The following is a 72,089-nucleotide window of genomic DNA, read 5'->3' on the forward strand; positions in this document are numbered from 1 at the left end:
TGCAATAATTGAATCAACACAAGGGAGGTCATGAGTTATATATCTATCATCAACAAACTTCACAATCATGCCAATCTTGGCAAGTATAGAAAACTAACAGTAAATTCTCATTGATCTGTAGTACATATGAAGCATTAGTAAATATGAAAATACTGCCATTAATAGCAATCCACACAATTTTCCCAACTCCTCTAACAAGATAAGAGGAGTTATTGGCACATGTTACAATACTACCCTTAGGGGTAGGTTCAAGAGAAGTGAATAGACTACATAGAGAATTAGTATGCTTCGCGGCACCGTTGTCAAAGTATTATATATCTAAATCCACAACAAACATCCAAGAATCATGTAAAGAAGGGTCATAACTACATTGTGTACTAAATGTCCACTATATATCATGCACAACATTTGCAAATTCTAACTTGGAAGGAGAGCCATTTGTAGTAGCCATATTAGCCTATTTCTTCTTGGTCTCTTTTGCATCCAATTTAGGACAATCCTTAATGACATGACCTTTTGCATTGCAAGACCTACAAAATATGTGACTCTCTTTTTACTTCTCATTCTTATCAACATTCGTCGTCTAACATTAGGAAAAAAATGAACTCACAAATGGTCCCTTAAAAATAATATAGTTTAAGATGTGGGCCTTTTGGATTGTCCAATAGGAAGGCTAGATGTTGACATCCATGAAGAGTAAATCTTCTCTCTCCAAATCTTGGGTTTTTTATTTAAAAAAGGGATAGTGGGGGATTTAAAAAAGGGAGAATGAATAGTACACAAATTTTGAGTTTCTCTCACCTCGTATTTCTCCCCCTCCCCCCCTTTTTTGGAGAATTTTCAATTTTGGTTTTTTTCCCTGTCATGAAATCAATTTGACCCAAAAGTTGAGCAGCATATCAATTTCCCTATCTTCTCTATACTTGTGAATTTTCATCTCCATTGAAGCTCCCTGGTGAGAGTAATTAGGGTTTTGAGCATTCTACTTACCTCTACACTTTCTTCTTTGTAAAGCTCCAGATTTTGGGCAAAACACAGGTACCCATCTCTCTTTGTATTTTCTCTTGTTTGCTATTTTTTCAATAGGGTTTGATGTCATTTCTTACTATTACTATTGTTTTATTGTAGAGGTTGTTTTGGGCAGGAGGCACAAGTGCTCATCTCTATGTGTGTGTGTGTGTGTGTGTGTGTGTGTGTTTTCAATAAAATTTGATGTTGATTCTAATTGTTGTATTCTTGTAGAGTTTGTTTGGAGCAAGAGGCAAAGGTATTAATCTCTCTCTCTCTGTTTGGTTTTTTTTTTTTTTTGCTACTATCTTTTCAATACAGCATGATGTTAGTTCTAGCCCTTGTTGTTGTTTTATTGCAATTATCATTTTGGGTGACATTGCATAAGTGCTCATCTCTCTCTCCCTCTCTCTTTCTCTCTCTATGTCTCCTCTTTTCTACTGTTTTTTCAGTATAACTTCATGTAAATACTAACTCTTGCTATTGTCTTTTGCGGAGATCAATTTGGGCAAGATTAGATAGATGCTCATTCATTTCTCTCTCGTGCATACTCACACACTCTCTCTTTCTTCCTCTCTGTGTTTTCCCTTTTCTACTATCTTTAATATAGTGTTTGCTGCTAGTTCTAACTTAAGGATCAATTATTGTTGTAGCACTTAACACAAGTTAGAGCAGAGATTTTGTAGCTCGATTTATGGATAAATGTGCCATATTTTGTGGTGCCAAAATGTTAGAATATCAAGCTCGTACATGTGTGTTTGACCGACATGAGCTGGACACAGCTAGTCTGGCTAGATCAGTTAGGTATATTAAATAAGTCGGTTATTACTTCTAGTGTGAATGGTCTTTATGACCTTAGGTTGTATATGCACTATGGGTGTGCAAAATGAAGAAGAAGAAGAAGAATAGAGAGAGGAAGCATGTTGCTTCACTCCGTGTTGCTCTCCTTCCTGCTTCCATGAAATCGAACATGGTATCAGAGCCATGAATGGGCTCACTGGTGGAATGCACTCAAGAAGAAGACTTGAAGAGTGACCTGAAGAGCTAGAAAAGGAAGAGGACTGGCTGTCATTTCCATCAATGGTCACACAGAGGTATGTACTGTGAAGCATTGGATTCCTATTGCTTGAAGGAGGAGTTGTAGCTTGCTGAGGAGTCTTCAAAGGTTTGATTGAGTATTAGTGTGGGCCCTATCATGATTATTATCATAAAATGGTGCTGTTGTACACTCCTGGCAGACCTGCGTGTTTGCGTCTGATGAAGGCATGGCTTCTGCTGAAGCAAAATTGACATGAGCACTGTACAAGAAGTCATCAAATGCTAGTGAGCATATATTGGAAGGTAGTTCAGGGTTACAAGAAGCCATTGCTTGTGTTGGAGCTCTGTTATGAGCTAAAATCAAAGTACACAGACCTGGGACAGAAGGCTGAACTGCTGTATACAGTGTATATACAACATATGCAATACTTTGGAAGAGCCTTGAAGCTCTCTGACATGCTTTATGGACCTCATTGGAGCCTAGGAGCACTCTGGAAGACATATGTATCAGTTCTCATGCCTTTGAGCTGAAGTTCCTTGAAGAAAATACTCAGATCTGGAAGTGTAAATAGGCTAGAAACTTGTCTCAAAACAGTAGGCAGCAAGCATTAGCTTTCATTGAAGCATTACTTGACACTTGGTTGGGATCTATCATATGTATGACATGGGATATGTATGCTGGAGGTTTATGGATTGGGTTGAGCATCAAGGGATCATGGAAGTTGAAGTCTAAGGTGGTGATTACTGCAGTGACATTGTCTCAGTGGTTGCAAGCAGTAAATGCAATATATGAATTGGATTCATGAAGACAGGATGCCTATAGTTACCCGAATGCTCATGTATTGAACCTAACACTTCAAAGTGAATGTCTGACATGATTTAAGAATGTTTTGGAGCTGGACTGACTATGGTTTACTGAGAAGTTGCTAATTGCAATTTGTAAGCAGAAGGCTTGATACTTATACATGCTATCTATGCACTGATTTGTGCCTCATTGGTTATGCTCAGATTGCTACATGTACTAGCAGATGTCTATGAAGGTTTGGGACATGTATGCCATGTATACTACTCAGTTTTGGGCTTGAAATCATTGTTGGCCACTCACAGAATTACAGTTTTCAGACTGCATATATGTATCCTGGCAGTGAGGTTGCAGGAGTTCAAACCGAAGTGAATACATAGTATTTGCATTGACTGCTTTACTCACAGGTTAAGCCACTTGGTGTGAGCTGTTTTGGACTGTCAGTGGGCTGAAATACCCTGGTTTTTTACTGCAATTAATTGCAGAAAACTGTCATAAACAGTTCCGGGCTGAAGTTGAACTGTTAAGAAGATCTTGGTTTGCAGGTAGTCAGGCAAGGTCTGCAACATGGCAAATGCTGATAGAACTGATAATGTAACCAAGATTGTGGGAGAAAAGCTTGATAGCAACAATTATGCAATATGGAAGTTCCGCATGGAGAACTTTCTGATAGGCAAAGGATATTGGGACTTAGTGACAGGTGTTGAGGCTGAACCTGAAGTTCCAGATAGGAATCCTACAGTTGATCAAAGACGAGCGCATCGAGCTTGGACGGAAAGAGCTCGCAGAGTTTTACATTAGTTGTCATTATGTATCTCGGATGCTATGGTGATGCAGATCATGAACTGTAAATCCCCAGCAGATGCATGGAATATATTGGTCAAATACTATGGCACATACAAGTGCAAGGAAGATACAACTGAAGCAGAAATTCAATAACATGGAGAGGAAGAACATATCCATACAAGATTATGTCACAGAGGTTAAGACCATAGCAGATCAGCTGGCATCTGTTGGCTCACAGGTAGAAGATGAGGATATGGTTGCAGTGACCTTAAATGGCTTGGGTCCGGAGTACAAGTCTTTTGACACTTCAGTATCTGTGCGGGCTGAGATGCCTGACTTTAATGAGCTGGTTGCATTATTGATTCATGAAGAGGTGAAGCTTGGCTTACCTACAGGGTCAAGCAGCTCAAAGAATAAGGATGCAGTTTTTTACTCGAATCAGCGTGGTCGTGGTAGCCGTGGTAGAGGCTATGGATCTGGTAGAGGAGGCCAGTAGAATGCATCCTTTAGTAATAGCAATCAGCAGTCATCAAATGCAAGAGGTGGTGGAAACTTTCGAGGCAGGGGGAGATCTAACTCCCATGGCAGAGGCTTATGGCAGCAGCAGCGTCAGTCAGACAATCCAAATAAAGATAAGGATTGTCACTACTGCGGAAAGTATGGGCATATTGCAAAGGACTGTTGGAAGAAGCAGGGAAACCAAAAGGGCAAGCAGCATGGACATTATGCTACGTCCAGTCAGGCAGATGACTCTGGTAATAGACTGTTTGCCATGCAGTATGTCAAAGATAAGGCTGCTGAAAAATCATCTGATGATGCAGTGTGGTACATTGATTCAGGGGCGTTGAATCACATGACCCCTCACGGTGATTGGTTCATGGATATGGTGGCTGAAAAGCATGGCTATGTATGCACAGGTGATGGCACGCAGCATTGCATTGAGCATAAAGGCGAAGTGCCTCTTGTGGTCCATAATGACAGAAAGAAAAATTTGCATGATGTATTGCATGTCCCTTCAATTACGAAGAACTTGTTATCTGTTGGTCAGATGACGGAGCAGAACTTGCAATTTAGATTCAATAAGCATGGCTGCTTTATTGAAGAATTTGGAAATGGCTGCAAGTTGATAGCTCGTGGTCACATGAATGGCAAAATGTTTACTCTTGATGCTTCTTTGCCAGAGCTGAATTCAGCTATGTTTGCCCATGGTTCTGGCACTATTAGGGATTTGGAAATATGGCACAAGAGAGTGGGGCATGTCAATTTGCAAAGGCTGTAAATTATGCAAAAGAAACAGCTGGTTACAGGGTTACTGAAGTTCCAATATTCAGATATTGGTCATGTATGCGAGGCTTGCCAGTTCGATAAGCAGTCACGATTGCCATTTGTCAGGCATGTACGACAGAGTACACGTCCATTGCAGTTAGTGCACTCCGATGTTTAGGGGCCAGCTCATAATGTATCTATGGGAGGTTCCAGATATTATGTATCCTTCATTGATGACTACAGTCAATATACCTGGTTTTACATATTGAAAACAAAAGATGAGGTCTTTGCTGTTTTTCAGCAATTTAAAGCACAGGTTGAGAAGGAGTTTGAATGCTACATCTCTTGCTTGAGATCTGATAGTGGTGGGGAGTATGTATCAAATGAATTTGATGATTTCTTGGCTGAAAATGGCATTCATAGGCAGCTCACCTACAGCTACACTCCGCAGCAAAACGGAGTAGCTGAAAGGAAGAATAGAATTCTGATGGAAGCTGCTAGGGCTATGATGAATGAAAAGCATATGCCACTTTACTATTGGGCAGAGGCTGTTATGACACCCGTATACATTTTGAACAGGACTCCCATTTGAGAAGTTGTATGGCTATAAGCCGGATGTAAGTCACATGAAAGTCTTTGCCTGTCTTGCTTATGTGCATATTCTAGATGAGAAAAGGAAGAAGTTGGATCCCAAAGCACATAAGTGTTTTTTCATTAGATATTCACAGGAGAAGAAGGCATACAAATGTTATGATCCCTCTACCAGGGAGACTTTGGTAAGCAGGGATGTTATCTTTGATGAGATAAGTTCTTGGTATGTATCACGAGTTGTAGTGCCAGCGGATACTCCTTCCACTCATGCCTCTACAATTGATTTACAGCAGAGCACTGTTATGACAGGACCTCGTAGTCAGACAGTATCCCCATGGACAAGGAGATTGAGGAGCTCGCTGTCCACTGACACCAGTATGTCAGTGAGGGGGAGACATGATGTCTTGGACAGCAAAGGAAAAGAGAAAGTTATTGAGGATGCATCTGGTATGATGACACCTAGCAGAATGACTTCTGGCTATGAGTCTGGTGATACTTTAGACAGCGAACTTGGTATTCGGACTGTCTATACGCTTGGCACAAGGCAGAGCATGTATATTCCGCCTCATGAGAGAGGGGAATCGAGTAGTGCACCACAGCTTAGATGCTCGTCGCAGAGGGTCAGATACCCTGTTGACATACAGTGGCTACTCTGCAAAGCATTATGCGTACATGACAAAAGTGATGGAGGTCAAAGAACCAAGTACATATGCTGAAGCAGTGAAAGATGAGAATTGGTGTGTAGCCATGGATGAAGAAATGAATGCCTTGGCTGAAAATAAAACATGGGATTTAGTACCACTGCCTGAAGGGAAAAAGACCATTGGCTGCAAATCGGTCTACAAAATCAAATGCAAGTCAGATGGCAGTGTGGAGAGATACAAAGCCAGGCTGGTTGCAAAGGGGTATGCCCAACAGTATGGACTTGATTATGAGGAAACATTCAATCATGTTGCCAAGATGGCAACCATACGCACTGTGATTGCCTTGGCTGCTGCTAAAGGCTGGAAATTGCAGCAGATGGATGTTAAGAATGCATTTCTTAACGGTAACCTAGCAGAGGATGTCTATATGGTTCAGCTGGAAGGGTATGTTCACCCTGATTTTTAGCATTATGTATGCAGGCTGAAAAAGGCATTGTACGGGCTAAAACAAGCTTTGAGAGCTTGGCATGCTAGGATCAGTAACTACTTGCAGAGATTGGGTTTTGCTGTTGGCAGGGCTAATCATAGCCTATTTACAAAGAAGACTGACATTGGTTTAGTAATGCTGGTCATATACGTTGATGATTTGATAATCACTGGTGATGATGACTTGGGCATACAGCATATAATGAAGATGCTGAAATCTGAATTTGACATGAAAGACCTGGGAGAACTAAAATATTTCTTAGGCATTGAGGTAATTCCAGCTGACAATGGGTTATGGCTGATGCAGAAGCACTATGCCATAGAGATACTGAAGAACTATGGCATGGCTGAATGCAAACCGCTGGATACACCTCTTGATCAGAATGTCAAGCTAGACATGAACACTAGGGCTGAAGTAGAGGATGTGACTATGTACAGGCAGATGGTTGGCAGTTTGATTTACTTGACCATAACTAGGCTTGACTTGAGCTATGCTGTAGAGCTCATAAGCGAGTTTATGCAGAAGCCTAGAAAGCCGCACTTGGATGCAGTTAGATGCTTTATGAGATACGTTAAGTCCACTATAGAGTATGGGCTGTTCTATGTCAGAGATAAGCCCTTGATATTGACTGGATACACGGATGCAGATTGGGTAGGTTGCTCATATGATCGTAGATCTACGAGTGGATATGCATTTGGATTTGATAGCGGCATGATTAGCTGGAGCAGTAAGAAGCAGCCTATGGTTGCTTTGTCGAGTACTGAGGCAGAGTACAGGGGTGCTGCATTGGCAACATGCGAGATTTCATGGCTGCTCAAGCTTATGGCTGATTTGGACATACAGGTAGATGCTCCAGTGAAGTTATTATGTGACAATCTGAGTAGTGTACTCCTGGCTATGAATCCAGTCTATCATGCCAGGACGAAACACATAGAGGTACACTACCATTTCATCAGAGAGATGGTTCTTGCAGGTCGACTTGATCTTATGCATGTGAAGACTGATGAACAGGTAGCGGATATCTTTACCAAGTCCTTGGGTAAAGATAAGTTTTGTGGTTTTAAACAGCTACTTGGAGTACGTATGATGTCTTGAGCTTGAGGGGGAGTGTTAGAATATCAAGCTCGTACATGTGTGTTTGACCGACATGAGCTGGACACAGCTAGTCTAGCTAGATCAGTTAGGTATATTAAATAAGTCGGTGTTACTTCTAGTGTGAATGGTCTTTATGACCTTAGGTTGTATATGCACTATGGGTGTGCAAAATGAAGAAGAAGAAGAATAGAGAGAGGAAGCATGTTGCTTCACTCAGTGTTGCTCTCCTTCCTGCTTCCATGAAATCTAACACAAAATTTATTCCTTTGATTAGTAACTTTTATTTTGATGGGGTTGATGTTTTCTTTCGTCCATCATTTGCAATGGGTTTTGATCAGCAATGATTCAATCTTATCTTCAGCAGATCAGCTTATAGGTAAATTGGCCCTATTTTGTGTTGCTTCTATTCATGCAATTATCTAGATATTTTTTGTTAAAAAGGATTTGTGCATGTATTTTTTTGTACATGCAAGTATTGTACAAGGTTTAGATGAAGCACATAATTCTCGATTGACTATTTTGTTGTGGTGAGTGATTCCTTTGTGCTAGATTATATGGATCTGCTGGAAGTCGATAGTTCAAAAATCCTCTGCTTTATTGGTCATGTGTGTCCATTCGGATCTCCATGGCAATTGGCTATGATCCATGAAACTCTTGTATCATATCATCCATATAATGCACAATGTATTGAGTCGTAGAATATCTCAGGTGTCAACCCAATGTGCCTATTAAGATTTGCATGCCATGTGGCTACTATCCTTGTAACAACTACTCTGTAATGCCCATGTTTTATACAATGTATTGAGTCAAATTAAACTCCTATTCATTATAATGAAATTTATTTTGGGAAATTTCTCTGAGCATCCTTGTGCTATTTTTTCATTATATTTCATGTAAATTGTATGATTAAAGTGATGCCTTGAAATTGAATCTATATTTTGTGTTAATATACATATCCATATGTGTTTCAATTTTGATGTTTGTGTATGTTTACAAAAGTGTAAACATCTCTTAATGCCATGTTGATTTGTATGGCAAATTGGTGATTGCTAGACATACTTAAAATGCTTATTGTTTAAGGGTTAATACATACTTCTTTACATCTAATGCCTAGGTTATAATGCCTGAGAGAAGAACAAGCATTCTCTTGATAGAAGTACATAACAAAAAGAATAAAGAAGAGAATTGAATCATTGATACATATCATTGCTCGTCTTAGGTACATGCATCCAAGTACGAAGGGATCTTTCAGGGTAAAAGCATCTGCAATTGCAGATGTATCAAAGCATTGGAAGGATAAAATTTTAGCTCTCAGACAAAGGAATATTGATTCTCACCTTGTAACAAAGGTGTTTTTACAACATGTATTCATGCAAAAACACATACATATTGCGCCCACTATGCCCTTTCAACGAAACATTGCAAACAATAAGTATTTGCAACTCATTGAAAATGTGAAATTTTATAATATCTATGTAACTACTTGTCTCGTATTTACAGAAGTACACCTTTTGGATTGCTGTGAGTGGCAAAATGTCGAGAGTTTCACAGGTTCTTTTAAGTGTTACCACCTCAAAATTGGTAGATTGCTCTTTGAGGGGCATACAGCTAAGCAGCTCGCAGAGTACATATTGCCCAAGGGGGATCAAGAATATGGAACCCTTGATTCTATGCACATACTAAATCTCAATAACATAGAATGGCCATTATGTAGTAGCGACATTTACACATGTGTAGCACAAAAATTTTAGCATACATATTGAACTCTATGAAGCCAAGCACCGGCTCAAAGAATATACATCTAAGCTGGTTCATACCAATTGCAATTTTTGCACATATGTTCAAGGAATGTAAGGTTTTAAGACGTACCAAAAGTACATACATTTTAAAAAGTGCAACGGTGAATTATGTAACAAGGATTCTATGCAAAACTTGGACATTAAAAATGACTCACAATCTTGACACAATGGAGTGTCAAGTCACACAAGGGACATGGCTTTTAGGTAAAAAAATTCTCTCTTAGTTGACTATTATCTTACTTTGTGATGAATCAACTAACTTTCCTTTCCAATTACAAGTACTTTGTCACACAACAATACTTTATGCCTAGTGTTCAAGTATCGTAGATGGAGGATTCTCAAGGGTAAATGGTTATGCTTTGATCAAGACAGCGTGAAAGTGCAGTTGTGGATGTTACTGTCATTTGTGAGGGCCGCGAGTCCCAAGTGTTGCAAATGGAGGATGATTGGCCCTTGAGTATAATGTGCTCGAAAATTACAATGTTAATGTAGAATCCACCTGTTAGCTTCGATTTTAAACTAGATGGTAGGAAAATTCGAAGTCGAGCTGAGAATACTGTTACCGGTGGAAAGTGTGTGGCTCCACATATTTTAGAAATTGTAGAGTCTTCCTAAAAATCCCAACACCACAAATTATAATATCCAACACTTGTAAATTTTCAAATTTTTTTGGCCAATAGAATATTGTCGCTTAGAAACTTGTAATATTTAAAAATTATGGTATTTATGCAAAATCATACACTTGCTATACACTTTCCACATCAACACATTTACATATGCATGTGAACTTTACAAAGACGTAAGTAAAGCCATAGCTAAATATCTTCTGCGAACAGCCCTTAATGGTTTAAAACTTAAGGTTTTTAAGGTAGAACTAGTTTAGTTCTTGTTTCATTGTTTCATTTCACACTTTCTCTCTTCATCTCTTTATATCCACCACATCACTCCTCCCTGGTGCGATGGATGGTCACGCACATTTTGACAAGTGGATCCACGAGACTATCTTTGCCAGTCAAGGTGACGAGATATTTCAGGTTTTCTCTAAGAATTGCAACCTTAAAAGCGTGCTCTCATCACTGGATCCCCCCCTTTAGGTTTTGGAAGACTTTGTGAGCACCATTACTTCCTGTATATACTCCATCAAGGGATCCAACTTGGCCTTTGGAGCAGCTCATGGTATTTTAGGCAAGGAAGAATTACTAAAAAGTGATGAATAGGTGTCTGGCCCACGTGGATCCTTCACACAGAGTATGCATTGTTCCCAGTGGTAGTGCACCAAGTAGAGCACCTTTGGATCTCATGGAGTGTGATTGCGCATTGGCAATTTACCTCCTTGTATTGGATACACCCCTAGAGGAGGAGAGCAATGAAGATACAACTCCACAGGTTGTTGCTATCACATACACGGGAGAAGAGCCGATTGAAAAGCACATAAATGTTGAAGAGGAACATCATGTGGTGGCAGAGCAAGGGTTGGCTCTCGTGGTGCCATCTTCTTCAAAACAGCCACAAGTCGACAAACCCAACCTTGCCTCCTTGACGCCCATTGAAATAGATGGTGTACAATACTTGCCTCTATCAAATGTGTTATAATACTTGGAATTGAAGAAAGAAGATTTGTTTTCCATCCTAGTCATGGATTCAATGGAAGACCTGATCAATTATGATTACATGAATGTCCATCCGACAATGGCAGAGATTGGAAGATATGATGGCACAAGCTTAGATACAGTGAGTGTCATCATAGCAGCACAAGAGCATATTACCTCGATTGAAGAAGATTACCTTGTGCCAAATGTTGAATTTGAAGCACTACAGCATTATCTATTCGGACCAAGGCCCCAACTTCCTACCAAGGAGTTTGTAGATCCCTCTGCCCAAAGAGGTGTCTCGCTAATACACGAGGAAATGAAGATACAAGATGATTTTAAGAATGTGAGATTTCTAACCACCATATGTTTTTATGCAACAAAACTTGACAGTAGGGTGCATCGGGTCCCCTGGAGTCCACCGATGAAATCTTGGCCAAAAATGATGCCTGCAGCTACCCTATCCAAATTCTGGTGTCTCGGGCTAGAAATCGTTCAATGGTGAAATATTAGCAAAAAATGATGCATGCATCTGCCCTGGCATCTTTTGCCAAGCTTTCATCGGTGGACTCCAAGGGACCCGATGCACCCTACCGTCAAGTTTCGTCACTTTCTAATAACTCTAGGTTAGTTGTTAAATATATTGTTTAATTTGACTTTGTCATTCAGGACATATTGTATATAGATGAGTTTGCATCAAGGCAAGGAGGAGCTCGGCATGCGGATCGACGGAAGGATTTAGCTCTGAAGGAGTACATTGGCAATCTTGTTATAGACTTGGTGGTCTTCCATAAGAAGTGCTCACTACGAGGGCAAGAGACAATCATAAAAATGCGAGCTTTGATCAAGTTTGGACCTTTTTAAGTGATACATGTGACATCTAGCTTGGAGAAGATTGTGTTAGTCAAGCAGTCAAAGCTTCTTTACTTGTTTGACCAAACACATGGTGGAGCAATGTGTGTGCTACATTAGGTGACCTTGCTAAAGTGTCAGATCCACTTCTCCTTCCTAGAGAAAGAGCTAAAGGGGGAGCATGTCATTTTTGAAGCAAAGAAGGACTTTCTATTTTCATCAAAAGCTGGCCCCTACTCTCCACCGATGAAAAAGCCAAGGAACGAATGAGAGTTCTTGTTGGCTATCGGCTTTCTGTATATGCCATCACTATCAACCATCGCATGTATTTTTCTTGATGAATATAAGATATTTTACTTTGTCCTTATAAATAAATATTTATTGAATAAATGCACATGTAGTTCATGTAAGTGCGACGATAATGTGTTGTACGTGAATGTCGCAGTCGTAACATAATCCAATTTAATTATGTCAATGTGTAGTACTACACTTGCAATTGTGCATAGACAATAACGTAACTCATATCCGTATGTATTACTGCTTTCGATGCATGTATATTTTAAACAAAATTTAAGAATCGTGCGTTTCAAGAAAAAAAACAAAAAACCTTTACTCAATTATTTGAATTCAATATACATTGCATAAGATATTATATATAAATATTCCAATGTGGCAAAGTATACAAAATGTCTTGGCCTTCCAAGATGCTATGGTGCTATAACACTCATTACAAAACCTCGCATCATTAATCTCATAACCTATGGAGGAGTCACCTTGCCGTGTCGAAGCCGAACGATACACTTCATGTCTTTATCTATGATTGTGATACACTTTGGATGGATGGTCACTAGTTGTGTATCATCAAACAAGTCGATGAGAAACCCCTTTGCAACCGTTTGCAGGGCCTCCAGAGCTGTAGTAGCAGTCCATCTTCATACTGGTGGATCATCCTGCACTCGCATCCAAAATCTTCCCATCCCTTTCAGGTCCAAGTCTTGCATAAGTTCCTGAACAACCTTATGAAAAAATCTTTTCGGGATGAGAAGCTCGTATCCGCACTAGAGTCTTCTTATCTCCCGAAGGGCGACATTACGCGATTTCCATCTCCTCTTCTTTTGTGGTGGTCGTTGTGCTATGGGAAGCACCTGTTGCTGTACTAGAGGAGGCTCCACCTTGTGCTCTAGGTAGCGGGCCTTGGCGTGAGGCCTTCTCGTATGACTGAGAAACGATGACATGCTTGCTTGTTGGTGCGTGCCATGCAAGCTCGAGGAGGGCAAGATGGAGAAGAGACAGAGGTTGGGGGTGTGAGAATGGAGGAAGCAAAGAAAGCAAGAAGTGAAAATGAAAAGAAAAATGAACTTTTAATCCATTTAAACCCCAAAATGAAAGTAATGCAACTTCATATGCATTGTCCATCCTGTGATCATAAATCCATAACCTTTTATTAAAATGCGATGAAACTTCACATGCACGCTCAATAGGTGGCCAAGAGCCCAAATTATTTCTTTTGAAAAAAAGATGCATGTAAAACCCTAGTCCAAAGTCTAGTGTCTGGAGCCACTTTCCTGCTAGGAATTTGAAATCTAGCGTCTGGAGCCACTTTCATGGCAGGAAAGTGGCTCGAGACGCCAGACTTCGAACCAGGGGTCTGCATGCATTTTTTTTCCAAAAAAAATAATTTGGGCTCTTGGCCACCTAACGAGTGCACGTGTGAAGTTTCATCGCATTCTGATACAATTTAGTATTTTAAAAATTATCCCACACCAAAATTATGAATGGATTGATAATCAAAAAATCAACATCGCAACTACTGGCCCTTAGAAACTCCGTACCACATAGACTATACATAGGCATCAGGAGTAAAGTCAACAAAAAATGGCAAATTTTTGCATGTTTTTCCTATTGAAATTGACAGTGCTATCAAAAACTATAAGTAAGAGTTGAAAATACAGCGAAGATACACAGTCAAAGTTGAGAGCGAAGGACAATAGTAAAAATTTAATTCATACTTTAAGGGCGCGTACAACGGTTTTGCACTCGGACATAGTCATATGTCCAATGCACAAGGAGAGCACTATGGCAAAAAAGATAACATTACAAACTATGTTCATTCAATTGGAACGAATGCATCCTTCACTACTTGAAGATTTCTTATAAGTTGAAAGTCCTTGGGAGTTACCGTGATGCGCTTCACATGTATTACACAACAATGACCATTAGTCATCAAGCCAACTAAAAAGGCCTCTGCAACACATTGTAGAGCATGAATTCATTCTTTTGTGAAGCAATCACGTCTATCCTGACCTTGTGCCAAAAACCACCTCCTACTTTCTGTGCAGTAGAGGTCTTGCACAATCTCATGAACAAGTCTCGAGAAGCTCACCTTCAGAATGATGAGATCAAAAGAGCATTGATACCTCCTGATTTCTCTCAAGGCCACTGTACCAGGCTTCCACTTGCGTTTCTTGTGGGGATGCTAAGGAGGACCCTTGTGAGGGCGGCTTGAGGAAGATGGGTTAGATTGAGAAGAGGGTGCATCTAAGCTAGTAGATGCTCCAAGGGGCTGAACACGATATGGGGCTCTGAGCGGAAGTTTATTTGCAACTATCTTAGGCCTAGCCATCTTTCCTACACAAGAGATGTGAGAACTCAATGAATAAGATAAAAAGTGAAACCCTCTTTTATATAACCCTAAACTGTAAGACTCATTCACATATTCGAATTTCATACACACTCTCTTTCTCTCTTAAACTATGAATTGCATTCACACTGAACACATTGTTCATCTTACTATCTTATCTCTCTTTGAACCCATTTGTTGCCTTGTTTCTAGCCACTTGGCATGGTTTTCTTCGACACTTGAGGCTTCATAATGCACTCTTTTAGTGACACGAGGTGATTCCATCGCGTCTGGAGCCGATTCATCAGCACTTTCATTTGCTCTCTTTTGCAAGAGTTTAGCTTCATCCGCTACTATAATCCTATACCACTAAGATAGAAATTTGATCATTCGATTGCTACCATTCACCCCTCCACCATGATCGATTTTTCTTTGGTATGCACTACACGCTATCCAATGTGAATTTTTCATCCCTTGTGTGGACCAAACTCCAATGCTTCCCTTTTCTGCAAAGTATGACCCATGTGCCTCAAGGATATGCTACAAAGACACATATCACACATGAGTAAAACTATGTTCAATAGTTTATACAATTCATAAAATTTTAAAATATTAACTTAGTACACACAGTGTAATGTGTGATAGAGCTTTTGTCCCACACTTCCACCATGTTTTTGTAGAAGCTATACATAGCACCAATAAATTCTTGCTTATTTTCATTGTTAAACACCATCTTGCAAAGTAAGGGAGCCAATTTATTAAGACTTATCCAAACCTTAGCTTTGGCCAACCTTATTTTTCCTCCATTACTTCGATTAGAAACTGCAAAATGTAACTTTTTCCACCTATCATAGTCCTACGGCCTATGAACCATGACATTCCCTTCCTCATTGATGGGTGCTGAGAGAAACTTCCTAGCCTTTTCTTTTCCAAAGCAAGGTTGTTTTGGCAAGTTACCAAATTTTCATGATCTCTTCTCATCTTTTTCAATCATCACTCGATGCTTGTGTAGCCCAATTTCTGATAGCACTCGCTCCACATTCCTACACGTTGCAATGGTTTCTTTTTTTGGTTGCATCCTATAAGCAAAGCAAATGTATTCATATACAAGTTTCTCCATGATTCTAACAAAAGCATGCAATGAAAAAATGGGAATACGATCCAATGGAATGTTGAAGATGGGCTTCCAAGTGGGATCTTCTCTATTGTGCATTGGTGCAACACTTGTCACCCTTTGCCAGTTCTTCTTTTCGTCCTTTCCTTCCACCCTCTTTGTCAAGCAATATAGGTGTGGATTCTTTGTATTTGTACCATTGGAGATTCCACACATGCATTTTAAAGTTTTCAAGTCTCCTGCAAGATGCCATTCAACCAACTATTGACCATACCCTTCAACCGACAGCATCTCACCATGTTCCTAATGATCAATGATGTTTGGAATGCTTGTGTGTATAAAGAATAGCTACAGCACCTCAAATGTTTCCTTAGGAACTTCAAATGCAACGAGCCACCACACATGGCGCTCGAATTGAACACTAAGGTTCCCTGGGTTGTTCTTGTCAAATTGTAAAGCTCTATTCATCAGAGTTACACTAATTCTTTCAAGCTTTACTCCTTTGACTACCTCACTTTCATCCAATTTTATAACAAACTGCAATTTACCATTACATTTCTCAACAAACATATTGTAGTACATTACCATTGTTGTCGACTGTACCTTGTACAAATCTAAATAGTAATTGTTGAGTTCGGTGAACTTCACCTCATATGCATTTTTTGTCCCAACCTTTACTATTTCCATACATTGAACATGCATAGAATCTCCTATCATCTCCAAAACCTTTGTATTAAGTTGCCGTCGTACCTCTATTAACTTTGAAGGTTGAGGAAGAGGCACAATTCTATCTCTCTTTAGCACACGACCAAACCCAGCCTTCACACCTTTGAATTTATTCAAGTCGTTGTGCTAATATCGGCCTTGTCACAAATGGATTGTGCATCCATAGCTGAGAACTCATTTGACACATCTTTTAATGTGCACCCAATCACCTTTTCCTTCACAGCCCTAACCTTAGGATTGCTCAGAGCATTTTCCAATGTACTTGCCTTCAGCAATCTACGAATACACAATCCAACCTCACCCTCACCTAGGTTCTCACTTTGAGCTATCTTACATGCTTTGATACATCGCTTCCAATGGCCGCTATTCACAATTAACTCATTGATTGGCTTTTTCTTTCGTTTGTGCTCCTATGTTAGCTTGTTGTTGATCTTTCTTGGGTCGTCCAATTGTGCCTTTGCCTCCTCATATGAGATACCAATGTCATGGATAGTGTATTGCATTGAAATAATTTGATTGTTTTGTTAAATTATAGTGTCATTCAACTATACCACTTGTTCTATGAGCTTTGTATATAAAGTTGATATACATCAATCACATCATGACAATTTTATATGGTTGCTTGGCAAGTTGTAAATACTTTGAACGCCTAATCATTGACCCACATAGTGTAACTGAGCAACACATTTTCACCCTCATACACATACTTCAGCAAATTTGTGATTCCTAAGAAAGTTGGAGATCTATTGTTTAAGGGGTCAATTGGGTAGATTCCCCTATCAACCCACAAGTCCATATGTTTCAATCCCATTTGCCTGTAACTCCACTGAACCTGAGGATTGACAGTGGTATGCTAGGTTCTTTTGAATAATGGGGCGTATTCAATCTCTACCTCAATATGCAACTCCTTCTTTCTTGTATTCATTTTACTATTAATAGAAACGGGGAGCCTACTTGGTTGTCATAGGAGGTAGAGTGGAGATGCACAGAGAGGCACACAAAGGTGCCAAGGGAAAGGAATGTGTAAGTAATTCACTTTGTTAATAAAGGTTGCATAAACATAGAGAAGAGGTCACAATAGAGCCATGAGAGAATATAGATATGGAAAAAAATAGCTCAAAGAGTAGGGATGTCTAAGACTTTTCGAATTTTAGACATTTCTATTTTAACTCCAAAAACAATTCCAAAAAACACAAAATTTGACCAGTTGGTTTGTTTTTTTTACCAAAAGCTAGAATATAAAAAATCCGCAAAATATCTTAAAATGAACTTTTAAAATTTTATTTTCCTTGTTCTCGATTAAAAAATCAATTACCTCGTATCTACTAATCATTTTGCATTGAAAACAAAGCACCACACTTCCATAACTAACTCCTTTTAGAATATAAAATTTGGTTGAAAAAGACTTCTTGAATGAGGGGAGGAAAGAAATCTGAGTATATCTTTGTAGATAATATAAAAAAGGCAAAACGAGATTGCACAAGTGGAGAGAGAAGATGATTATTTTACTATTCTTCTCTCCTCTTTTCCTTGTTTTAAGGAGGAGAGAGGGGGGGCTAAAAGGCCCATTTGTGAGTTCATTTTTTTCCTAATGACAACATTTGCAAATTATTGCTTACTTATAGAAAATGAAGCTTTTTCTTTACCTTTCTAAGTAGCCACAAAATCTTGGTTTGCAATATGCATAATGAACCTATTTTACCTAGATTGTTCTTCTTATAGCAAAATAAAAACCAATTCATCAAGTGAAAGCATTCAAACTACATTTCATCACAACAAATGAACAGTAGATACAAAACCTTGATACGAATCAATAAGACCATTGAGAACAGTCTACACAAGTAAACTTACTAGCAAAATCTTATCTACAATAATCAAAAACTCCTTAAGTTCTTTGATCTTTCTCAAAAAACTATCCATGGAATCACCTTCATCCATATGTTCATTCTCTAATTGCTTACCCATGTAAGTAATACATGCCTCATTTCTTCCTTGATACAAACATGCAAGAGTATCCCAAACATCCTTAGCTATCTGACATGAGCAAATATGTGGGATCATGGTACATTTAATAGGCATGATCCTCTACATCTCTACCATCCCAATGAATCTATTCAAAAGTAGACGGTAGTAGTGGGGGTACCCTAGCATTAACTTGAGCAGAACTAGAATGCAGAATTGGAACTTGCAGCATCCTCAACAACTATTTTTGTTACTTCTAGTGCACTCATAGCTTTTGAAATACCACCAAAATGTTTTTCAATTCCATGTACAATGTTCCAAAGCCCCTTCGTAACAAATACACGATGCATCATGTAAGTCCACATTGAATAGTGTGTTCTACCCACCTTTTTCTCAATTACCAGCATACAAAATACATCATTGTTGTCAGCCACTATGGCCATTCATTGTACTTGATGCAAAAGTTTGCTACATATAGGAAAATATGCATAAAACGAGCATGTGCTATGTGTCACAGTATAGAAAAGATTGTAAGGGCTCTTACCTACAGAATTAACCATAATCAAGAATTTTGTACAAATTAACAAAATAACATGTGCGATAGTGCCAATAGTGTAAACGAGACCGCAACAAACCCAAATCAAAATTTTGACTATATCCAACCCTTATGGCTGCCCCACAATATTGGTCAACCTACCCAAACTCTTGCCAAATCTTGTCCTAATCTGAGGAAATCACAATGTAACCTTCTAAAGAGGAAAAATGTGTCCTAAATTATCTTAATTGTGTTGATACCCATCACTATCAAAATATGGTAACAAATGTTTGTAATTATCTCACCTCATCATTATATTCTATTTGTATCTATAGGGAAATGGAATTATCCCTCTTGTTGCATTGCCAACAAGTGCAACCTCAAGAGGCACCTATCACTAAGCCTATAAAACACTAAAGTCTTGAGCTAGACAAGTTTAACTTGTCCATTAACCAATTAAACATGTACCTTACTCCCAATATTATATGATTAACAAGGCTACATAGTCAAGTGCTAGAATCGTAACATATAACTCAACAAATGAGGTAACTTGTTCCCTAAAATAAGCAAATGTAAAGGAAGACCTTAGTATTTCCCCTTTGGCCCCAAATCAAGTGCATGCTATTGGAAAAAAATGAGTAAATATTTCAAATCATACAAGACAACCTTGTTGGAAACCGAATGCATCATTGGACTATGGAGTGAACCATGATAGGTGGAAGAATCAAGAGATTGTTAGCTTGTTGACTTGAGCAAGTATATACTACACTCAAAAGCTCTTTTGGTGGGCTCTAAGATGGTACCTTTGTCACTAAGAATCGTGATGTAAGTGCATGATTGCACATTAGAAAAATGATAGCAAACATCAAGAGCGTAGTTGGCTCATTTAAGCCCTTGCTACATCAAGCACCCACTATTTAAGTGAGATGCACATAGAGAGAGAGAGAGAGAGAGAGAGAGAGAGAGAGAGAGAGAGAGAGAGGAAGGGAGGGAGAGGGAGATCCAATTTCAAGCACAAGATGAACTTCAATAGGACATACTAATCAACAAAAATATTAGTAGTAATCATGTCATTCTAGGGCTCAATGCAAGACTTGGTCATTATATTTTTTTCCGCTTTGTGACAACATAGCATCCATCATAGCACAGCACAATCCCATGATCTCTCTCTCTCTCTCTCTCTCTCTCTCTCTCTCTCTCTCTCTCTCTCTCTCTCTCGTGTGTGTGTGTGTGTGTGTGTGTGTGTGTGTGTGTTGGGGGGGGTTGGTTTTACAACATGAAGAGTTCATTCATATACTCAAGGATTTCTTCCTTTCATCACCTCCCCCTATGGTGGAAGGGCGATGACTAAGGAAGAAGATTAAACTTAACAACCTAATCACAATATGTACACAAAGACTTTCCCAACTGTCATAGCAACACCACCCAAGCCCATGGGAGGAAAACCTATGTTGACAAGTTTCCACTTAGAAGCAAAAAATGTGACTCTAAAGGACTCACTTTCCAAGTTGCACACAAGCTTGGCTCAACTAAAGAAGTGGGCTATGGATGTAATTACAATCAATAAGAAGTTTGAAAAAGTCAAGTACATGACAATAAGAGCGCAAGAGGACGTACAAAAGAAGGGAGAAGATAAACAAGGTATGCCATACATTATTTTTTCTATGCTCAATGAAGCTACATTACAAAAGAAAATGGAATCTCATGGACGACTAGGAGACCTTCCTAGCAAATGGCACACAGAAACACTAAGGACTAGAGGATGAAGGCCTCGAAGAATGTTTAGTCATACAAGCTAGAAACCTAACTAAGGCCAATATTGGAAAATCAAGGATTCAACTAGGTGATGCTATGGCACATCACCAAAGAAGAAAATAACCAAGCAACATTCAAGTTTGGTGACTTATAAGACAAAATTGAAGGACTAAATCAAAATGGTTCAAGGGACTCAAAATCCAAATTAGAGATGAGCTCGCATCAACACAACTCAAAGTACAACTAGGTGAGATTGCAAAGATGAAAGTACTCGAAAAAGAGGGTGAATGGGCAATCTATCAAGGTGGAGAAGCCATCAAAGAAGAGGTTAAAAAGCCTAAGTATTACACTACTCTAGGGGCATTAACTTATCTGGCAATTTTGTAACCTTAGTTCATTTTCATTCATGCCAATGACACCCCAAAATGGATTATATCCAAAATCTCAAGTTGTCATTTTGTCATGTAAGCCTTTGAGGCATCTTAAAGAGGGTATTAATATCACTCACACACACACACACACACTCTCTCTCTCTCTCTCTCTCTCTCTCTCTCTCTCTCTCTCTCTCTCTCTCTCTCATCTTAGTTATCATATGACTTGCTTTGAGATTATTCTAGCAATAAAACCCAAATGATTTGAATTTGACACTCAATTGTTTTTTATCTAAGCTTTTGAGTCTCAAAACCCTATGTTCAAAACTCATATGGATCAATTTGAGATATGCTTAAGACTATATTACAAAGTCTCAAAAAGGTTGGAGCTTAATAATTGGATCCATATAGATCAACTTGAGATATGGTTTTGATTATCTTGTGATGCCTTAAAAAAATTGGACCTTAATAATTGGTTGCTTAAAATTAGACCCTTGAGTTCTATTATCATGAGGATCAAATTAATCTAAAGGCCTTGAAATTGGAACCCAAACTCTTAAAATGAGGAAATCTAATCCAAGTCCAAATCATGATCTGAAGGAACAAACTTTGTATAAACTTGAGAAGCTCAAAAACAATCAGTAAGGTAGAATATGGTGCATGTGTGCATAGCGAGCTACATTGCGAGGGTGGTTTTCTTATCTCATGCATCAATTATGTCTCATGAAACTAGATATGCCTAAACCCTCACATAACTGAGAGTTAATGTCCTGTCAAATGCTACTTTGATGCACCACAATGGACTTAGCAAATAAAGAGACCACACTACTGCAATGGTTACTTAATAACTAAATAGACACATGCACCCAATGCCATGATCAAGGAACTCCAAATTAACACCTGTTGATATAAATTCCCTTGTCAACTGACCTCAATAAATCGGGCATCTGCATTGAAACAAACTCTGCATCTGATCTTGTTAATTGATCACAATTTTTACAAACAACACATGACCCAGTACATTCACACGTTTTGTAAGGTTCAAGCCAAGCACACTGATCACATTTGAAGGTATTTTAAGCTTTATTGACAACTCTGAAGACTCGAGAGGTAAGTTTACCGCTGTAAGACTGAAGCAGCTCATCAAACTAAAAATCATCTTAACTGTCAACTGGCGATCATTTAACCAACCCCGTCAATACAGTGCCGGACTAGTAATCATTCCATCCCTTACCCCTTGAATTCTCACCAAAAGTTCATTGATGAAACACATCAAAACAATGGTAGCAATGCACTCCCAAGCTTTCAGGAATGGATCGATCATATTCTTGATCATTCCAATCAGTTATTGCATCACCAAAATTCTTCTTGCAATAATTGAGAAAAAAATTACTGTCATTAAAGAATCGATTCTAATAGGATAGAGTGCCAAACAAATATTTGCAGGCCTTTTACTCTTCACCAAATGAAGGAAATCTTACTATGCAATCATAGATGGAAAATGAACTATATTGAGCTGACAGATACCTGTAGTGATGTGCCACATTTGGTGCGCTTTTGGGCATTCAGGGACTTCATATGATGCTATAAACTCACCAACTCATAAAGTCACAAGATAATGCATGTATAGCTTATACACATATAACAACTCCAGGCTGAATAACTGAGCAAGGTGTCAGTGACACTTCACATGCAATAACAGGCACACTGAAGAGCACACACTACCCAGCCTTGTCCATATCAGCTGGACATTTTAAAATCCAACATGAATGGAACCCTCTGCAGACACTACCCAGCCTTGTCCATATCAGCTGGACATTTTCAAATCCACTTACAACATGAATGGAACCCTCTGCACAGACCACTCAGCATTAACGCTGAAACACCACACAGCTTCATTAAGCTGAAAATGCCATGAGCTAACGATCTTAAGCTCATTTAGAGGCACTTTCAATCCCTGCAACTTTAAAAGAAGAAAAGAACCAAAACATTAGGTAACATAACTTTCAAGCCAAAAAGGTTAAATAACGCCAGCCTTAACACAATTTTGTTTGGCTCGGACATCGTTTGCTGCACCAGAAAAATATGTATGCTTCTGTAAGTCGAAAGTAGAAGACATTTACCCTCCATTTCTGGATTGTGTGGCTGTAGCTTGTGACACCCAATCAAGAGCTGGCAGGCAGCCAACTAGTACCCATTCTGAATCCACACCCTCCATAAAAGGTTTACTAGTATTAGTTGAGCCTACTCTAATGATCCTATCATCTTTTCTTGAATCTTTTAGCAGAGAGAAGTCTAAACTGTCATGGAAGCCTCACAAGGCACACACTCACAAACAAGTTGACACATTCAGAAGAACTAAAAATCTCACATCCTTTCATGCAAAATCAGCACTCTCCATAAAAACTTACTAGTATAGTCATGAGCTAGCTACTCTAATGGTACTTTCGTCTTCACTTCTTATTGCAGATAAGTAGTCTGAACTGTCATAGAAGCCTCACAAGGCACATTCTTACAAACAAATGAGCACATTAGACAGAATTAGTAAACGTCTCACACTCATTCTTGTGATATCTAAGTCTTGAAAACTTGCAAAGCATCCAAAAACAGCACGATGTAAGTTCTGCTGTCCAATCTATGCCAGGGTCAAGAGATACATACATAGGTCAGAAACCTCTTGTATGTATGTGCTTGCAAAGGTTTAATTCATCGTGACATGGTATGTTCCATTTACCTTAGAGCACAAAAAACAAAGCACGTTGCATTAATCTCAAAACCTTGCCGTCGTGAACGTGCATTCAAGTACCTTAAATACAAAGAGTCCATTAGGTACTAAAATGCAAGGATATGTGACATGTATCTTCTGAATGGTAGACTCCGAAGCATAGTCTCATATTTGCCAATAGCCATGTCTCCTTGTTTTTAAAAAGGGGCAGCTGTTCATTGAATCTTAAATCAGACTTACAGCTAGGTGACACAGAAGTTAAGAATATCAACGCTCTCTTGCTCTCATTTTAGACAAAAAGTTAAAAAAGACGAGTATCTTGGCATCTTTGAATCCATCCAAAACCCAAGAGAAAATGAGTAGCTCACCCTCAAGGCTTACTGCCCTGCCTCCCCCAGCTTCCAAATTGATGTGCTCCAAGTAGAATGAACGCATAAGTGAGTTATTCCTTACAAGAAACTTGATGATATCCCATGCAATAAAGTTACCCCTAGGAGGGGCAATAGCATCACATACTTCGAGAAGTATTGCTTCCCCCTGATTTACACATGGCATCAATCTCGTGTCATTCACAGAAGCACGACAGTTGGGGGCTCAATTTTTCAAACATTCAGTTCATCATCTGACTCTGAATCTGATGAGGATAAACCCGAAGACATGCTTCCAAAACTGCCAACACGTCCACCACGAAAAGACCCAAATCTCTGAAGACCTGTACTGTTAAGTAGCTTTGTCCTCTCTCTCATCTGCACAAAATTGCAACACAGCATGTCCATGTCACAAAATAAAAGCAGAAAATGTAAGAAAAAAGGGTCTAACTCAAAATCATAAGCAGATATAGGAGGATCCCAGACTAACAAAAACAACAGACCTGGTAAAAGGCATTTATTTCCTCTTCTGTCAGCTCACTACCTTCAGCATTTTCTTCCCAGCCAAGAGACCGCATAAAAGCTGCTTCCTCTTCCTCCGAGTCTGCAGGTAAAGGAACACCTGTACTAATCTCCTGTGAGCATTCACCATCCGAAGACCCCTTCGATGAACCAACAGTTTCGTTCATCATAGGCCCATTCACTGGATTGTGATTTAAATCACCGTTACTGTGGATCACAGTTGAGATCTGGCTAGAGAGGGCAGCCTGTGTTCTTCCATTTTCTTTCACATCAGAGCCATGGCATAGGTCAGCAGTAGCCTCATCATGTATTACAGTTTCAGTTCCGCAGCTTATGCTCACTGAATCTGCCTTTGTCTGAATTGATGAGTCAGCTTTATTGGCACTCAAGGAAGCATTCCCATTAGTGGCTGCTTTTTTTCTAAGGGCATTGAAAAAATCACTTCTGTTTTGGGCTTGTACAGAAATCCGTTTATCTTCTGCAATATCTTTTAATCTCACTCCAGCTGAAGCATCTGAAGCACTTGCTCCTGGTTGTCTTCGATCTTGTAAGTTTCTGCATTGACCCTGGCTTCCTGTTCCCATAGCGTTTGTTACCTGTGTGTTAGCATTTGCAACTCCATGTGAACTTATTTGAGAACCATTGCTCCGGTCAGTTTTTGGGGTTGCTGAAACTGTTACACCATCTTTGTTAGACTTCCGAAATAGTAGCTTCCCTTGGGGAGTTTTAGGAGTATCTGGTCTACCAGGGATAAGAGGTCGGTGAGAAGAATTCATCTGAATAGAGCTTGTCAACTGACTGGACCTGATGGGAATTTTCACCCCTGAATCAGCTGGCCGCAAAGACTTAGATTTGTTCTTGTCCGCCAAACTCTGAAGATGACCATACATGTTTAGATATCCTCATAAACACCCTTGAAAATAAGCTTTTTAGAAACAAAATTTGTTGCATGCATACAACAGCAAGTGGCATGCCTACTTGCAGCAGTGCTTTCTGAAAATTGCCAAATCATCAGACAAATATAACTGTAATTTCAAAAAACTGAACAGACGAACAAGATCTGAGGACACTAAACGCACTTCAGTGAATTGAATCCCTTGCTTGATTCATACTGCAAACAGTGGAAACATGTACAACTATTGGGCAATAGACTCACCCCAAAACACCTAGCCTGGCAGACTCCAAAAGCATCACAGACAGAAACAACACCACACCTTTACAAAAAAGGCGGCAATAAAAAACGCAACTCATGCGGCAGTATCAAAAGGCAACCATGTCCTTTCTGCCAAGATAACAACTATCCCTCTAAAACCAAAAGCCTTCTCACATTGAAGTCTTTGAACTACGCAGTATATGCAAATCTCACATTTTGAGGGGCCTTAACAGTCTCACATCCTTTTCATAGGTGGCAAATTTGCGTAGCTATGATGATAGTTGAGAGGCTGTGCTGATGTGATCAGCAAGAGTCAGTAATTTATGCACTGTACAGAGAACATATAAATAACTACAAGTAAAACAACAAGTTGGCACTTTAATAAGCATAACACAACATCGAGCATAGTTGTGAGGCTTTTTGCAACCAAAGAGAGTAAAATCAACGAACTCCTCATAATACTGAACCACCACCAGCCTATATTTCTAAGATAATCATTGCCTTCTCCAATGTGCACAGTATCTTAACTCTCATCAGATCGTCAGGTCATGAAAAAATTCTCTTCCTTCTATTGAAGATGTGAACCAGTGTAACCATGAATGTTTCAGCCCCAAAAAAGTTTCACCCTAGAAATACTTTGATTCAGCCTGAAATGTGTTTATTATGCATGTCCCTAGTGAAACAGTTGCTTTCAAAGGTATTACTGTATATTTCTTCGGAGAAAAATCAATTTTTGAAGCTTAAAACATCAAGTCAATGTGAAACATTCCAATCACAAAACGGATTTTTGCATTTCAACAGCTGTAAAAAGCATTTCACAGAGCATCAATACGCAACACACCATCTATTCTTCACTTAGTCACAAGGGGAGGTACGAACCCTCCTCAGTGAAATGTCGATCCATTTCTAGCTGGAATATAAATGGGCCATAATTACAAATGTGAAAAGGGTTTCATAATCCCTTTCAAGAATCAAACGAGACAAGTACTTCATAACTCCAAAAAAGGCTTGCTATCTTCAACTTGCCATGACAAGACAGCAAGCATACCCAGAACATTTAGACTGCAATACATGCTTGGATTATACCTTTCTCTTCTGCTCATAGGCATTATTATAGTGCACAAATTGAACAATTTCGTATATCCATCTCCTAATGTACTATAACAAACTAGGGGTGATTGTCAAGGGTAGTTAAAGACCAAAATTCAAAGGTCCTCGCAACAAGAAGATGCAAATTATCATTACTATGGCTGCTTCTTGGAAATTATTTATTGCTGCTCCTTTGTCTAATCATGTGTTGGAAGAAGACTCAAGAGAAGAACTTCACCATAAAGAAAGTAGCAAGTAGAATTGTCTACTTTTAATGCAGCTATAGCAGTAGAAGCTCTTATATTAGTTTCCCTTTTTTTCTTGTCAGCCAGAACTGTCTCCTTTTAATGTTGCCAAAGCAGTAGCAGCTCTTATCTTAGCTTCCCTTCTTGTTGAGCATGAAGTTTAACCTTAAGAAATCCTCTAAAAAAATGCCCAATAAATTTCAACTTACTTTTCTCTCTCACATGCACTTTGACAAGTATTTTGCCATGTGCTTGCATTCAAGACACGTGGTTCAAGTGCTATTTTCAAATTTTCATTTTTATTTAGAAACTCAAGATAGGAGCTTGGAGTTAAAAGTAGGAATTCATGCCTGATGAAACCTTGATTAAATAATTTGGAATCACTCTTTCACATGGACCCATCCATGTGCTCATTGGCCATCCAACGTGCCCATCCCTAATGAAAAATCCATTAAATAATTTGATACTGCTCTTTCACATGGACCCATTCAACTCACTACCATGCAATGTAGCATGTGATTTGAGGATGCCCTCACTCAAGAATCAACCACCAAAAAGTTGACATCTTTCCCTTCCCTTTCCCTTCCTTTAGGCCTTAAGACTTTAATCCATTAGTCTACCCCCATAGATTTCAACTTCAATCTCGCCACCCACAATCTAATGGCTTTATTTTTTAGCACTAGGAGAAATGCTCCAAAATCCTTCACAAATAAAGTCAATTGTAGGGATCTGCTCATCCTAATTCATTCCACAAATTTGGATTTTGCACTCTACCCTCACGTTGCTTCCCACGAGAGACCTCTACCAATAAACCCCACTTTTATTGATGTCATCATTAGAACCTGCTCTATCCAAATTTTCAAGCTGCAAAGTGTTGTGGTTTAAATCAAATCTAGCTACCCAGCTGACATCATCAACCTGCTTCGGTCACCAATAACTCACGCAATTGCTATCATCATTGCCATCACCAAATTTGCACTTTTCAATTGTCTGATTGACCTCTTGCTACCGGCCTTCACCTGAACATCGTGCCTAACTTCGAAGAAGGGTTGTGTTTCACTAAATCTACAGCCATCGGCATCATCATCCAACCGGGAGGGGACTCATGCTGTGTTCAAGATTTCTCATGAGTACGACACACCACAACATCATTATCTTCCCCTTTTCCCTAATCCTTGACGTGTGGAGGTTCGATGCACCCTAATTGTATCAATCATATTCCCATTCCCCTCTATCCTAGCCCTAGACTCTAGAGGCATCCAAGTTTGAGGCACCCTAATTGTATCTTTCATATTCTCATTCACTCATTCTTGTTCAGCATTCTAAAGATCATGTTCTGTGTACTATTGTGCATTTTGTGTTTCTATATGTTTGTCATACCATTTCTTTACACCACATCCCAACACATGATTTACATAAAGAGCCGTGACAAAACATAACTTAGAAGGATATAAATTGATGGAGCTAGATTTCGATAGGAAGCCCTTACATGCCAAATACATCTGAAGGTAGAATATTAAAAAAAGATGCTACAATTACTACCTCCAAAAACTTCTAAATTTAAAATATATTGTATATCAAAAGCTTCTACAACCTACATTGAGAGAGGACAAAACCTAATCCATATTAATAAACACACGCATATATTGATCGATCTGATAATAGGCTCTTGCATGAAAGAGCTTAGTCTAGATACTTGCTACAACCCGCTCAAAACCTTACTAAAAAACAAACAAGAGTAGAGGCTTGTTTCTAATTAGTTTAATATGAGTATTATATAGTGGATGTCATTCATCATTAATATGCTTCTTTCAAGTGCCATAACTCGCACTAGTATATGCATGTTAATGTATAAAGCTTTCTTGTTTTCATTTACAAAGTATATGTTTGCAACAAGTTACCTTATACTAAAACTTCCTACTTCTCGAACACGCCCTAAAAAAAGGAGTTTCAAAAAAACTACTCCCTAAAATACTAATTGAAAATGTATCATAGTTTACAACATAATATAGAACATCTACTCTTAACAATAAATAGCGTATGTCTCAAACATAGACAGAATTTGTACACTCTAAATTAAATTTAAATTCTAATTAGATTGTTTTGTTTGCCTTCGAAAGTAAAGAGATCTAAAATAGTGTGTTGGAGATGGCTGCTAACGAGTGGTCATGGTCACGAGTTATGGTGCTAGACAATGGGTTAGAACAAAGATAACGCACAATTCCACCCATGCATGTGACCAAGACTGTAGTATATCAAGGTTAAACTTACATAAGATGAATGGTTGAGATTTCCTAAAGTGTGAGACTACATCCACTTGAACAAACAATCATTGCTGATATAATGCAAATATTAACATATTCGAGATTAAATGTAAAAATAAGTACACACTGAAAGACAAAACTTCAAGCATGCAAGACAAGCAACTTTTTTAAAGCACGATAATCTCAACTCAATAGTAAGGTTTGGATGATGCAAGAAAACACTATCTATCTCCTATACTAACATAGTAGGTCTATTTTATTAGCCATATGATACAGCTTTACACACTTTAAAACCTTTTCTCCAAGAGGCTGCATATTCACAGCAGCCAGTATTGAAAATGGTGCTTCCTGATACTAAGAAAGGTCAAATGATTCACACAGGTAGTCAAATAGAAATATATCACAATCTACAATCTGGATCACTTTACACACAACGACAACTGTCTCCTATACAAAAGAGGGAGGACTTGGGAACTGAAAGGTGAAGCAAGAATATACCATTGTCTTAGGTAAAGTTGGAGTCACCGGAATCAACTGTCGGGACTGCTTCAAGGCAAGCTCCTCCAATCTTTGGGTTTCCACAGACGACTGAAAAAATACCAACTTGATTTCAGTACAAGCATTCACTCACATTAATAAGCATCAAACCCTTTGACAGTACAAGAGCACAAAGCCAATACCTGAGGAGGTGTCCGAACTCGAGGAGGGTTCTGAGTCAAAGCCTCAGCCATGTTCAAGGCTGTCACAGGAGCTGCAGGAACAGGCACAGTAGAAACAGCTGACATCGGGCCTGAGCTGCTCACAAGATGAATACTTGTTGTAGAGCTACTTCCAGGAACACTTCCATTGGAGGAAGGAGCCTCTGCAACAAGTGCTGAGCTCCAAATATCAATACTTCCAAGTCCCCCACCAAGAACTGGTGCACTTGAGAGAGGTCCACTTAGACCCCCAGGCAGTCCAGGCGATGAAGCTCGACTTAAGTCCACCCTAGAAGGCCCCTGCCAGAGAGGACGTGGGCTTGATATAGCAGCATTGCCTGGACTCGACAAGAGAGCCCCTAATTTCTCCTCGGCTCCAAGGGAAGGAAAATTTCTCTCAAAAGCAGCTTTTTGAATGCTTGAAGCTAATGGCAAACCCTCATTAACTTTTCTTATGCCACTCTCAGAAATCCTGGGTGCTAGTCCCATGGATTGTGACCGCTTCAGCTTGGAATCAGAATCATATTTTCCTGTGAATCCTGTGGCACCAGTGGCTGAAAGGCGGAGCATCCCATTCTCCAGGCGCTCTCTTTCCCTTTCGCGGTCATCTGATGCAAACCCAAGAAGCTTGTCCCTTTCCCTGGACCTGAAGTCTCTATCACTATCCCATTCCCAGTCTCGTTCAATTCGAGAGTTGTCACCACGATAACCATCCCTCTCACGCTCTGTCGTATCATGGCTGCGATGTGATGAGCTCCGTGTCAAACTAGAATGAGATCTTCCAATAGAAAAATTCTCTCTTTCAGAGCCTCCTCTTTCAATCAAACTACTATTGCCACTGTGACCTCTGCGCGAGGAAGAAAATACCCTGTCAGAGGATGTAGAATTGCGGGGTGAATCATACTCTGCATGATTTCCTGCACATGTGTTTGATTGCTGGGTCAGTCTGTGTCTAGGAACAAGCACGCTTCCCGCATCATCTGCAGAGTGTCATAAACAGCATTTATAGTATCATCCTCTGCTGCAATGGGCTGCACTGCAAGATTAATAAATTCAAATAGCCTTCACATACCTTGGTAAACACCTAGTTGAGCTGCCATCGAACCACCAGCAGGTGCTCCCTTGAGCCATTCTGGAATCAAAGAAGGCTCACTTCTCTCCATCAGAGATGTTTACCATCGTCGTGGATGTTCCAAAGCCAGACCAACCCTGAGCCTTGCATCCACTTCCTAGAACTATTTTATAGCAAGGAGCAGGAGGTGGAGGCAATGACCCTCCAGAGAAACCCTACTAGAATGTGTACTGCAAGGTTGGCAAAGTCGAGATGTCTCCAAGGACCGTTCACAATCTGTGAAAGTTGCTACCACACAAGCTGTATGTTGCTTTCCAATCCCTGTCAAGATAGACTCCCTCGACTTGTTTTATATCCAAAAAGAGAAAAGCCAGTTCATAGGTTGATGCCCTCAGACTCAGGTCAGGGCAAGACGCAGCAGCTACATACTAAAACAAATAAGTATGCAGAACATATGGCCTCAACAAGCAGAGGAGGACCACCAATCTTGAGGATGAACACAAGCAACCGTCCGGAACAAGGAAGAGCAATCGGCTGCAATCCAGCGCTGCTTCAGAGGCGCCCCTGAGGCTTCCCAAGTTAAGCCTTTCCAAGAGAAGGCATTCCGCTTCTTGCTAGGTCTTCAGAAAGAAACGGGGGGGAAAGGGGGAACTCCCAAACCTCCGAGAAAGCGCAAACGCAGTGCTTTTTTCCGGGGCAAAAAAAGATCTAAGAAAACGGGTGTTTCCCTCGGAAAATATACTTCCCTCAGAACGATGTCGAAGCTGCGAACCCTAATCCTTCATGGAAGGTTGGGCGGAGGGACAAAAAAAGCAAGATAAACGTTTGTGTTGCGCCTGGCGTATTCGACGAGTCCAAACTGCGAGACTCCCAGCTTTCAACCGCACGGCCTTCTTGCTCGCGGGAGGACGGACAGTCTTCGGCAGCAACACTGTAAAATCCCTCTCGCTTCTCTCTGCCAAAACGCCAAGCCCGAGGGCCAAAACCCTAATCCAGGCTATCAATCACACAGGTCGGCTGTAGCGGAGCAGGTGGACAAGAAGAGGAGGAAGACAAGGGCAGAAAGCAGGCGGCGGGGAGAAGCGGGCAGCACGAGTGCGCAAAAAGCTTTTGCAAGATCCAAAGCAACTAACTCCTTGTGTAAGGAGAAGAACTGAGGCGCTTCGGTGCCAAAAAAAGGCTGCTGGCAATGGTGGAAGAAGGGGTTTCTCTTCTGCGTGCGGGGCGGAATGCGGAAAAACACAAAGAAGGAGGAGGAGGAGAGGGAAGGAAGGAGACAGAAGAGGAAGGCCGATAAACTAATATGGCTCGACAAAAAGCAGAATTTACCGAAAATAAAACAGAAAGAAAGAAAAAATCCCGTAAAACCTCCGAGCAAGCTGCCTTCTTCCGAAGTCTTTGTTGTTGTCCCGAACGGGTCAATTGTTTTTGTGCCTGGCCAGGAAAGCCCTATGGGCATCACGGCCCCTAGCGTAAAGGCGTCAAGTATAATGGCACGTAAGTTGCCCCCCCCCCCCCCCAAAACCATCTCGGCCATAAGATAAACCAAAGGTTTTCTTCGCTAATAATCGATGTGTTCATGATGTTCAAGATATCAACCGCATTGACCGAGCCTTTTGAAATTTGTATCAATCATTCCACCCACTCTGAGGGCAAAATATCAAAACTTTGTTGTTGATCTATGTGGATGCCCAATGAATCATTGCTATTCACAATCTTTGAGCTCTTGTGCTATTTTAGAGACCAATACTCTAACTTCCAAGGTGTTGGGCTAATGGAATCATACACATTCCTGATGAGGCATTTTGCTTGTTAGCATGAGTGTGAAAGGGAGGCCTCGATAGCAAACTCACTCATCCAAAACCATTGTGATTCCCAATATTTGCATTTTTTGCGACCTCTTACCTGGTGGGAATACTGATTTGACCATGAATTGTTATTGTAATGCCCAATGCAGAGATCTTCAAATTTATTCCCAACTCAATAACAAAGATTGGTTGGTGCAAGCAACTCCATTCATCCTATGTGCTTGTCCTCAAAAGTCATGTGGAACATAGTGACCAAAAGTATGGTATGCGTGCTATAAATTTATAAAATTGTGTCATACCTAAGAGACTCAATCCCTATGATCCTCCTTTGCAACAAATAATGAGGATTTCCAATGATCAAGGACAAACACTTATAACAAGACCTTAGAATTGCAACGACCATCAAGTGCACACAAATTACCAATGTGGTTGTCCATAGAAGCCACGTGGATGCTGATTTAGAGACTTGGAAAGTTGGTGAACATAAAGAGTGTGTCTAATGCTACCACGTTGGAGATGGAAATAGCAAATGATAATAAGTGTTTCGATAATCAAGAACTTAGAAATACTAGGAGACTGTCACATGTATGTATCCTACAAAGGTGTTGTGCTAATGCTAAAAGATAGAAATTTATGTTGTATTGGGAGTCTCATGTTCCTTTGTCGCCTAATGTACTTTAGCAAACAATTAATGTTTCTATGAACAAAGAGTAAGTCATATGATGGATCTTACAGCTCCCCTAAGATTACAATAACCTTTAGTTCTAACCAATTTCTCACCAGGCAAAGGTGTTACTAGCCTGTGTGTGAATTTCCAAGGTCCATAGCCTTGTGTTCTAACCAAATTCGCACAGGGCAAAGGTGTTACTAACCTACGTGTGAATTTCCAAGGCCCATAGCCTTCCCTTTATAGAAAATCATGAATGGATGACTCCTTAGCTAGTTAAGTTTTTTAGGGACAAATTGAATAGATTGTAATGTGTTGTTTATACTAATGATGAAGGGAAAGCCTGACACAATATCAGTTCATCAACTAGATTACGTGAATAGCACATGGGCATGTTTGAAAATCCATCTACTAGCTTTTGTGAAGCATGTAGGTGTACACACATCTTCTATGCTCTTTGCATATGAATAAACAAGTTAGGTGAGTCAACAACTTGACTTTGGAGTCAAAAACAAAGGCATGGCATGAAATGTAGTTCCATCATCTTATTGTATACCCACCTTCAAATACTTTCATGCACACTATCCTCCAAGGCAATAAGAGTGCCCATTTGCTTATAAGTCTAGCATACTTGCTCATATCATTAGCACATGTCAAGAAGATGATGCCATGTTAAATGCATGCTTGTTTCCTTGAAGCTAATAGATGAAAGATAGATTTCTCAAATGATATGTTCATAGGGGAAGTCCTTAAATTATGTGTCAATGTACAAATTTTGAAAGATCGCCCAAGTTACGAATGACATAGGATTGAAAAATGAGAAGTAGCAACTTTGTGAAAGAATCAAAGTCTTGCACATGTAAAGGTTTTTCTCGATCTGACTTTAGCAAAGCAACAATAACGATCATAAGCATGCTTGATGAAAGCCATCTAGATATAGGTGGCACACAAAATTTTTGCCATTGGCTGGTTATCATTGTTCTCATTTGTAACATGGTTTTTTAATGGATTTGCCTACCTTTATAAGGGTTGTACAACGGTGCAAATGCTTCTATTACTAATGGGTGCATTAAACTTAAGTTGTTGGAAATTGCTCTTTATAGTACCTTCTGCATCTATAAACTACTCTATATGTGCCACATAACAATCTGATCGCTTGGTTTAGCTTAATACCAAATTTCATATCTCTTAATTTGCATAGGGTGAACCTTTGATTCAAAAACAAAAATAAAAAGCCAACTAAGGAAACCTAAAAGCTCATTGTGATACATTGGACTCAAAGCATTGCAGTCCACCTTGAAAAAGAGAGACTATTAAACATAGATGTTAGTTAAAAGGCCATTGCGTATCTCTTGGAGGAGTAAAGGGAGGTTGATTGTGGAAGCTAAGGTCATCTGTGCCACAACCATAAGCTTTGGTCTAGGGGCCAAACTCTATGGGCAACTTGAAGAGGCATTAAGGGCACATGAAAAGTAGGTTATTATTTACCAATTTCATTCCAATACAAAGGATAGAGACCACAAGGACCACTAGTACCAAATATTGAGGTTTTCAATGGGCTTTAGCAACACAAGTTTTCCATCACATAAACACAAATGGTAAGCACTATGTTTCTTACTATTGTTGTAGTCCCCCCAAAGCTTGCAAAAAGGTTGTGGGTTAGGTAATATGGCATGATAGTTGCACATGAAAAGTAGGTTGTCATTTGCCAATTTCATTTTGATACAAATGATAGAGATCGTGAGAATCACCACTACCAAATATTGAGGTTTCCAATAGGCTTTAGCAACATAAGCTTCAATTAAATGAACACAAGTGGTAAGCATTGTGTTTCTTATTATTGTTGTAGCCCCCAAAGCTTGTTAAAAGGTTGCACATTTAGGTAACATGGCATGATAGTTGTTGACATTAACAAGAAAGAAGGTTGCTAGTCAAAGCCATGAGGAATGGATAAAGATGGGACGAGAGAGAGAGAGAGAGAGAGAGAGAGAGAGAGAGAGTTGTGCATGAGGAGCTGCAAATCATGAGTCACCCACCATTAGAAGGGGAGTAATAGACCAAAGAAAGTAACCAACTTGCTCCATTGCTAATTCAAAGCCACTACTAGTATGACAATGTGCATGCAATTAGATTCACCAAGGATAGTTAGATGGCTAAGAACCTAGCAAGAAAGCAATACAAGCTCATGAGAGAGACCATGGTCCACAAAGAAGATGCATGTACTAAAAGTTGAAAAGAGAACATTGGAAGCTATATGCAATAGATAAAGTGGTAAAAATGAGAAGCATGATGTGATATGTGGAGGGAGCAATATATACCTAAAGTAAGTAGCATGGTATTGTAATGTATAGCCATCACAAGGTTGTGTGAGAGGAACATAAAAGAAGGCATCATCTTGATTGGGAGCAAGGTCTCTGTGTGCAATAGGGGAGAGAAAACCAAACGTCATATTTGATGGTTGTTCTCTTAACTATTGGGAGGGGACTATCCATATGTTGGAGGAGGATAAAACGCTTGGAGTTCATCAACAAGCAAAGGTATATCATACTTTTGGTCGCCCTAAAGGAGGAAATATTAGTAGCACTTCTTGAAACATACATGCATGCTTGTGAGATTGAATCTATATTTCTTCCTCACATTTGTTCACGAACACGAGCACTTGAAGCCTTTATATTAGGAAAAACATTTGCATGGAGAGTGAGGGAGGCCATGGGCCCTCTATTTACAAAACTTGAATAAAGCTATTCTAGATCTCCACCATCCACATTGCATGGTCCTTGAAGTACTTCAATAAGAGAAACATATACCATGTATTGGACTTCATAACTATTTTTAAAACCTATGAACCACGCTCCTTACTCTTCCAAGGATGTGATACAAAGTGACATGAAAACAAGTATGATATCTCAACAATGGCCCATTGACCAAGGCAACCACGAGTTCACAGTATAAATGCAAAGACTAGTCTCTATCATTTGGAGCTCTCTTAAACTCCCTTTTCCGCGAGTTGTTCATCCAACAAATTCAAAACAAAAAATAAGTGTGCTTGCATGCACTAGATCATTGCCCTTTTGTTTCTCTTCATGTAGAGAGGTTGGCTATTGTAGCATGTGTTCCAAGGGGTGGGTGGATGATAGATCTAAATTTCTTACTGGAAAGCGCGATAGAGCAATATAGGGCAATTATGTGAAAAAGCTATTAGAGTAGCAAGGAGATGACACTTGGCACAAGCAATATAGGGCAATTATGTGAAAAAGCTATTGGGGTTGCAAGGAGGCGATACTTGACACAAGTAAGACATAACCGCAACACCACAAAGGGCCCTTATAGAGCTAGTAGCCATGATCATGATGCTGATAAAGAGAGAGAAACACTCTCCAAGACATAGAGAAACAAAGGTTGCATTGATTGACATACCACTAGGCCACCATAGCTAATCAATGGAAGATAGAGAGGGCAAGGGGAGGGATCTAAAGGGCCAATGACTACATAAACAAAAGAAACTTGGCGATCACTTATTGAAACAATAGAGAGCCATGTTATTTGAGTGCAACGTGATCGTGTTAGTAGAGATATGCAATGTTAGCTTTTTCTCTATCTATTCCCAAAAGCAAGGGAAACTTTTTTTTTTATATTCTCCAAAAGCAAAGGCTAAAATTTTCTCTCTCTTGGAGTAATTTTTAATAGATGTTCACAATGCCATCATACCTTGCAAAGCAGATGCCCTAATGAGCAATGCTATTTATAAAAAAATAGCCAAATGCAACCAAGCATGACTAATTAAGAAGTATCACTACTTTTAAGTGTCTTGATTTGTTAAAGGGAAAATCCTTTTTTTGAATCAATGTGGAACATTGATTGTTTGCAAAATTTTATGCAAACTCATTATCTCACACTTAAATTTAAGCAAATAGCTCTTTTTTTTACCAAAGTATTCATTACACATCCTTGACTTCATTTGACTACTATATTCTCATTGGCAATCGTCTTACTTACTTGTATTTGACAGCTTATTTATTTTCCTTCGTTGGACTCTATGGAGTCTATTTATCACACCAATAAGCTCTTTTTCCTTTTACGAGTCAACCCATGCTTCCCCTTGAAGCAATAGTAGGAAGTTTTGGCATCTACAACTTTTGTCCATGGAAGTACTTACATGACATGTCAACATATGGACATGAAAATCTAGTAAACTGGTCCCATATTTTGCTTGCATCACCTTTTCTCTTTCACAAAATTTGGTTGCTCCCTCTTTGTTAAGATATATCATCTTTTTTAGCTAACTAATAGTAGTAGTTTGCATTGTGCCCATTATAATTTATTGTGTGTTCCCTACCAAGTGTCCATTCATGTTTCCAAGCCTCACAAGTCTTAAGCTTTTGACAACATTGAGGAGAAGCATATAGGTAACATATGGACGAGTTATATGTTCTCACTGACAATGGTCTTATTTCAAAAGAATGGGGTGTGATGTCATGCTTATCCCTAAAATGTATGATTTTTTAATTTTGCAAATTATATACACAATGTGCATTGTCTCTTTGATTGTGGCACAAGTTTCATATCATAAAACTTCTAATTAAGTTCATAGTTTGTGAAATGTTACATTGTGTTTCATACATGTTTATCACCTCAAATAAGGGTGAGAATCTTTGGAGAAAGCTTTCAAAAGGCAATAGGCCTATTGGCCATAATGGCTTCCACTAGGTTGATTGGATAATGCTAAGGAGGTTTGACATTATATTCGATATGTGGTTGAAAGGGGATGCGACTTAGAACGAAGGGTTGATGAACCATCTCTCTCCAAGAATAACATGAAGTTTTGGTTAGATGATAACATGGTCAGATGATCAATTCATGGCACTATAAAGAAGGGTTCCTTATGAGCTTTCTCTCTTTTTTCTTTTTGGTCCTAAGATGTTGCCTTATTCATGCTTAAGTACGTCCTTATTGATTTATCTGATATTTCTTCTAGCATTCTTCACCATGCCATACATTTGTAGCACAATGAAATCAAGTGGCATGGTTGTATTTTTATTCATGGGTCTATTAGCATTGCCTATAAGGGGATGCCATATTAATGGGTAGTGGCAATCTCATCTCTTCTCGATGGGAAATTCGTCCCTAGTAATTATACTCAGTGGGCATTTTTCTTTTGTTTTTCTTTTTTGAAGGGCTTTATTATTTCCCTTATCAACCATCAATATTAGCACAAGAGAATAAGGAAAGCCAACAGAAGACAATGCTTTAGTGCACATTGTGCTATCTTGTTTGATTTATGTAAATGTCTTGAATTGTCTTATGAAGCATTTCAAAATATATTTCTCTCAAAGATGCACCTAATAACTTAATGTACTCCTTCAACTCAAAATTTGGATTGTATATTATTTGGAAAGAAAGGAAACACCTTTAATTAGTTAATATGGTGTCTTGATTCTCTAATAACTATATTGACATTGTCCTCTTTTCATAATTCATATATGGGATACGTTTAAACATGTATTGTACAAATTATTGTGAAGTTATCATATTCACATAATTCGTACAATATATATTGTGTTACACAATATGTTTCAATGGTGGAATTCAAAAGTGCTCCTTTGATTTTGAAATTGACCATATTTTCTAGTCATGCTAGAAGCATGATTTTCTTTTCTTGGATTCTCATCTTAGTTTTATTTAGGCCATTTTGAAATCATGAAGATGATGCATCATTGGTACTAGCATTTCGTGCGCGCTATCGCGAAGCAGCAAGCGAAGTAATCGTGCTATCGCACGGCAACATTGCTCAACAATCCGTTTCTTATTTTTCTTTCTCCTCTTTTTCCTCCCTCTCTCTCTCCACCAAATTCCCTATGTGTAATTTTCTATCTTTCTCTCTCTCTCTCTCTCTCTCTCTCTCTTTCTTTGCCTTCTATTTTAGTTTATTTTTTCTTTTCTCCTGGTTCTCTCTCTCTATTTTCTCTCCCCGCTTTTCTCCTCTCTCTCTCTCTCTCTCTCTCTCCTTTTATTCTCCCCCCTCTCTCCTCTCTTTTCCTTCTCTCTCCTCTTTTTTCATTTTTTTTCTTCTTATTCTCTCTCTCTCTCTTCCTTCTCTCTTTCTCCTCTATTTTTTATTCTATCTCTCTTTTTTAAATTTTATATTTTCCCTATATATAATTCTCTCTCTTCTTCTCCTCTCTCTGCCCCCTTTTCTTCTTCCATTTCTCCTAATTTTCTTTTTTTTCTTCTCTCCCTCTCTCCCTTTTAAATTTTATATTTTTATTCTCTCCTCTCTTTTAAATTTTATCTTCTCTCTCTCTCTCTTCCCCCCTCTCTCCTTCTCTCTCCCTTCCTCTCTCTCTTAAAAAATATTTAAATTTTAAAAATAATTTTCTCTTTTCTCTTTTTTCCCATCTCTCTTCCTCTTTTCCTATTTCTTCTTCTTATTTTTCTTCTCTCTCTCTCTCCTCTCTTCTCTCGTTTCCTTCTCTCTCCTCTTTTTTTCCTTTTTTTCTTCTCTTTAATTTTTTTCTTATCTTTCTTTTAAATTTTATATTTCCTCTCTCTATAATTCTCTCTGTGTTCAAAGTCTCTCTCTTCTTCTTATTTTCTCTCTCTCATTTTCTTCTTTCTATTTTTGTTCCCCCTCTCTTCTCTCTTTTTTTTTCTCTCTCTCTCTCTCTCTTAAATTTTATATTTCCTCTCTCTATAATTCTCTCTCTCTGTTCCCCCTCTCCTCTTCTTTCTTTTTTGCTCTTTGTATATTTCTCTCTCTCTCTCTCTCTTTTATTATTTTAATTAAAAAGAAAGTTTCTCTTTTTTTCTTTTTTCCCATCTCTCTTCCTCTTTTCATCTTTCTTATTATTATTATTATTCTCTCTCTCTCTCCCCTCTCCTCTCCTCTTTTTTCCTCTTTTTTTCTTCTCTTTAATTTTTTTTCTTTTCTCTTTCTTTTAAATTTTATAGTTCCTCTCTCTATAATTCTCTCTGTGTTCAAATTCTCTCTCTTCTTCTTCTTATTTTCTCTCTCTGTCTCTGTCCCCCCTTTCTTCTCTCTTTTCCTTTTTTCTTTCTCTCTCTTAAACTTTATATTTCCTCTCTCTATAATTCTCTTTCTCTCTGTTCCCCCTCTCTCTCCTCTTCTTTCTTTTTCGCTATATATATATATATATATATCTCTCTCTCTCTCTCTCCTTATTTTAAGTAAAAAGAAAGTTTTTTTCTTTTCTTTTTCTTTTCTCTTTCTTTTAAAATTTATCTTTCCTTTTTTATAATTCTCTCTCTATGTTCAAACTCTTTCTCTATAATTCTTTTTATTTTCTCTCTCTATCTCTCTCCCCCTCTCTCCTCTCTTTTCCTTTTTTCTTTTCTTCTCTCTCTCTTAAATTTTATATTTCCTCTCTCTATAATTCTTTTTCTTTCTTTTAAATTTTATATTTCGTCTCTTTATAAATCTCTCACCGTGTTCAAATTCTTTCTCTTCTTCTTCTTGTTTTCTCTCTCTCATTTTCTTCTCTCTGTCTCTCTCCTCCTCTCTCCTCTCTTTTCCTTTTTTTCCTTTATCTCTCTCTCTCTCTCTCTCTTAAATTCTCTTTTCATAATTCTCTTTCTCTCTATTCCCACTCTCTGTCCCTCCCTCCCTCTCTTCTTCTTCTTTTGCTCTCTCTCTCTCTCTCTCTCTCTCTCTCTCTCCGTGATTAAACATTTTAATGTAAATGCTTTGTTTAATTGAAATAAGGAGAGAGAGAGAGAAAACCTAGGCCCTACGCATGAGAGAAAGGGGGAAGGGGGAGAACAAATAGGTTTAATTAAAAAAAGACTATTCTCTTTTCTCTTTCTCCCCCTTCTCTCTCCGTCTTCTTCTTTTTATCCTTCTTCTCTCTCTCTCTCTCTCTCTCTCTCTCTCTCTCTCTCTCTGAAAGGTTTAATCTAATTGAGAGAGAGAGAGAGAGAGAGAGAGAGAGAAAACCTAGGCCCTACATATGAGAGAGAGAGGGGGGAGGGGAAAAGAATTTAATTAAAAAGGGGATGGGGAAAAGAAAAAGAGAGATCCCCCCTCTCTCCTCTCTTTTCCTTTTTTCTTTTCTTCTCTCTCTCTCTCTTAAATTTTATATTTCCTCTCTTTATAATTCTCTTTTTTTCTTTTAATTTTTTTCTTTCCTCTCTCTATAATTCTCTCACTGTGTTCAAATTCTTTCTCTTTTTATTGTTTTCTCTCTCTCATTTGCTTCTCTCTATCTCTCTCCCCCTCTCTCCTCTCTTTTCCTTTCTCTCTCTCTCTTAAATTCTCTTTCTCTCTGTTCCCCCTCTCTCTCCCTCCCTCCCTCTCTCTCTCTCTCTCTCTCTCTCTCTCTCTCTCTCTCTTTGTGATTAAACTTTTTAATGTGAACATTTTGTTTAATTAAAATAAGGAGAGAGAGAGAGAGAGAGAGAAAACCTAGGCCCTACGCATGAGAGAGAGGGGGAAGGAGGAGAACAAAAATGTTTAATTAAAAAAAGACTATTCTCTTTCCTCTTTCTCCCCCTTCTCTCTCCGTCTTCTTCTTTTTATCCTTCTTCTTCTTCTTCTTCTTCTTCTTCTTCTTCTTCTTCTTCTCTCTCTCTCTCTCTCTCTCTCTCCCTCTTATTCTATCTCCTTCTCAAAGTGTGTGAAAAACTATGTTCGAAAAACTTTAAATTAAAAAAAGCTTTTAAAATGTTTAATTAAAGAAAAGTTTAAATTAAAAAGTTTAATCTAATTGTGTGTGTGAGAGAGAGAGAGAGAGAGAGAGAGAGAGAGAGAGAGAGAGAGAGAACCTAAGCCTTACACATGAGAGAGAGGGGGGAGGGGAGAAGAATTTAATTAAAAAGGGGATGGGGAAAAGAAAGAGAAAGATTATAAGCGAGAGAGAGGGGAGGGGGGGGGGGGGGGGGGGGGGGGGGGGGGGGGGGGAGGCTTTAATGAAAAAAGGGAAGGGGAAGAGAAAATGAGATATTGCACGTGAAAAAGAAAGGAGGGGAGGGGGTTTTGATTGAAAAAGGGAGTAGGTTCGAGAAGCCCTCTGGAGGTTCGGGGCTTTCTGAACCTATAGCTAAAATAATATAGTAATAAGATAGTCTTGGATGGCCTTAAGGAAATGGACCTTATTATGTTGGGGAGAAGGATCAATGTGATAAGGGGCAAAAAAATGTTAGACAATGAAACATGAATGTTCATATATGAAAACATGATGGATATGCCAAATTGAGGAATGTTGGATTTGCAAAAATTTATAGACGTTATCCATAGAAACTCGTTAAACACATCTAAACTAGTGAAGAAAAGCCATCATACATGGAGAACTAAACATGGGTGCATCAACCAAAAGATCTTTCTATTTACAATATCAAATCTCATTTGCTTGAATTAGGAATTTCATGTGGGAGCACATAACTTTATGCATACATGGATACATTTTGTTACATCAAACTTGGATGTAGCATGCTTTTTGTATGTGATCTCATGCCCAAAAAAAAAAGCTATATTTTTTCTAACGGCAAGAATGAGTTTGTAAGGGATTGCACTTAAGAGGAGAGGGAATGAGAGTGTAGGAGAGAGAAAGAAGATAGAGAAGTACTAGAATAGGAGAGAGAATAGAGAAAGAAGGGAGAAACCACGAAAGCTTAAAGAAGAAGGTGAAGATGAGGAGGCTTGATATTGTATTTTTATAGCAAATATGAAAAATAACTCTCTTATGTCTTTTATATTTGGGCCAATATAGCTCCAAATATTTATGAAATGTCAGAGAAAGAGGAGAGAGAGAAAGAAAGGAGAAGCCATTAAAGCTTAGTCTAGTGTAGCTCCAAATATTTATCAAATATATCTCAAATATACATGTATAAATGCACTTCATTATAACCATCTCACCTCAATGTTTTTGTTCTAAAAAACAAATGATAACATAGTGCAAAATAACTCTAAGTAGTGGAGATGAAAACATGGGACTCTGCATAGACATGAAAAAATAAGCTCTAATCTTCCAAAATCTTCAAATGGAATGATGGATTTTGGAGCTATAGATAAAGTATCGTATGTATACTTTTCATCCAAAATACCATTTTGAAGGTAGGAAAACCTCTCGATGATAGTAGTTGGCCTCCATGAAGCTACTTTCAATGGCAAACCTTGCCATTTGATCAAATATTCCATGATAGAATGTGATCTAAGCTTGTTTCCCCATCAACCAATAATATCCTCAAGTATATATTGAGTTAAGCCTTCATCAGTAGGTGGTAACTCTAAGTACTCAACTTGAGAACCAATGAAGGGCTTTAATTAACTTACATGAAGAGATTATCAATCTTTGTTGAACAAGGAAGTTTCAATCATGATGCCAAATTTCCAATCTGCTTGAGTACTTTACATGGACCATACTAGTGATGGGCATGTTTGTTACATGAGCCATCCTTAAGAGATGCATATCTAGATTTAGGTATAATAAGAAGTACTAAATCTCCTTCTTGGAACTCCAAAGGTCTTTACCTCTCATCATCATACATATTTATTTGGTCTTGAGCTTTCATGAGGTTGATCTTGCATTGTTGAAAAAGGGCCTGCATTCTTTTCAATTCTTGTTTGCCATGAGGGCTAACCTTCTCATGAAACATAAAGGTTGGAAGGGGCACCCTATAACCATACACAGCCTCAAAAGGGGAGAGTCCAATACTAGCATGAGTGGTATTATTGTAGGCAAAATTAGTCCAATGAAGCCACAAATCCCATGGATATTGAACATCGTAACAATAGTGCCTCAAATTAGTCTCTAACCATTTGTTGACTCACTTTGATTAACCATTGGTTTGAGAATGGGAAGTCGTTGAAGGAGAAAGTTTAGTATAAATGGAGTCGAATACTCCTCAGAAAAAATAACACATAAACTTTGCATCCCTATCATCCATAATGACTTGAGGCAAACCATGTAACTTGAAGACATGTTCCATGAAGTGGCTTGTAACTTATGAGGCCATATATTGGGTATTTTTTGAAATTAAATGGGTTGCTTTTGTAAGTGTATCCATCACTGCATAGATGCTATTCCATCCCCTCTTGATAATAGGTAAGCTCGTAATAAAATCCATAGTGATATGTGTCTACTTACCTTTAGGAATAGGCAATGGTTGTAGTAAACCACCAAGATCTTGAGTGTTGTCCTTGTTTTTCTAGCATGAGATACATTTGGAGACAATGTCCTTTACATGTCTCCATAGTCCCTTCCAAATGAAGTTTTTCTATATCTTTTCATAGGACATGACGACACCTAAATGACTAACCATGGGTTAAGAGTGCATTTCTTTCATCATCTTTTGCTTGAAAGTTGAAGTATGAGAGGTATAACCACCTTGCCATATTGCCGTATAAGACCATTCTTGAGTTGATAATGGGAGTTATCATCATGAAAACCATGTTGTAATTTTTGAAATATGTGAGTGTATTCTTCATCCAAACGATAGGTTTCTTATAACTCCTCAATCTAATCATTGTGACATAAGAAACTCTAAATGCATATATTCGTAAAAGTTAATCTACAACCAGATTTTATGTGTCTCTTGTATGATAGATGTCAATATCATAATTTTATAGTGTAGCTACTCATCTTGCTTTCTTTGGAGTATAATTTTTTTGAGAGAGGAAATACTTGAGCTATGTATGATGACTTTGACTCTAAAGCAGCTGCCATAAAGATAGTGATACCACATTTTGATAGCATGAACAATGGCCAATATATTCTTAATCATATACATTTATTTGCATCTCTTTATGACTCAACTTGTAGCTCTCAAAGGCTATAACACATTGATCTTGTAGTACAACAACACCAAATTCCTCTTCCAGTTGCATCACATTGGATTGTGAACTCCTTGGAAAAGTTGGTACAAACCAATATACAGGTTAGGTAAGCAAATATTTGAGCTACTTGAAACTCTTGCATGCAACAATGCCTAAAAGAATGTTTCTTTCTTTAGTCTATTGGTAAGTGGTGCTGCAATTGCTGCATAATGCTGAATAAACCTTCTTTAAAATGAAGATGGCCTAAGAAAACCTCGAAGAGAAGTTGTATTTGTTGGTGTAGGTCATTCCTTAAAGTATTTGACCTTATTTGGATTAGCCTTAGTACCTTCTTTATTTACAATGTGTCCCAAGTATTCCACTTGGATCAACCACACCTCCACCTTGATTAATAGGAAAACCATCAATCACATCATAGAACTAATCCAAACCATCTACAAATTCTTCATCATTAGCATGGTCAGAAGAAAGTGAAACATCCTCCTCATCACACCTGATGCTTCTACGACATTAACCTTGGCTTTCTTGTGAATGCTTTTGGTGGTATGGTCTGATGTGTATTTCTCCTCATAATTGAAACATAGGCCTTTCTCCTTCTATTCTTTAAAGAGATCCATAGGGATAAACTTAGAATTGCCTTGATTGGGAGTAGGTTCTGACTTGAATTCAACTTTTTATTATCTATTTTGGGCTTGTTTGTAGGCCTAAAATTAACTTCATCTCTTATGGCATTGTAGGAAGGATATATTGGGACACTTGGATTGCTTGCTTGCAAAGTAGATCCTCCTAAATAATCCCCGAATTGGCCAATTTTGTAGTAGTATCTAGGATAAAGAGTAGGTTCCTTCTTGTACTTTCTTGCATATTGTTCCACAAATGCAATAGCTTTAAAAAGATTGGTGGGACATTTGGCCATAACTTCAACTGAAAGGCTAGGTTCTAAGCCATACATATACTTATGAAGCTTGGTGTAATCTTTGTTGGGGGTAAAGGCACTTGCGCCTAACCACCCATGTATTCATTACATTGATAGTATCCCCACACCTGTACATTGCAAGTGGCGGGTGCCCATCATTTTCACTTTATTCATTATTCTTTTGGTGACATTTGAATAAGGGAAGGCTGGTCACACATTGTGACTGTTGGAGTTCCCACATATGATATCTCTCTCTTGCTCTCTTGCTTCATCCGTCGTAGCTCTTGCTTCTACTTGTGTGCTTCCACTCAGGCTTTACCTTTCAACTGGTATAAGAGCCAACCATTCAAGGAGCTTCTTTATCCTTTGCTTCAGCCTAGATTCAAAGCTTCAACTCAAGGTTTCATAGTAGCCATTGTTTCTTTCTCTTTAGGTATGCATTGAGTCTTTTCTTCTTCCACATATTCAAGCTTACTTCGCCTGCCCAAGGCTTAATTGAGCCTTGTTGAGTGCTTATTGAACTGAAGAGCACTCATTTTATCCATTTTGAGTGGATATAGAGCCGTTGTAGAAGTCGTGGATAGTTAAGGTAGTTTGATAGCATTATCGTATTTTGGCCATAACTTTTGCATATGGTATTGGATTTAGTCGTTCTATAGCTAGAAACGAAGAGTGCGACAAAAGCTACATATATGGACATTCATAGAGTTAATTTTGTGTAGTTTTTTGTTCTCTATTTCACACAATACAAAATATTTATTGTTTGGACAGCAAACAATATATTTCATAATGCATGTTTGATGCTTCGAGGATGCCATTTTGGTGCTTGAATGGTATAGTTATGCTTTTGGAATTGATTTAAGCTTGAAATAGCCTAGATCTCACTATCATTTTAGTGATATAATAACATATAAGCAAGCATTTATCAATGAAAAGCTTATGCTTAATGCTCATTGATACTTTACGGGATACTTAGTGGATGTGTTGCTACTTCAATTGTTATATATACTTTTTGATATGTTATGGCACACTTTTGAGTTGAGATTTAGGTTCTATTACATTGATATTGGTTATGGTTATATGCCTTGGTTACTTCAGTGGCTTATGCAATTACGAGCTTGAAGAATCTATTGAGTTTGATGCTCCCAGCTTATGCTTCATGTATCTCACAATACTCGGATGTCATGTACTTGATATTTTGAGCTTGCATTGCTTATTTGACATTCATTAGAGCTTTGGATTTAGTAGCTAAGAGCTTCCTTTCACTAAGACCGTGGAACACTTACTTTATGTACATGTTTCGTATTGGATGTAGTTAACTTAATGTGGGCTGATTTGATCACTTACTTTGGACCTGGCACTTATATCCACCGTCATTATATTGTCAGTGATATTTATATGCTTCTGGATTATGTATTGAGATTTTCTTAGTGGGTTATGCATTCAATAGTTCTTCTCTCTTTACACTGAGATCTCCTATGTGCATGATGTTTATGCCTACCACATGTATGGTTACTGACACACTACAATTATGATTGAATATGGTTTTTCTTTCTTGGTTACTTACAATTTGTTATTGTTATGAAAGGTATTTCATGATATCCTTCATGGCATCCCAATGCTGCCTATTAGGTGTAGCCATATAGTGTGCTACAATTCCCACTTCAAATGCTATGTCAGAATGAGTGGTTGTCATGGCATACATCAAATTGCCCATTGTGGATGCATAAGGGATCTTGGCCATCTCGGCCTTCTACTCATAAGATTGTGGACAATCGGCTTGAAAAATCTTCACATGAGAAGGTAAAGAACATCTAATAGGCTTAACATCCTATATATGAAACTACTCAAGGACCTTTTGGTTGTACTCCTTCTACAACAAGTAAAAGAGCCCCTTAGAGTGATCATGTGTCATCTGCATCCCAAGAATATGCCAGGCCTATCCCATGTCCTTCATCTAAAAAATATTATTGAATTGAGTTTTCAAGGTATCTAGCTCATCATGATCACTCCTAACAATTAGCATATCATCCACATAGAGTACCAAATCATAAGGATGCCATCACATGCCTTCTTTGTGTATAAACATGGATCCATATCACTACGAATATATATTTGTGAATGCATGAAAGTGTCGAACTTGTGGTACCATTTCCTAGGTGCCTGCTTAAGGCCATAAAGGCTCTTTCTCAACTTGCATACTAGGAGTTCCTTGTCTTTTTCTTTAAAGCCCTTAGATTGTTGCATGTAAATCTTGTCATGCAAGTCTCCATATAAGAAAGTTGTATTAACATCCATCTGATAGAGGTCCAGATTGAGCTGTGCAACCAAAGCCAAAACCAAGCGTAGGGTAGTCATCTTAACGACAGAAGAGAAGAATTCATCGAAGTCAACACCATGCTCCTACATAAAACTCGTAGCAACCAAACTAGCCTTATAGGCTGGCTTGAGGCATCCAGGGGTACTCTTTAACTTGTATACTCACTTGCATGGCAAAGCATGTTTTCCACTAGGAAGAGAAACCAAATCTCACGTATGATTTTTTTGTGGTGAGGCATACTCTAGCCTCATGGTCCTCTCCCAAGAGTAACTATCACCTATGCGTATGGCCTCATCATAGGGAAGAGACTCACCAACATCTGTCACCATAATGTAATTCATAGAGGGTGAAAACCAATCAGGTTGATGCAAAATAGACTATGGGGCATGTATATCCTGTCTGACATCATGTTCTTGGGCCATTGGAGCATTAGCTCTATTGTAAGTTGTTTAGCTCACTGTACAGTTTGAGTAAGAGGAGACTCCTTTTGAAATATCACCCTATGTGACTTAACAACTTGCTCAGGCTGCTTATGAATTTTCTCCTCGTGAAAAACATAATCTTGGGGATGCGGATGATCTTTTGAGCCTATGGATCCCATAGGCGATAGCTCATCTCACTTGCATCCCCATAACTAAGAAATATGCATTTCATGATCTTAGGATCCAACTTATTGTGCTTGTATTTGGAAACTGGATATAAAGCCTCACAACCAAAGACACACAAATGAGCATATAATGGAGGTTTTTCATACCATACATCCTTTGCAACTTGATAGTCAAGAGAAGTGCATGGATATTGATTAATCAAATGCATGATAGTAGTAATCGCCTCAATCCAAAAGTGTTGCGGTAAGCTTGCTTAGCTAAGCATATTATGAACTCGCTCCTAAATTGTCCTATTCATGCGCTCGGCCATACCATTTTGGGATGGGGAGTACAAGGCAGTCAACTAATGCTTAATATCGCCCCCATCACAAAACTACTTAAAGACTTTAGATACATACTCATCCCCATTGCCAGATCACAGGCATTTCAGTTTATACCCATACTAGTTCTCAACAAAAGCAAGCCAATGTTGAAATATAGCCAATACTTTTGATTTTTGCTTTATGGGATATGCCTATACCTTATGCAAGTAATCATCAATGAAAGTAACAAAATACTTCACACCACCACTTGGAAGGCATAAGTCCACAAACATCAAAATGAACAAGAGCCAAAGGCTTACCATGTGCATAGTATCAAACTTCTTATGGAAATTACAAGTTTGCCTACCATAAAGACAATGATTACAAGAATCAAAACATTGATAATCAAGGGGCAGAAGATACTACAAAGGGGTAAGCATTTTCCAAGTATAAAGAGGCAAAATGAATGTTTTGCTCATCAATTCTTGAAAATATGTCGAAATGTGATTTTAGATTAGATGTACATTCCTTTAGGTCCTGTGCACATGAGGATTGGGCAGTGTACTTAGACAAAACAATCTTATCTCTCAATTCTTGCTTACCAAATAATGATTTTTCATTTTTGCATTGATCATAAAAGCTACTAAAATTGATGCCCATTATGTGAATAAGTCCTCCCAAACCCTTGAGGTTGGTAATCAGCTCTTTGGTCCTTGACAACTCAACCTATGAAAATATTTCAACATTGTCATCATGAGGTTGAGAAGGCTCACTAAATTCATAGTGGCGATTTGAGATTCCTCTTCATCCAATAATGCCTTGATAAGTTGGAATTTATTGGTGGTTGAAGTGATACTCCTCCATCATTGTGTAACGTGTCCACTTGTCCACTATGGGACATGCCTTAGCAGCCCATTAGGAGGGGAGTGTAGAAAGCGCCACCTGGCACTCGCAAGAAATGTCACAGGGTTTGTGATCTAGGTCTTCCTGAGTCTGCCCCGAAGTGGAAGTATCCGGTCGTTCCCACTCAGAACCGACCCGAAGTCAAGGTTTCTTTCCTATCAGCCAAATCTCTAGGGAGTAGCTAGTGTCAAGCCCAGATGAACCACTTTGCGTAGGAACAACAGGGTCGAAGCGGATTTATGCTGCACTTGGTTCATGGAGAATGGGAAACGAGAGGGATGTGAAGCTCGACCTCTCTGCCCATAAGGCATAGTCCCATCCCGTTCCCCTAAAACAACATAAATCGGGATTCTAACTCAACTGACTCTAGGTCTTCACAGTGTCGTTATCACATCTTTTGAGAAAAGTTCCCAGCTAACTAGGACCACCCTTTCGTAGGACGGACCCAAGTCATGTCAATTGCACTTTCCTCGGGTTGCTTAGTTATCTAATTACCTACCACATTATGTTTGACATGCAAAGGTAGCTTCCTTAATTAATCAATTTAAACACAGGTTCCTTCACGTAACTTAGGCACTGACACAAAAACAATGTCAAGCAAGTTCCTTTTTCAAATATCTGATCTTTATTTATCATAGTCTTGGAATACATCATGTATCTTGCCAGAAGGCTATCCCAGCAATCAACAGGATTACTGCTCCAAGTTTCGCCCGTAGACTAGTACACGGGCCTCAACATCCCATCTCAAGTCACGTCGGCCTCTTGTGTGGGATCCGGAGGCAAGGAATTTACAGCCAGAGCCTCCCCTGGCACCTAAGCGTCCTCCCGCTCCAAGCAGCACCCACGGAGAGACCTCTTGCGACGGGTTCGGTCCATGTACACGGCACGGCTAATCAACCCCCTTGGATAGGGCCAAGCAGGCAGTCGGAGGTAACTAAACCTGCCTCTCCCTCCAGGCTTTTAATCTGAAGCATTAAGTGTTTTGCCTTGAATTAGTTCCTTGAGCAAAGAAGTTCAAACAATGTACCTAAGTGTACAATCACGATCATTTCAAAGGTCGTTCGTACAACCAACTGCTAAGATGTGATTCCTTCTTCCCGAATGCTCCCAGCATTCGGTTCTGGATCGTTCACGACTTGGCGAGATTCCAAGGGCTTGGCAAGCTAGGTTGCTTGTTTCCCCTTTTTCTTTGGGTTAGGGTTTGTACCCTATTGACCCTAATTATCCTTACCTTAGGTCTCCTTGTAAAATAGATCATGGACAACCCCATCGTCCTCGGTTGGTCAACTTGCTGGTTATCTCCTAAATCCCTTGAAGTACCTATGTACCTTTATATTTGATCTTAATTGATCAAGATTGTCTATCCCCTTGACCATGGTTGGTCAAGATGGTTCTGTTCAGAACAGTTCCTACTCCGTCTTAAGTACAATCTTCTTAAGCCCTCTTAATGATGCTCACATGCACTAAGCTTTTACTTATCCCTCTTGAAGTCACCAAGGACTTTGACATGGGACTCATGGATCTTAGTCCCATTTGGTAAATTACAAACAACCTTGAATTTTCCCAACAATTTTTATGCATGCAACGTAATGCCATGCCTTCATTTCAATGCTTACAATTTTGATATAATCCATAAGATATTTTATGCCACACATGCGAAGGGTTCTATGCATGCAATCTTAACATTATCCTTTATGTAATTATTTACACGATCTATAACCTTCTTGAATGATCTGATCTTTATAACCTTATGTGATTATTGTATGAGTCTAGCTGCACTTTAATCTTTTCTGCAGTTTATTACATGTACCTTAGAATCCATCTTGCGATATGGAGATGCACTTTGCTTCTTTCGATGTCCTCTGAAATGTATTTTGCAAGAGCTTGTGCAAGGAGCAATGCACTTTATGCAAGAAATTTTTTGGGATAATTTACGATGCAATTACCTTATCAATTTCACATATTATGATGTCATCTTACAATGAAATTTATCTTGTTTGTTACAACATCACAACTAAATTCATACCAAGGCAATTACCCATCAATCGCGCAATCAATGTGATGCACGTGAATATGATTTTCACCATGATAATTATAATCTATGATTTAATAATAGAGCAACCTGGGTTTGGAGTGATGTCTTGATTCCAGTGGTATTTACGCCTGATGATAGACCATTTGTGGTTGCGGTACCGTCTTGATTCAAGCCACCATCCACTCTTGCGGGGTTTTCGTCTATCCTTGTAGATCTACGCTTTGGGGCCATACTCGAAGATGCGCATACGAGAGATAGAATTCCACTCTCCTATGCAACTTTAAGTAAATTCTTGCAGCCTCTCCTTGAGTGGAGAAAAGATAACGAAAGGGGGTGTATTTTCAAAAATATTAGAGGGGGCGTATGACCTCTCTTTAAGGGGGGAAAGAAGGACCCTCCAAAAGCTTCCCTCTCTCTCTCTCTCTCTCTCTCTCTCTGAGCAGGAGGGGCGGCATTTTCTGATCACGGGGGGGTAGGGGCGCTGAAATCACGGCTAGGGGGGTGGTGCCTGCTGAACATAGGGGGGGGGCTGCTGGAGACGACGAGGGGGGGGGGGGGGGGGCTACCCTTTATAATGGGGAGGGGGTGGTAAGCGGGGGGAAGATGGCATTTAACGGCCGCCACCCCTCCACCTGGGGGGGCTGCATGCCTCCCCTTTCTCTCTCTTTACTCCCTCTCTCTCTCTCTCTCCCCGACATGCTGTCGATGGGGAGAGAGAGGGAGAGTAAAAATATTTGCATTAAATTTAAAATTTTTTTAAAAGGGGGGGCGTTCTTATGCACGGGGGGGAGGGTATGGGAGGGATATTACACGTTGCTTGCTTGAGCCTTGTCTCTGTCATCATTTTTACCCATTTGATAAGCATCCATTGAGCTATTTGAGAAGTAAGTTGAGCATAAGACTCCACAAGCTTGTTAATTGCTTCCTTAAATTGTGTGCCAATCAATACCTTTTGATCCATCTTGCTAACCAATTCGTTGTGCCTAGATACGTGCCTTACCTCATGCTCACACAATGAAGCATTGAATATATTGATCTCTTCTTGGGTATGATTGTCTTCACGAGGTTTATGTGGATTGATTTCCATCAAAGGATCCCTAATTTGATTAGATCTTCCTCATGGGCCTTACTTTTCTCTTTATTCCCTATTATGATAATGTAGTCCTGCTAAACCACTTGTCAATAAAATGGTAATCTCTTGAGCTACATAACTTAGATTCCCAAACTTTTTGATTCAAATCAATATCATTGACATAGAGAGTGGTGTTTATGCCTTATGGAAAAAGATTTGTAATCTTTATGACAAACAAAGTCTTGCATCTCGGTTACATTGGTTGAAGAAACTTGTAGTCCTTCATATGAAGGAGGGCACGACTATGTCTACTCATTGAAGATAATATCAAGTCTCTATTCTTGCTTGTTACACTGCTAGAGTCATGGACACCTTTCGTACTACTAAGAGTGCTCATCTCTCTAGGGGTGGTTTTAAATGTAACGATGTATAGAGTGCTCTACTAACAAAAGATGTAAATATAAGGAACATTGATATAGCCCATACTTTTCATGCATTTATTGTTAGAGGAAAAAATGGTGGTAATGGCAATAATAACCATGGTAGAGGCTCTTAGTCGAACAGGGACAAGTCTCCATCTCTCATGGGCAATCTCACAATAAGTCTCATAGACATAAGCCCTCTTTGACATGTCACTATTGTGGACAACAAGGTCATATTGGACTGGAGTGCCATAAAATGTGCATGCAAGATATCATGTCTCTTTTGGTAATTCTGCGTGGAAGATTACATGTGGTCGCCTTGTTTTAGCTCAAAGTTCTAAGGCTAGAAGCTTCTATTCTTTGTTTGTGTTTGGGCCTGTTGACCATGTATTTGTTGTTATGATTTACCACATGTATCTTTATGTCATCATCGCCTTGGATGCATGTCTTTGAAAGGAATGAAAGTACTTACTCATTTGCAATATCGTTCATCTCTTGATTACTCCCATTTTGATTCTTGTGATCATTGTCTTTATAAAAAGTAAGGCTCTATGCACTTTGACTCTTGTGCATTCTAATATATATGGTTTTATACCTTCTCAATCAATTGGGTGATACGAAATACTTTGTGACATTTATTGATGATTATTTGCATAAGGTTTGGGCTCATCCTATTAAGAAGAAATTGGATGTTTTGGCTATGTTTAAGCATTTTGTTGCTCTTACTTGAGAACCAATTTGGGTATAAGCTCAAATGCCTAAGGTTTGACAATGGGGGTGAATATGTCTCTAAGGAACTTGACTAATTTTGTGATGAATGAGATATTAAGTGTTAGTTGATCACCCCATACATCCCTCCAGAATGGTATTGCAGTGTGCATGAACAAGACTATTCAAGAAAGAGTATGTAGTATCATTAGTTGGATAGGCTTATCATAATACTTTTTATTGAGGTCGTTACTATTGCTATGCATTTCATTAATAGATCCCCATGCATTGCTCTTGGTTATTAGGATGCAAAGGAGGTATGGTCTAAAAAACCTCTGTCATATGCTCATTTGAGGATCTCTAATCCTAGAGGAACCCTCTAGGGTTGGAACTCTTGCTACAATGATTTCAATGTCCAATAACCCTCTCATAGAAATGGCTAAAGAAGAGGCAGCGAAGGATCCAAGCTATCAAAACTTGTTAAGAGAATTTTCAAAAAGGATTCAAATCCAAAACTCAGGACTAAGTATCTGGATTTTTCCATAAAGGAGGAGCTTGCCTATTACATGACAAGATAAAGTATTCCTGCAAGCGAGGAACTCAAAAGGAAAATACTCTGGAAGCTCACGATTCTCCATTTTTGGGTAATCCTAGTTGTGTAAGACTCTTAAATATAGTCAAAAGAAGCTTTCTACTGGGAAGGACTCAAGGGGATGTACTTAAGTATGTTACCGACAAATGCCTCTAAATTGCCAACGAATTAAAGCCGAGCGTGTCAAGTTGCCAAGAAAGCTCTAGCCACTTGACATCCCTCGAATGAAATGGGAGTATATCAGTGTGGACTTCATAGTTGGATTACCCTGCTACAAGGAGGATATAACTCCATAATGGTAGTCATTGATATGTTAACAAAAGTTGCACGCCTTATTCCTATAAAAACCAATTACAAGGCTTTCGATATCACCAGGCTTTTCATTAAGAAAATTTTTAGGTTACATGGATTACCCCAAAAAATCATTAGCGACCGCAATTCTCTCTTCACCTCAAACTTTTGGAAGAGTTTGTTTGAAGCTCTAGAAACCTAGCTCTACTTCAGTACTGCTTACTATCCCCAAATCGATGGTTAAACAGAGTGGGTCAACCAAGTTATTGAAGACATACTGAGAACTTATTGTAGTAGGGAACCCAAATGGTGGATCCAATACCTACCCTTAGTTGAATTTGCCTACAATGCATCATGCCATCAAAGTATTCAAATGACTCCTTTTCATGCACTATTATATAGGCAAGATTGTCTTACACCATTAAATTTTTCCGATCCTACCCTATAGTAGAAGCATCTAGGCAAATGCTATAAGAAATGGATCAGCAAGTAAAGACTATAAGGCAAGATATTCAAGCCACCAAGCATCGATAGAAGGCATATGCTAATCAACGAAGGCAAGAACGCATCTTCAAAGAAGGTGACATGGTTTTCCTACGAGTTTGCCCAAAGAAAAGTTCCTTATCTTTGGGGGAATTCAAGAAGCTAAGTCCTAGGTATTGTGGGCCATATAAGGTGCTAAAGTGTCTAGGACCAAATGCCTACAAGCTGCAACTCCCTAATAACTTGAAAGTACATAATGTATTTCATGTCAATCTATTAAAAGCATATGTTACTAACCCAGACTATGTACTTAACAATCAACAAATTTTAATGCCCAGTCAAGGAGTCCTCAAACTTCAACTAGAAAAGATACTTGACATGTGGGAGAAGACTCTATGAAGAAAAACCCTTAGAGAGTATCCCGTCTAGTGGAAAGACTACCCTGAAGAGGATGCCACTTGGATTAACCATGAATCACTATGTAACCACTATCCCTAGATTCATTTGAGATGAGGACATCTCGATTCCTCTAAGGGGAAGAGGATGTGATATCCCAACTTTAATTTAAAATCTTATTGCCTTCTTGCAAAAATGGACTTGAAGAACTCTAAATCATTAAATAGAGAAGATCTCTAGCAAAATGACCCGAGGATTGTAACCTGACATTTTAGCCATCCATCACGGAAGTTACCACATGAAAAAGAGTTGTGAGCCATAAGTCAAAGTTGACTAAACACGTTTAAAACTTGGCAAGTAAGATAAGTCATAGCATCTTTAAGCTTTAAATCTTAACGCTTTATACAAAAAGAAGAAGATTGAGAGGGAGATGACGACAAACAAGCCACCCCCCCTTTTTTATGGAAAAAACAGCACACTATCTTCCCCAATTTTGGCATCCCTGATGTTGAATCGAAAAGCCTAAATTCACATTCAGTAATTTGGCAATTAACTCCAGCAATCTCTCCCTCTTCTCAGTTCAACAAGAGGCTTGGATTGAAGCAAGATCATCCGAGAGCTAGGCAAATCAGTCATGGCATCTCTAGCAGCCTCTTTGGACCTCGAAGATTAAGTCACCAACATCAGATTGCATCTTGAAAGCTTCAAGTTGCTCATTTTGCCAAGATCCCTTCCATAAAGAGCTTTTCTTCTTAGCCACAACCCTTCTTCTTCAATTTAGCTATAAATACGAGGCTTGGGGAGCTGTTGAGGGCAATCCAAGCAAGAGGGGAGAGGCCCTTCTTAGAAGTATAGAGCAAGAGGGAGTGGGGCAAGTGAAGCACGAGCACGGGAATTTCTCGTCATGTGTGAAGACAAGAAGGATATTCCAGGATCTCTTGAATTCAAATCCTCTGTCCCTTCTATCCTATTTCTTTGTGGAATCAAGACTCTTCTTGATTTTTCTAAATTCTTGGTGATCGCCTTCCCCCCGTCAATCAAAATTTAATCAATCTAATTAGCCCCAAGCTCCTTCGCCAAAATCCCCTTTTGTGATCTCGCAATTAAAGACCTGGCCCCCGAAGAAGAAAGTTACGAAGGTTGGGGAAGCAGGAGCTGCCAATAATACTATGGACACAATTACTACAAACAAAATGGCGAGTACAAGGATTACAAAAAAACCTGTGAATATCATTAACAACCAAGCACCCATCATGGATCCTCATGTACTTTAAAAAATAAATAAAAACAGCTAGCATGCCTTCATCCCATGAACATGCAACAAAAGTTGTATTCATAAAATAAGATTTTATTTGATTTCTACATAAAATCTCTTTAAAGAATTCTTAACCGCAAATTCCAAGGGGTAACTTCGGTCTATACAAGATGAACCTAAGCAAGTACAAGGAAGGTATTATGTCCCTAAAAGATTCAATATTTTTTATTTGTATTGATATAACAAAACCTCTTATGAGGATAATCACAGACATAAATTTTTGGTATTTATAAAGGACCTTGTGATGAAGTTGTCAAGAAAATACTTTTCATAACAAACTAACCAAGATTTATTTTATCACAGGCAAGGACCCATGAAACTCTAAGGGAGTTATTCTCAATTGTTTAGATTCAGTCCGAACTAGTCCCCATGGAAGGGGGAATCCATGAAGACTATTGGAAAGTATTGCCACTTACGCTAATTTTGCCACTTATGCTAATTTGTCTCGATGTTATTAATTTTTGGAAAGAAAAGATTTGTCTTAGAAATAAACTCGTTAAAAGTTGATGTATAATGTATTCGAAATAAGATGTTTGTGATTGCAAGCTAGGTATTGATCTTTTCTAAAATCATTAGGCTAAAAGATGGATGACTAAGTACATATCGCCGAGATTGAGGCAATATTCTGGTGAGCACAAAATGACAACTAAGGTATGTTCTTAATGGCGCTAGACCTCCCCAAGTCCGGCTTGATATAACCTACTCCAAGGGGTTTTACTTTTTGTTTCGCGTTAGTGAGTATAGACCAATCATGACACAAAACATCTTGTCATAGGGAACTCTAGTCAGCAAGAGGAGGTAAGGATACTAAGGGGATTTTGTCATAAACTCCTTAGGCTCTTACAAACTGCCAACTACCCTTCGGTTTCTAGACTATGTCTTGAAAGTTCCAATACTAGTTGGGGAATGGAAGTTGGAGAGAATAATACTTTGAACAGAAAACATTGTAAAAGTCATTTTTCTTAAATGAACTATTATGAAGGAATTGCTTTGCTCTATTTTTGTGTCGTGAATTGAATGCATGTAATAAATTCGTATCAGGAGATAATTCAAAGAAGTTGTTTTTATATGTTGAACCTAAAGTGGTAGGTAATTAGGTAACTAAAACTACTCTCTCAGGGGAAGTAGGAGGATGGACTCCCAATGGATCCAGACCTATGGCCACCGCGGGTGGTCTCGATAAACCGAGAGCTTTCCTAAGAAGGAATAAAAATCGCACATGATGGTCCATTAGAAACCAAAAAGCCTGACTCGCATCACTTTAGAACCCCGCGCAGAAGGGATTTAAAGTGTCATACTTCTCCCATTCACTTTAAACCCAACACAACATAAGTATGTTTTAGTCAGCAATTCCTATAGGGAATGGAATCTCAAGTTGCTAATACTAATCAACCATTAGTAATTGAATTGACGAGAAACACTCGGGTTGGTCCTCGTGGGAATGGCCAGAACTTCCATTATGGGGTAGACTTGAGTAAGCCTAGTTAGCAAACTCCGAGGGTTTTCACAAAATCTCGAATGGTGCTTCCTAGGATATCTCTTGATGAGCTACTAAGAACATACCACCAAGGAAAGCTCGGGCGAGCACGTTACATTGTGCATGGACTTAGAGTTTTAGCTAACCTACTAGAGGACTCCTTTGGACTTTAGAGGAGTCATCCCATAATATCATTCATGATTACATTATTCTATGCTAACTTGTAGACTCAAAGCCATGCACCAATAGACTTGTAGACTTACAATTGAATCATGACTACAAGTGTGTTAATTGTAGGATGGAAGGTAGTAGAACAACAAAGTAAATAGGCAAAGTTGTGAACAATAGAAAAAGTAAAGAGAAGTGCAAATCAAGCAAAGGTGTAAGGCATATAACAATTTTCAGCCAAAGCTTGCAATCATAAAATTAATTCTAATGTTATTTCAAAATTCAAGCATAGTGCCCATGCAAGTTGTAATATTTTTGGCCAAGTAGAAAAACCTGCATCTAGGCAAGGCCACATGCACTAGTGTTCATTCACTTTCATGATGGCCAGTGTAATCTAATATGTGTGCATAAACTAGGAAAGAGAATCAAAGAGCCAGAAAGGAGAGACCAATGCCTCATGTGGAATAATAGCATTAGTCTAAGCTAAAGCTAAGGCTAGCTTTTATAGCCTTTGGCTAAGGCTAAAGCCTTATCCTATCGAGCTTATCGAGGCATCACATAACTATTGTTTTTGAACATTATGGCATAGTCTGCAATGTGCTTTCTTGATGGTAACCAGGGTGATGATTGTGAGAGAGAGCAATTCTATGATAATCAAAACGATGAGCATTTGTTCCAACGGCAATCCTTTTGACAGTAGCGCTCAACGTGCTCAATAGTTCATTCACGAACTATTTTTCTTCTTTTTCTTTTCCACTAAGGTTTTTCCAACCTTAGAAGTTCACTCCCATCTCTCTCTCTCTCTCTCTCTCTCTCTCTCTCTCTCTCTCTCTCTCTCTCTCTCCCCCTTAATGCTAGTTCATGTGGAAAGGAGGAAAAGAACATTACATGGGCTAACCCCCCAGGGTGGATTGGTAGGTCATATGCCATGAAAGTTGGACACAAGTATCTAGGTTCTTTGGATACAAATCCCAATTAAGAAATGGAATGCTAATGTAGCATCACACTTGGGGAAGGTGTGTAATATCCCCACCCACCCCCTTCGCATAAAAAAGGAGTAAAATTAATTGAAATTTTTAATATTTCCCCCTATTGACGCCAAACAAGTGGCGGGGGGGAAAGAAGGAGACAATGCCAAGGAGGGAGGGGAAGTGAAGTCGATGATGACGAGGAAAGGAGGAAGATGATGATGACGGGGAGAAAGCAGTTGATGATGACAAGGGAGGAAGAAGTCGTGAAGTGGAGAATGATGATGACATCAAGGATGAAGAAGATGATGATGGTTCCTGGTGCCAATGAAGGGGAGGCCACATGGCCTACAACCCCCAAGCCACCTCTCCAATCCAAAGGCCACCCCCGCCATGCATCCATGAGTGGCGAGTCACCATGCACCACTCTACTTCCTCCCTCCCGCCATTATAAAACCCTCTATCAAAGAATAGAGAAAGGTGCCTCGACGTTGCACGCTGACACAAAGAGAGAGAGAGAGAGAGAGAGAGAGAGAGAGAGAGAGAGAGAGAGAGAGAGAGAGAGAGAGAGAGAGAGAGAGAGAGAGAGAGAGAGAGAGAGAGAGAGAGAGAGAGAGAGAGAGAGAGAGAGAGAGAACCTTCCAGAAGATTCCTCCTTCTTTCCCCTCCTTAAAGGGTGTCCACATGCGCTCTTCCTTTCCCCTTTCCCGCAAGATTATCCACTACTCCGCAAGCTCAATTTTCCCCCCAATTGCCCCCCACTATTTAACAAAGGAGCTGTTGAAGTCTTGTGGGAATCGTGCCTAAAAGAGAAGAAGATCGAGAGTGGCCCCAAGCGGAGAATGTTAGACGCGGATGGCGATCCCACAACTCGCAATGAAGCCTGGGGTGAGGGTATCACTACCAATACAGCTGTAGTACCTGATATAAATAATTCATTTCTAAGTTATTAGATGCTTGTTTGATTTCCGCATACGATATGTTAGGTCCCGAACTATACCACGTGAGAATAGTTTGTTGAAAATTATAAATTTTGTCTCAATTATTCAAAGGATTGAGTTTCCCAAATGCATGTACCAAGATAAGTAAATTGCATCTAGTTGCTATGCGATAAAATCCATTTATAGTGTAAGCAGCATATAGGATTCCATCGACTCCCCTTTTCTCATAAATAATAGATATGTATTTCACCACACTAAAAGTATGTTGTAGCTTGCACGCTCGACGATTTGCATGGTAAGTAATCTAGCCTAGAGGAAATTCAATCTCAAAACTCTAAGATCTTTGCCCAAGCTCTTGCTAATATGACGAATTGTTAGTTCATTGGGATCTTGATGATGTGATAGTTCGTACAAACAACAATCATAAGGATTAAAACTAAGACGCCTTGAGATCCGACCGATAGCTATTATGTTTATCAATCTTATTCTGGGTTAGGCTAGATGCAAATAACAACTCTAGACCTCAAAGGCAAGTGGAGAGCTCAATGATTAGGAAACCCTAAGTCAAAGGAAATGCCAATACTTTTATACTTGTTGGGAAGAATGTTGGGTTGTCGATCAATGTAAGTGATCAATAAATCTTACATCTTCTATAGTTGTATAAGACCTTAACATATGCCTTAGCCAAAGGAAGGGAGTGTTAAGTAAAATTTTGCATAGTATCGCTCTTAGATCCTAAGGGGGAGAGCAAAAATGTGGATGGAAATGTTATCGCGTCTATTCTTACATTGTTTGGAAAAATACAATTGGTTTTGTTGGTTGATCAAACAATGCCCTAAATGCTTTTTACATTCAATTGATTGTTGGATTGTGGTTTGGATGATTAATTCAAGTGCTTGTGATTGATGGTGGTAAATTCATGACAAGAGTCTATGATGACAAATTGCCATGGAAATAAAGGAATGTTTTCTTGAAGATGATGCTAGGGCTGATTGCCTTGATTGTGCCTTATTCTTAAATTAATTAATTAAGAAAAGGTTCTTTGCATGGGTGGATCACCTCCAAGATCTCACCACGGATCAAACCACGAAGGGCATTGCTCGATTCATGGGCCGAAGGTCGAGTGGTGAAAAGGCCAACCATGAAAATGGTGTTTCACTCCTAGGCAGCTTGTGGTTTAAGTGGAGCTTTGGACACCCCTTGCCAAGTCCGGAATGGAGTTGAGGACCTCTGTGGCCCCAACGTTGGCATTGGAAGATCCTATTCTAGATAAAGGATGGAAATTGTGGTGCCATGTGATTTGAACTAGTTACTTCTGCAGGGCAGAAGGGATATATAATTTCTCTTGTATGGGAAGGAGACAAAGATTAACTCAAAGATAAGTTAAGGAGCTTGTTTAAACTTATTTGTCAAAGGATTGTTTGCTCTGTTTTTGTGTCAATGCTATAAGTTACGTAACGAACCATGTTCCCTAAAAATCTTAATTAAGAAAGATGATTTTAAATGTCACACATAAATGTGATAGGACCTAATTAAATAACTAAAGAATGCCTACTAAGGGAAGTAGGTGGGTGGAACCCTCGATGCGTTTGCAAGGTGGTCCCAGAGAACTGGGAGGCTTCTCACCAGGTTTTACCAAGCCTTAGAAAATGTTAGGTTGGAAACCCGATTCATGTTATTTTAGGGGACCGGAGTGGGACTATGCCTTACAGGTAGAGAGATCAAGCAGTGCATCCCTCTCATTTCCCATTCTCTTTGAGCCAAGTGCGGCATGGATCTTCTTCAGATTGGGTATCTCTACGTAAAGTAGAATGTCCAAGACCCGACGCTAGAATATTGTCAAGAGACCTTGACCACTAGGATCCCAAATTTTAAGTCGATCCTAGTGGATTCATCTGCAAATGTTCCGTTGCAAGGCGGACTTGAGAAACCCTAGGTGATAAACCCCGTAATATTCCATGGGAGTGCTGGGCAGTGTCGCTTAGATAAACTGCTAAAAACTTGCCTAGACAGTCGATAAGCGGGCATATCACAAGGTGCAAGATAAATAAATTATTTAGTAACTACTTTAAAAAGATTGTTTGACATTGTCTTTGTGTTTGTGATAGTAAATTACATGAAGGAACCAATGCTTAATGGTTAATTAAGGAAGTTATCTTTGCATGTCAAACATAAACATGTTAGGTTAATTAAATAACTAAAATGCACCACCAAGGAAAGCAAGAGGGCAGAATCCCCCATGGGTTCATCCTATAGATGGGTGGTCTGGATAAGTGAAGAGTTTTTCGTCATGGCACTAAATTTAGGATAATCTAGGAAAGAGATGAATGAAGACCTTCCTAGAAAATTTTAGATCTCGACCTCATGTTGTTCTCGGAAACTAAGGTGAGACTCTACCTCATGGGTAAAGGGGTTGATGCATTATCTCCCCCTCATTTCTCACTCTCTTTGAACCAAGTGTGATATGGGTTTGCCTAGATTTGAGTTGATTTGCACAAGGAGCTACTCAAAAAACAATGCTAGATTAATTGTTATGTGACCTACTATTATCTAAGAACTTGTTTAGGTCAATTCTCATGGGTATGGAGTGAAGCTTCCCCTACGAGGGAGACTGAAGTGAACCTAGATAACGATGTTTGCAATATTCCAAGATAGTTTTAGATGGCATCACCTAGGATTATCTCTTGATGGCCTACCCAAATTGTGTCATCAAAAAGGGAGCATTTGATTGACACATTACATGGATGCACATATGCAACCACTTGCACACACATCCACTTTCACATGTGACCACTTTCATACACATCCTCTCTCACATGGATGTCTATTTCATGCATGGACTACTTTCAAACACGTAACCACTTGCCCATATGCACCATTTTCCCATGTACCCACTTCTACTTTGACACTTACTTACACACAACTACTTTCACACACTCATATCCCTTTCCACTTTCACATATCCACACACTTCCACACTCACTCACCTCCACATGCACCATTTACTTTTATACACATACTTCAATACATACCAGCTACTACCACACCACATGCATCTACTTCCACACACTTACTTGCTAGTCATCGATATTGAGGTGAGCTTTTTGACATATGAGTGTGTGTGTGTAGCTAAGTGTCAATTTTTTTATTGTTGTTCAAACTCGATGAGATGCTTGTTCCAAGATTTTTTACTCTCAAAGTATTTTTGTGCCATGATTTGAAGATTGAAAATAAATAACTCCAACGATAGGATTGTGTCTATTTCAAAAGTTAGTTTGAAGGGAGTTTATCCTATTGCGATTTTGTAGGCTATATGATATGCTCAGAAGGATACCATCAACTTATTACCCTAGTCACTTTTAGAAGCTAAGACTATCTTAGTTAGCACATTAATAAAGATCTTGTTTATGTCTTTAGCTTGTCCGTTAGCTTGAGGATAATAGGATGAAAATTTTTTGTGAATGTCCATGAATGTGGACAATAGATGATCAATCACTTCATTGATTAAGTGAATGCTTTTTTCGCTCACTATCTCGATGGAGTAGCCAAATCATGAGATCACCTACTCCCATAAGAACTTATCATTATCCTATTGTTATTATTTCGAGTAGTCCTCACCTCAGTCCACTTCATTAGATAGTTAGTGACTACAAGGATGTACATTGCTTTCAAGTACTAGGTTTTTAGGTTGATAGGTCCAATAAGTCAATACCCCACTTCTTAAAGGGCTGATGGGCTATGATGAGGGTCATTTCCATTTTATCATTTCTAAATGATACCTCTATGAGACTAACACTCATTACAATGGTTTATTAAGCAAGCCATGTCACAATGGCGTGTCCTTAGCATTTTTCCTAGCAACACTATGAACTGCCTCCTTTCTTGAATTTTGTAAAGTATTAGGAGATCTTCAAGATTCCTCTATCATTTAACTCCAAAGTCCCTCTCTTTCTTTTTGTATCCCGCTTTAGATGGACAATGTTGAGATGGCAAGCTCAACACGTGCGGACAATGATGATGGACTACCTGGCTAGATGGGTCCTCACGTCTACACTTAGCACGTTGGTGGTCATTATGATACTCACATGGCCACTGACTTATCACTTATTATATTTAGTTTGTTACACCTACCTATAGCTGGCAAAGACATAGCGCCACTCGATTAGTGTAGTCGGTTATGCACTGTGTGACTTAGTAGGCCACTTTCCTTTATGTTGTATCTTATCTATACTTTGTGTACATTGTATAGTGTGTGGAAGAAGAAGAAAAATCAACAAGAAAACGTTTTGGCCACCATCTCTCTTCTTGTGTTCTTGAGTGAGCTATCTCTTATGTATACAGTGTGTGTTTAGCGTAGCAGCTCAAGCAAATCCCTCTATCTTGACATGGTATCAGAGCCGTGCCACTAAGAGAGGTTGATTTTGAAGGCTGAAGTGAAGGAGAAGAAGTAAGATTCGAGCAAGCAAGCAACGGGTAAGAAGCTCTCCCATTCTTCCACTCTCTCTCTTGGATAGTGCCTGTGGAGGCACTGGAAGTAGGGTCGAGCAAAAATCTTAGATTGATGTGAGATTTGGTGTGCGAGTAGATCACTGTATATTTTGTAGATTAGCCCTTAAGGCCTGCGCCGCACTTATTTTGGGCGTATGAGGCCGTTTCAGGCCCCGTTTTAGAGCCGCAAGGTTGCAGACAACATTTTCAAGGTACACTGTGATTTCGGCTGTATTAACCGAAAGTGGGTGCGCAGGTTACAGATTGTGAATTTGTAATTTTTGAGGTGTTTGTAAGAAGAAAACATAAGGTTTATCTGCAAACAGGTTGCAAATTACATGTACTATTGAGCAATCAGTGAAAAAGGTTGCTTGGTGTATTGCTGTGCACGTGTTGTGAAAGATTGCAGAAGACTAGCTTGCTGTGTTATATCCTTGTTTGTGATAATGGCAGAGAACGATGGAAATCCCATTATTGAGAAGCTCGACAAGAACAACTACCCTTCATGGAAGTTCCGTGTAACGAACTTCCTCATTGGAAAGGGCCTTTATGAGTTTGTTTCAGGTGAAGAAAAGGAGTCAGAGCTGGGTATCCCTCCAACTATAGATGAGTTAAAAGCATGGAAAGAGTGGAATGTGAAAGACAAAAAGGTGATGTACTGGCTATCTACAGTCATTGATAATACTATGCTGGGACATATCAAGAATGCAGAAACTTCACATGCAGCTTGGACAATTTTTGAGAGCGTGTTTTCAGTAAATACAAAGGCACGAAAGATTCAACTCAAGCAAGAGTTGAATGCCTTGAAGAAAGGGAAAATGTCTATCAATGAGTATGTGTTGAAGGTGAGGAGCATTGTTGATGCTTTAGCAGTGATTGATGCAATGCCAGATGATGATGATTTGGTTTCATCTACTCTGAGTGGCCTTAACAATGAGAAGGCATGGAAATCATTTGTTACTTCAGTATATGTACGGAAGTCATTTCAAGATTTTGATGAGCTAATCTCTCTCATGATTATTAAAGAGATCAATATGTAAGGTGATTTGTCTAAAAGAAATGGTGAACAGGTCCAAGCACTTTACTCAATTTCAGGAAGGGGACGTGGTAGATCCTCTTTGAGAGGCCGTGGTATGGGATGTGCTGGCAATAACCAGCAAAACAGGTTTAATCGGCAATTTGGTAAAATGCAGGTTTCAGGAGGCTGAGGAAACTTTAGAGGCAGGGGGAGCTCTAGAGGAAGAGGTGGATGGCAGAATAGAGGTTCTGGAAATTCTGCTATTTTTTGCCATTATTGTGGCAAAATAGGCCATATTGCAGCCCATTGCTATGCAAAGAAGGATGATATTCGCAATGGTAAATTACAGCAAGGAAACTATGCATCGTCTTCATGACAGAATGAAGACAAAAATGAGCGTCTGTTTGTTATGCAGCATATGATGAATGCAATTACAGGAAAGGGGACACATGATGATGTATGATATGTTGATTCAGATGCATCTAATCACATGACCAGTCATGTTGAATGGTTTGGAGAGATACTTTGGAGAGATGTAGGACTTACAAAATCTAGGTTATGTACAGACGGGTGATGATTCATGCCACCCAATTTCACACATTGGAAAGGTTTCCTTGTCCTTGTATGATGGCCAGACAAAGAATTTGACAGATGTATTGCATGTGCCATCAATCACAAAGAATCTAGTGTCTGTTGGCCAAATGGTAGAGCAGGGGTTACAGGTCCGATTCAATGCAAAATGTTGTTTTGTAGAAGACTTTAATAATAAGTGCAGGTTGATCGCAAAAGGAAGTAGAGTCGGCCGCATGTTCACTTTAGATGCCGGAATTCCTGTAATGGATGCTGCTATGTATGCTAAAGGAAAAGGAGTAGTTGCAGATATTCAAATATGGCATAAACGTATTGGACATGCAAATGTGCAAAGATTGAAATTAATGCAGTCCAGAGGATTGGTTACAGGGTTGCCTTCATTTAGAGTTGCAGAATTGCATAATGTCTGTGAAGCATGTCAGTTTGGTAAGTAGGCAAGACAACCCTTCATGCATGATAGAGAAGTGAGTAGAAAAATACTTGATGTAGTGCATATAGATATTTGGGGGCCTACACAGAATGTATCTCTTGATGGCAGCAAATACTTTGTCACATTTATTGATCACTGTTCAAGGAAGCTATGGGTATACTTCATGAAGAAAAAGAGTGATGTGTTTAAGTATTTCGAATCTTTTAAGGCAGCTGTTGAAACATAAATATGCTTAAAAGTGAAGTGCTTGAGATTAGATGGAGGGGGAGAGTATCTCTCTAATGAGTTCAGTGGCTTCTTGAGGACTCATGGGATAAAGAGGCAATTTACTTGCAGGTATACCCCACAACAAAATGGTGTTGTAGAAAGAAAAAACAGGCATATTGCAGAAGTTGCAAGGGCAATGGCTAAAAAGAATATGCCCAAACATTTTTGGTCTGAGGCTGTCCATATTGTTGTCTATATTATGAACAGAACTCCCATAGCTGCAGTTCATGGAATGACTCCTAAAGAATGCTTTACTGGCAAGAAGCCTAATGTATTGCACTTGAAGGTATTTGGCTATGTTGCATACGTTCATGTGCCAGATGAGCTACGGAAGAAGCTTGATCCAAAGGTAGAAAAATGAGTTTTTATTGGATACTCTTTAGAGCAGAAAGGGTATTGTTGGTATAACCCTATCACAGGTGAGTTCAAAGTGAGCAGGGATGTTATCTTTGATGAGATGGGAAGTTGGTATACACCTGCTAGTGATGTTTTGGATGATGATAATGATCAGGACAGCTATGTGCAGAAAGATAAACAAGAATCACGGAGTCTTGGTAGACCAAAAACATCATCTGGTACTACACCTACAGTGAGCCCTTGGTCTGGGAGACTAAGGAGTAGCCCCACATCTTCAGGTGGATCTATAAGTGTTGCAGGGAAGCACAAAGAAAAGAAGAATAAATTGTAAATTGTAAGGTGGAAATGATACATTAAAAATGAATGGAAATGGGGAGGGAAGATCTATAAGATCTTTCAATTACTTGAAACCAAACTCTTCCAAAGTTCAATATCCCGAAAAGGGGCTACATAATAAACCACCACAAGTATGGTAGGAGCAACATATAAGGAGTTTTCCCTGAGAGATGGAGAGAATCTATAGAGCTTAGGACTAGTGTAATGCGTCCACTTGTCCATTGTGGGATACGTCTTAGCAGCCCATCAGAGGGGAGTCTAGAAAGTGCCACCTAGCACTCGCAAGGAATGTCACAGGGTTTGCAATCTAGGTCTTCTCGAGTCTGCCCCAAAGCAGAAGTATCCGACCGTTCCCACTCAGGACCGACCTGAAGTCAGGGTTTCTTTCCTATTAGCCAAGTCTCTAGGGAGTAGCTAGCATTGAGCCTAGATGAACCACTTTGCATAGGAACAACAGAGTCGAAGAGGATTTTTGCTGCACTTGGTTCATGGAGAATAGGAAACGAGAGGGATGCGAAGCTCAACCTCTTTGCCCATAAGGCATAGTCCCATCCCGTTCCCCTAAAACAGCATAAATCGGGATTCTAACTCAACTGACTCTAGGTCTTCACAGTATCGTTATCACGTCTTTTGAGAAAAGTTTCTAGCTAACCGGGACCACCCTTCTGTAGCACGGACCCAAGTCACATCCACTGCACTTTCCTCGGGTTGCTTAGTTATCTAATTACCTACCACATTATGTTTGACATGCAAAGGTAGCTTCCTTAATTAATCAATTTAAACACAGGTTCCTTCACGTAACTTAGGCACTGACACAAAAACAATGTCAAGCAAGTTCCTTTTTCAAATATCTGATCTTTATTTATCATAGTCCTGGAATACATTACGTATCTTGCTCGAAGGCTATCCCAGTAATCATCAAGCAATCAACAAGATTACCACTCCAAGTTTCACCTGTAGACTAGTATACGGGCCTCGAGATCCCATCTTGAGTCACGTTGGCCTCTTGTGCGGGATCTGGAGGCAAGGAATTTATAGCCAGAGCCTCCGCTGGCATCCAAGCGTCCTCCCGCTCCAAGCAGCACCCACGGAGAGACCTCTCGCGGTGGGTTCGGTCCATGTACCCGGCGCGGCTAATCAACCCCCTTGGATAGGGCCATGCAGGAAGTCTAAGGTAACTGAACCTACCTCTCCCTCCAGGCTTTTAACCTAAAGCATTAAGTGTTTTGCCTTGAATTAGTTCCTTGAGCAAAGAAGTTCAAACAATGTACCTAAGTGTATAATCACGATCATTTCAAAGGTCGTTCGTACGACCAACTGCTAAGGTGTGATTCCTTCTTCTCAAATGCTCTTAGCATTCGGTCCTGGATCATTCGCGACTTGGCAAGATTCCAAGGGCTTGGCAAGCTAGGTTGCTTGTTTTCCCTTTTTCTTTGGGTTAGGGTTTGTACCCTACCGACCCTAATTATCCTTACCTTAGGTCTCCTTGTAAAATAGATCATGGACAACCCCGTCGTCCTCGGTTGGTCAACTTGCTGGTTATCGCCTAAATCCCTTGAAGTACCTATGTACCTTTATCTTTGATCTTAATTGATCAAGATTGTTTATCTTCTTGACCATGGTTGGTCAAGATGGTTCTGTTTAGAACAGTTCCTACTCCGTCTTAAGTATAATATTCTTAAGCCCTCTTAATAATGCTCACATGCACTAAGCTTTTACCTATCCCTCTTGAAGTCACCAAGGACTTTGCCATGGGACTCATAGATCTCAGTCCCATTTGGTAAATTACAAACAACCTTGAATTTTCCCAACAACTTTAATGCATGCAACGTAATGCCATGCCTTCATTTCAATGCTTACAATTTTGATATAATCCATACGATATTTTATGCCACACATGCAAAGGTATTTTCTATGTATGAAATCTTAACATTATCCTTTATGTAATTATTTACACGATCTATAATCTTCTTGAATGATATGATCTTTATAACTTTATGTGATTATTGTATGAGTCTAGTTGCACTTTAATCTTTTCTGCAGTTTATTACATGTACCTTAGAATCCATCTTGCAATATGGAGATGCACTTTGCTTCTGTCGATGTCCTTTGAAATGTATTTTGCAAGAACTTGTGCAAGGAGCAATGCATTTTATGCAAGAATTCATGCAAGAATTTTTTTGGAGTAATTAAGGATGCAATTACCTAATCAATTTCACCTATTATGATGTCATCTTACAATGAAATTTATCTTGTTTGTTACAACATCACAACTAAATTCATACCAAGGCAATTACCCATCAATCGCGCAATCAATGTGATGCACGTGAATATGATTTTCACCATGATAATTATAATCTATGATTTAATAATAGAGCAACCTGGGTTTGGAGTGATGTCTTGATTCCAATGGTATTTACGCCTGATGATAGACCATTCATGGTTGCGGTACCGTCTTGATTCAAGCTGCCATCCACTCTTGCGGGGTTTTCGGCTATCCTTGTAATTCTATGCTTCGGGGCCATACTCGAAGATGCGCAAATGAGAGAGAGAATGCTCGCACTCTCCTATGTAACTTTAAGTGAATTCTTGCAGCCTCTTCTTGAGTGGAGAAAAGATAACGAAAGGGGGTGTATTTTCAAAAATATTAGAGGGGGCGTATGACCTCTCTTTAAGGGGGGGAAAGAAGAACCCTCCAAAAGCTTCCCTCCCTCCCTCCCCCCTATCTCTCTCTCTCTCTCCCCGACATGCTGTCGGTGGGGAGAGAGAGGGAGAGTAAAAAAATTTGCATTAAATTAAAAAATAATAATAATGGGGTGGCATTCTTATGCACGGGGGGGGGGGGGGGGTACGGGAGGGATATTACAACTAGAACTTTACACCTATTTGCTTAGTAAGAGGATTATCGACCTAAGCAAACAAGACTTTCATGAATCCTTACAACGAAGCTTTCTTATGAGGCTTCTTCCCTAAGTTGCACCAAAATATTTGGCGAATTATCCTAGAAAAGGTAAGGGATACCGAATTAGTGGATGGGTGAAAATACTTTGGACTCCAGCTATGGGTCAATGTTGAGCAACTATGCACTTGGAATCGGATTCTCTGAGATGAAGCAAGGGGGGTTGTGTTATTAGTGTCACATTTTAAGTTAGGTGATGGAATCCAACTCAATACCATTAGTGTGCAACAACATTACGATTGGTTTTATAGAGAAGTGTACAAAACCTTCAGGAGAATAAGTTGGGA

General features: G+C 39.2%; 1 protein-coding gene across 2 annotated transcripts; it reads right to left on the reverse strand.

Annotated features, from left to right (window-relative positions):
- Positions 1-22,808: 22,808 nt before the first annotated feature.
- On the reverse strand, positions 22,809-32,546 carry LOC148025129 (uncharacterized). 2 transcript variants are annotated; one of them, XM_087694848.1, is made up of 5 exons: positions 31,177-32,546; positions 30,087-31,021; positions 29,905-29,994; positions 24,637-25,527; positions 22,809-24,511 (listed from the first exon to the last, which is right to left on the reverse strand). In XM_087694848.1, exons 1-5 carry the CDS (start codon positions 31,265-31,267, stop codon positions 24,368-24,370), a joined length of 2,151 nt encoding a protein of 716 aa, XP_087550974.1. In that variant the 5' UTR covers positions 31,268-32,546; the 3' UTR covers positions 22,809-24,367. The 2 variants fall into 2 exon arrangements, with proteins under 2 accessions (XP_087550974.1, XP_087550973.1); XM_087694847.1 differs by having other exon boundaries at positions 22,812-24,511; positions 30,087-31,084; positions 31,177-32,542.
- Positions 32,547-72,089: the final 39,543 nt, after the last annotated feature.

The sequence above is a fragment of the Lygodium microphyllum genome, chromosome 15 (genome assembly GCF_053477565.2).
Source record: "Lygodium microphyllum isolate KBCC chromosome 15, Lygodium_microphyllum_v1.1.10, whole genome shotgun sequence".
Taxonomy (NCBI): domain Eukaryota; kingdom Viridiplantae; phylum Streptophyta; class Polypodiopsida; order Schizaeales; family Lygodiaceae; genus Lygodium; species Lygodium microphyllum.

What these genes read in the sequence shown, in the direction of transcription:
- LOC148025129 (XM_087694847.1), bottom strand. Translation starts at nt 31,267, where the DNA reads ATGGAGAGAAGTGAGCCTTCTTTGATTCCAGAATGGCTCAAGGGAGCA. An exon ending in CAACTTTACCTAAGACAATG is followed by an intron (nt 25,528 to 29,904) that starts GTATATTCTTGC and finishes GGTCATCTTCAG; the next exon opens with AGTTTGGCGGACAAGAACAA. An exon ending in AAATAAATGCCTTTTACCAG is followed by an intron (nt 24,512 to 24,636) that starts GTCTGTTGTTTT and finishes AATTTTGTGCAG; the next exon opens with ATGAGAGAGAGGACAAAGCT.